We start from the raw sequence: 72,089 nt of genomic DNA on the forward strand, positions 1-72,089 counted from the left end.
CATCTGTCCAGCATCTTCTAGCTTTTATCATATCTGGTGAAAACTCTGGTGTAATTCTGATAGGTCTGCCTTCATATGTTACTTGGTCCTTTTCCCTTACTGCATTTAATATTCTTTCTTTATTTTGTGCACTTGGTGTTTTGATTATTATTTGATGGGAGGTATTTCTTTTCTGGTCTACTATATTTGGCATTCTATAGGCTCCTTGTATGTTTATGGGCATCTCTTTCTTTAGGTTAGGGAAGTTCTCTTCTATAATTTTGTTGAAGATATTTATTGGCCCTTTAAGTTAGGAATATTCACTCTCATCTATACCTTTTATCCTTAGGTTTTGTCTTCTCATTTTGTCCTGGATTTCCTGGACATTTTGTGTTAAGAACCTTTCACATTTTGCATTTTCTTTGACAGTTTTGTCAATATTTTCTATAGTATTCTTTGCACATGAGATTCTCTCTTCTATGTCCTGTATTCTGTTGGTGATGCTTGTGTCTATCACTCCTGATTTTTTTCCTAGGTTTTCTATCTCCAGGGTAGTCTCCCTTTGTGATTTCTTGATTGTTTCTACTTCCATTTTTATGTCCTGGATGGTTTTGTTCAATTCCTTCACCTGTTTGGTTGTGTTCTCTTGTAATTCTTTAAGGGATTTTTTTTTGTGTTTCCTCTTTAAGGGCTTCTACCTGTTTACCTATGTTCTCAAATTCTTTGGGAGTGTTATTTATCTCTTTCGTAAAGTCCTCTATCATCATCATTAGAAGTGATTTTAAATATGAATCTTGCTTTCCTAGTGATATGGGGAATTCAGGACTTTCTTGTGTGGGATAACTAGGTTCTAATGATGCCAAGTACCCCGGGTTGGTGATGCTTATGTTCTTGTGCTTGCCGTTTGCCATCTGGGTCTCCTTAGTGCTACCTGCCTTGTCTCTGACTGGAGCCTATCTTTTCTGTTATCTTGGTTGTAGAACTTTGTGGGGTTGGTGTTACTACTGGGGTAAAAGCTGGTGCCCAATATCTGCTCAGTGCTTAGGCACAGATAGGAAGAAACCAGTGCTCTGGGCCAGGAGTGACTTCCTGTGTCCTAGTGGGTCCCAGTTACTCCCTGTTTGGGGCGGGTGTTGCTGTCTCCTTACCCAAGATACTGCCCATGTTAGAGATCCTGAGAGGCCCACTCCCTCTGGGTTCTGTGAGATTGGGGGCCTATTTGACCCATTCTTAAATGCACACCCCAACATGCTCATAAAGGTGATAGCAACAGTCTTTTCATCCATGCATAAATTTGGCTTCTCATTATGTTTGTGGCAAATTCCTGGTTCATGTAAAATTCTCCTAAGACTGAAGAGAGAAAACTCATAGCCAGCAATGTAAGCACAGAACTTGGCTTTTACGTGTATATAAAGCCTCCCAGGCAATGGGAGTTTGAAATTACAACAATTTGCCATAATGGGGTCAAATAACTTTTTTCTGCAGAAGACTCTTCACCACTTAGCAAACACCTCAACAGAAAACTTTCACTTACCCAAAACTATTGTAATTAGGTATATTTTTTCATACTTATTATTAGTATTTTAATACAATTTGGTAAATGTACTGAACACAAAATAGAAATGTCTGACAATCACATCATCAAAAGGAGCTGCTAAAAATGAAACTCAGGAAATCACCAGTGTAGAGTCCTTTGGTTAGATAATAAAAAATAGACCATACCACTGAAAACTGAAAATTCAGGTGTCAATCAATGACCCAGAAAGATAGGTGATATTTCTTCTGCTTTCTTAAACTATAATAATTGGTGTCAAAATTCCTTCTATTTTTTGCTCTAAGTGTAAATTATTCCTCTACGTGAAAATTTCCTACTTTATAGTAAAGTATTTGAGAAGTGATATCATAAGGTTGAGATGGAGTCAGGGCATATTCAAAACTGCTTTGCGATGCCAACAAATCCAAATCTTTAATGATTCCATGCCACCTCTTCTTTTCTCTGAGCCTAGGTACCTGCAATGCTTCTCAGTAGAAGCCATATTTCTCAATTTGTATTGTGATATAGGTAACAGCTTTGCCTCCATCTCTGTGTGTATATGTGGAGCCTGCAAGTCTTTTAAAATTGCTTCCTTTACCTACTCAAATGCACTTACTTTGCCATGTTTTCTAGCAACTGCTTTCATCTAATTTATTTTCCAGTGGCCTATCTTATGCATCAGGCTTTCTCTTGTTAAGTGTCTAATAGCCTGTACAGTTTGTGTCTATCAAAATAGCCATTTATTTATTTATTTATTTTTATTGGATATTTTATTTATTTACAATACAGATGTCATCCACTTTTCTCATTACCCCACCCTAGAACCCGCTATTCCATACCCCCTTCTCCTTTATGCTTTTATACCATTTTGATTACATGCATGTATTAAGGTCAGTTCTAAGTTGAGGGTCTAGCAATACAATAGATGCAAATAGTTAAGGAACAAGCAATACAATAAGCACAAACAGTCAAAGAAAAAGCAAGGCATTAAAACCAATTAAGTGAACACTCCCATGATCACTGTTTCTAAGGGCTTGTCAGGATGACCAAAGTATCTGAGCCTACTTCCCTGTTCTAGTTCAAGTCACTTATATGTCTGAAGCCTACTTCCTTGTTCTAGCCTAAAATTTAGATTCCTGTCTGAAATTACTTCTTTGTTCTAGCCTAAGATTTAGATTTCTACCTGAAATAACTTCTTTGTTCTAGCCTAATGTCAGATTCCTGACTGAAGTCTACTTTCTTGTCCTTGGCCAATGTCATATTTCTGCCAAACAGCCCATTTCCTTGTCCTTGGCCCATGTCAGATTCTTGCCAAATAGCCCCAAAGGCTCTCCACCTCTCCCCCTTTTTTATTTTATGATAAAAGAAGATAAAACAAAGCAAGACAAAAACCCTCATATTAAAGCTGCACAAGGCAACACAATAGGAGGAAGAATCTCAAGAGCAGTCAAAAGATTCAGGCACTGATAGTTGTCCCACAAAACACCAAACTAACAATTATAACATATATGCGGAGTACCTGTTGAAGACAGGTGTCCCAACCTCCTGCTTCAATCTTTGGGAGATCATATGCACCTGCTTATTATTCTGTTAGCCATGTTTTATAGGGTGTCTTCTATTCTCTCTCACATTCATACCCATGTTGCTCATGAAGGTATCTGGTGAACATCTCTAATTTTGACTTTCTTTCAGCCTAATGTTTGGGTGTGGCTCTCTGCATCTGTTCGCATTTGTCCTAGGAAAAAGCATTTCTAATGATGAATGGACAAGGCACCAATCTGTCTGTAAGTATAAAATAATATCATTATGAAACAATTCATTAATTTTTCTTTTGGTCATGTGTTGTTTTACACCAAGTATTTAGGCTGCTTAGTCTCCAGTCCCTGGATATCAATATAGTATAGGTCATGGGCTCCCTGTCTTGGCATGGACATCAAGTTAAACTACACATTTGTTGGCTACGTCCACAAGTTCTGTGCCACCATTACCCTAGGACATCTTGCAGGCAAGGAAAATTGTGGGTTGAAGGTTTACTGGGTGGGCTGGTATCCTTGTTTCTTTTTCTGTAGCCTGTAGTGAGGTTTTAGTTAGAGAAAATTGTTGTAAGTAGTGTTCTAGATAATAGGTTAAAAGGTTTAAAGGAGACTTGTTCCAGGTCTATCAATAATAGCATATGATATAAATTATTGAGCCTGTGATATGTCCTTCACAGACTCAAGGAAATGAACACTTGTTTTCCAGCATGCTGGGAAAACCATAGAAAATTAATCTAGTAATTAGGACTTCTACATTGCCTCTGTTTCAGTTACTGACTCTGTGTTCCTGGTTAAGTTTTTGTTTAGATTCCAATTAATGGGGGAGTTGTTGGGAGCCGACTTTAGTAGAAAGCGGCTAGATCAACTTTGCAGCCATCTGGAACCATATACCCTGATGAAAGACTTGGTTGTCAAAAGCCTATAACAGCTGAAGCACACTCTGATAAGTATATTGTTTATCCCACATAGCTTGTTTTGCTGTTTAGTGACCCCAGCTGTATGGTGCACGTGGTAAAGTGTTTTCACCTGTGTTCTCCTGCTTGTGTCTATAAATACCTCAGAATTCCCTTCAATAAGAGAGACTGAATCACACCCTGTCTTGTCTCCATTCTTCCTGTCTCTTGCCCCAAGAGCCCCACTCTCTCTCTTGACCAGAGCACTTAGCCCCAAAAGTGTTGAGGCAAAGTGTTGAGGCAGAGAAAAGGTTCACTACAGGGAGTGACGTGGAAGTGTAAGATGCAATAAACTCTTTCCATTCAAAGTTGATTTTATTCATGCTGTTTATCACGTTACAGAAGGCAAACTATGAGAGATGTCCATACTCACTTCGGTTCTACTATACTGCATTTGAGGCCTTAGCAAGAAAATAAAAGAAGGGAAGAAAATAAAGTGGATGCAAACTAAAAATAAACTGTATTCATTTTCATATTTTTGATTATATATATAATGCTCTAATGTCTCTGCCAGAATGCTCCTCTCAGCTATGTACCAGGATATAAAATTAATATGCAGAATCAGTAAAATTCTATGTACAAACTGAAATCATAAAAAAAGGAATCTCGGTATGGACCCGGGATTCCAGACAGAGACATCCTAGAGGCAGATACCCAACACACACAACCCACGCCCCTGCAGAATAGCACTCTCCTTCTGCTCCTCTCCCAGATCTGAGGCCTGGAGCAGACCTCTGCCTGGTCTGCTCTTGTGTGGACCCCGGATTCCACCTGAGACATCCTAGAGGCTCCACAGATCTCATAGTCGTAGGTAAGAAGACCCACACACTGCCCTAAACCCATATCTGGGTGCTGGGAGTGCTCAGATTCCAGTGAATACCCCAACCCCCCGGCCCTATGGAGAAGGAATTAAAAAAAATCATCCAAGATATAAAAATGAAAGTAGAAACAATAAAGAAATCACAAAGGGAGACTACCTTGAAGATAGAAAACCTAAAAAAAAAGATCAGAAGTCATAGACACAAGTATCACCAACAGAATACAAGAGATAGAAGAGAGAATCTCATGTGCAGAAGATACCATAGAAAACATTGACACAACTGTCAAAGAAAATGCAAAATACAAAAAGCAACTAACCCAAAATATACAGGAAATCCAAGACACAATGAGAAGACAAAACCTAAGGATAATAGGTATAGATGAGGGGAAGACTCCCAACTTAAAGGACCAGTAAATATTCTCAACAAAATTATAGAGGAAAACTTCCCTAACCTAAAGAAAGAGATGTCTATAAATATACAAGTAGCCTACAGAACTCCAAATAGTTTAGACCAGAAAAGAAATACTTCTGGCCACATAATAATCAAAACATCACATGTACAAAACAAAGAAAAAATACTAAAACCAGTAAGGGAAAAAGGTAAAGTAACATATAAAGGCAGACCTATAAGAATTACACCAGACTTCTCACCACAGACTATAAAAGACAGAAGATCCTGGACTGACATCATACAGACCCTAAGAGAACACAAATGCCAGCCCAGACTACTATACCCAGCAAAACTCTCAATCAATATTGATGGAGAAACCAAAATATTCCATGACAAATCCAAATTTACACAATATCTTACCACAAATCCAGCACTTCAAAGGATGATTGGTGGAAAACTCCAACACAAGGAGGGAAGCTACAACCTAGAAAAAGCAAGAAAGTAATCTTCCAAGAACCCTAAAAGAAGGTAGCTATACAAACATATCTCCACTGCCAATAACAAAAATAACAGGAAACAACATCCATTTTTCCGTAATATCTCTTAATATCAATGGACTCAATTCTCCAATAAAAACACATAGACTATCAGACTGGATACATAAACAGGACCCAACATTTTGCTGCATACAGGAAATGCACCTTTGTGAAAAAGACAGACACTACCTCAAACTAAAAGGGTGGAAAAAAAATCTTCCAAGCAAATGGTCCCAAGAAACAAGTGGGAGTAGCAATTCTAATATCAAATAAAATCGTTTTTCAACCAAAAGTAATCAAAAAAAGACAAAGAAAGACAATTCATATTCATCAAAGGAAAAATGTACTAAGAGGAACTTGCAATTCTCAACATCTATGACCCAAATGCAAGGGCACCCACATACATAAAAGAAACTTTACTAAAGCTTAAAGCATACATTGCACCTTACACAATAATAATGGGAGATTTCAACACCCACTCTCAGCTATGGACAGATCATGGAAACAGAAACTAAACTGAGACACAATGACACTAACAGAAGTTATGAACCAATTGGACTTAACTAACTAACATCTATACAACATTTCATCCTAAAACAAAAGAATATACCTTCTTCTCAGCACCTCATGGTACCTTCTCCAGAATAGACCATATAATTGGTCACAAAACAGGCCTCAACAGATACAACAAGATTGAAATAACACCTTGTACCCCATCAGACCACCATGGACTAAGACTTGTCTTTGACATGGACTAAAACAACAGAAAGCCCACATACACTTGGAAAATGAACAATGCTCTACTCAATGATAACTTGGTCAAGGGAGAAATAAAGAAATTAAAGACCTTTTAAAATTAAATGAAAATGAAGACACATCATATCAAAACATGTGGTACTCTCTGAAAGCAGTACTAAGAGGAAAAATCATAGCTCTAAGTGCCCACAAAAAGAAAAGGGAAAGAGCATACATTAATAGCTTGACAGCACACCTGAAAGTGTTAGAACAAAAAGAAGCTAGTATACCCAAGAGGAGTAGATGGCAGGAAATAATCAAACTCAGGGCTGAAATCAACCAAGTTAAAACAGAAAAAAACTGTACAAATTATCAACAAAACCAGGAGCTGGTTCTTTAAGAAAATCAACAAGATAGACAAACCCTTAGCCAGACTAACCAAAGGGCACAGAGACAGTACTCAAGGTAATAAAATCAGAACTGAAAAGGGAGACATAACAACAGAAACAAATGAAATTAAAAAATCGACAGATCCTACTACAAAGGCCTCTACTCAACAAAATTGGAAAATCTGGATGAAATGGACAATATTCTAGACAAATACCAAGTATCAAAAGTAAAACAGGAGCAGATAAACCATCTAAACAGTTGCATAACCCCGAAAGAAATAGAAGCATTCATTTAAAATCTCCCCACCAAAAAAGTCCGAGACCAGATGGTTTTAGTGCAGAATTCTATCAGACCTTCCAGGAAGACCTAATACCAATTCTCTTCAAAATATTCCACAGAATAGAAACAGAAGGAACAATACCCAATTCGTTCTATGAAGCTACAATTACACTCATACCTAAACCACAGAAAGACCCAACAAAGAAAGAGAACTACAGACCAATCTCTCTTATGAATATTGATGGAAAAATGCTCAATAAAATTCTCACAAACTGAATCCAACAACATGTCAAAACAATTATCCATCATGATAAGTAGGCTTTATCCCAGGAATGCAGGTATGGTTCAATATTAAGAAATCCATCAATGTAATCCACTACATAAATAAACTCAAAGAAAAAAAAACATGGTCATCTCACTAGATGCTGAGAAAGCATTTGACAAAATTCAACATCCCTTCATGATTGGAAAAATCATGAATTCAATGTCCATACCTATACATAGTAAAAGCAATATACAGCAAGCCAGTAGCCAACATCAAACTAAATGGAGAGAAACTTGAAGCAATCCCACTAAGATCAGGAACTAGACAAGGCTGCCTACTCTCACCTTACCTATTTAATATAGTACTGGAAGTCCTAGCCAGAGCAATTAGGCAACAAAAGGAGGTCAAAGGAATACAAATTGGAAAGGAAGAAGTCAAAATTTCACTATTTGCAGATGATATGATAGTATACTTAAGTGACCCTAAAACTTCCACCAGAGAACTCCTAAAACTGATAAACAACTTTTGTAAAGTGGCTGGGTATAAAATTAACTCAAACAAATCAGTAGCCTTCCTCTACTCAAAAGAAAAACTGGCCAAGAAAGAAATTATGGAAGCAACACCCTTCACAAAAGTCATAAATAATATAAAATACCTTGATGTAAATCTAACCAAGCAAGTCAAAGACCTGTGTGACAAAAACTTCAAAACCCTGAAGAAATAAATCAGAAAACCAGATCTCGGAAGATGAAAAGATCTCCCATGCTCATAAATTGGCAGGATTAATTTAGTAAAAATGGCCATCTTGTCCAAAGCAATCTACAGATTTAATGCAATCCCCATCAAAATTCCTACTCAATTCTTCACAGATATAGAAAGAACAATCTTAAAATTCATTTGGAATAGCAAAAAACCCAGGATAGAGAAAACTACTCTCAACAATAAAAGAACTTCTGGGGGAATCACCATCCCTGACCTCAAGCTTTACTACAGATCAATAGTAATAAAAACTACATGTTATTGGTACAGAGATAGGCAAGAATATCAATGGAATAGAATTAAAGGCCCAGAAATCAATCCCCATACCTATGGTCACTTGATCTTCGACAAAGGAGCTAAAACCATACAGTGGAAATAAGAGCATTTTCAACAAATGGTGCTGGTCTAACTGGAGGTCAGCATGTAGAACAATGCAAATTGATCCATACTTATCTCCTTGTACAAAGCTCAATTCCAAGTGGATCAAGACTTCCACAGAAAACCAGCTATACTGAAACGAATAGAAGAGAAAGTGGGGAAAAGCCTCAAACACACAGGCACAGGGGGAAAGTTCATGAACAGAACACTGATGGCTTATGCTCTAAGATCAAGAATTGACAAATGGGACCTCATAAAACTGCAAAGCTTCTGTAAAGCAAAGGACACTATCAATAGGACAAAGTGGCAACCAACAGACTGTGAAAAGATCTTTAGCAATTCTACATCTGATGGAGGGATAATATCCAAGGTATACAATGAACAGAAGAAATCAAACTCTAGACTATCAAATAACCCTATTAAAATTGGGTACAAAGCTGAACAAAGAATTCTTAACTGAGGAAACTTGAATGGTTGAGAAGCACTTAAAGAAGTGTTCATCATCTCTAGTCATCGGGGAAATGCAAATGAAAACAATACTGAGATTCCTCCTCATACCAGTCAGAATGGCTAAGATCAAAAACATAGGTGACAGCAGATGCTGGCCAGGATGTGGAGAAAGAGGAACACTCCTCCATTGTTGGTGGGATTGTAAGCTGGTACAACCACTATGGAAATTAGTCTGGCAGTACCTCAGAAAATTGAACATAGTATTACCTGAGGACCCAGCTATACCACTCCTGGGCATATACCCAAAAGATGTTTCAACATACAACAGAGACACATGCTCCACTATGTTCATAGCAGCCTTATTTATAATAGCCAGAAGTTGGAAAAAGCCCTAATGTCCTTCAACAGAGGAATAGATACAGACAATGTGGTACATTTACACAATGGAGTACTACTCAGCTATTAAAAACAATGAGTTCATGAAATTCTTAGGCAAATGAATGGAGCTTAAGAATATCATCCTGAGTGGGGTAACCTAATCACAAAAGAACATCCATGGTATGCACTCACTGATAAGTGGTTATTAGCCCAAAAGCTCACAATACCTAAGACACAATGCATAGACCACATGAAACTCAAGAGGAGAAAGGAAGACCAAAGTGTGGGTGCTTTGGTCCTTTTTAGAAGGAGTATCAAAATACTCAACCAGAGCTCTCAGGGTCTAAACCTCCAGCCTGAGAACACAAAGGGAGGGACTCATGACTCTACCTGTATAGGTAATTGAGGGTGGCTTTGCTAGGCATCAGTGGAAGTGGAGGGCCATGGTCCCCAAAAGTTTGGATCCATAGTGTTTCAGAATTCAAGAGTAGGGAGTTAGGGTTGGGAGGATGGTGAGAGCACACCCTCATAAAAATAGGAAGAGGGTGTATGGGATAAGGGATTTTGGGGGAGAATGGACAAGGAGATAACAGTGAAAGGTAAATACATAAAATATCCAATTAAAAAACAGATAATGGATCTGGCAAAAAAAAAAAAAGAGAGTTTACTTATTTCAAATTATTTCCAAAAGTTTCCAGGAGATGCTTATTGATTAAGATCTTATTTTAAGCTCTTCACAAAAGAATTTAAGTCTCTGTTTAATATTCTCAAGAGAGATGCAAATCCTAATTTCCCTCAACAATTAATTGACAAAAGAGGCATAGTTTTACAAAAAGTAGAAAAAGCTATCATTAATCAAATATTATATAGATTGATTAATTGTTGGCTGTTTTGTAATAGTCCTTTGATAAAGGAGATTATTAATAAAAATTTATATTTCTTTAAATAGTGTCTTCATAACTCTCTGAGGGTAGAAGGAGCGGCTGTTGGCGCTTCTGCTCTGATTTTACAAGAACTTTGAAAAATTGGCTTTAAAAACAAAAGAGGGAAAACTGTACACCCAGAATGAATCTCCCAAAAATACTCTCCATCATGCCTTGTTAAAATTTAACTCTCTAAAACTGAAAGCTCATAGCAAATCTGCTGCTGATTGCCTCTGGCATTGCTGAGACCAATAAAAACTATGCCACAGCTATGTGGAAGGACCCTCTTACCCTTAAATGGAAAGGACCCAGTTCTCATATGGGGCCGAAGATTGATATGACTGTTTGATACCACAGAAGGCACAACTAAAAAGATTAATGAAATCAATAGATACCCCCACAAAAACAAGCCCAATTATAAATAAGATAAATAACAATTGACATCCAGGGAAGAGAAATCTCCCTGAGAATTCCCTTCTTTTTCCTTTTCAGGTAAAAATGAATCACCCATGATGTCTGCTGTTAGTTCTAATCCTAATGCTGGCCTCTAGATTTATACTACTCATACCTTCGATGGGCCTTTGACAAGGACACCAAACAGCTAGAGATTGACATCACTAATCTGAAGAAATACCTTGTTTCACTCTCTGAAGTGATCTCCAAAAATTGCAAAGGACTTTATTGGACTTGATTTACTCTTTTACAATAGAAAAGACTGTGTACAGCTCTAGACTGTGTACAGCCCTTAAAGAAGAATGTTGATTTTACATAGACAAAACAGGGATGATTAAAGAGAGCATGAAAAAGGTCAGAGAAGGTCTTGAGAAAAAGACAGAGAGAGAAAGAGAAAGATGAGAGCTGGTACAAAAACTGGTTTTCAACCTCTCCATGGTTGTCAACCCTACATCCTTCCATCTTGGGACCATTAATTATGTGATTTTTGCTTATTTCTTTTGGCCCCTGGGCTTTAAATAGGCTGGCTAACTTTGTGAAACAACAGATAGATAATCTGATAGCAAAATCTATTTAGATACATTATCATAAAGTGGCTACGGAGGACCACAAGACTCAACATAAGGTTGTCACTCTATCCAAGGTATCCACAAATCCCATCTCCACCCAACCTGAAAGAGGGGACTTCCACCACTAGACCAAGCAGAGAGGGGCCACCCAGAACCCCCTCTGACTGGCGATCTGAATTCTTGCATAGGCTGTGAGGCTAAGCATTGCAAGGGAATATAAATAAAAGTTAAAAATATGCTTCTGGGTTCCCTGAGGAACAAGCTTGACTGTATGTTGGTTGATATTAAAAGTGTCCCCTCTCCAGGAAAAGACATCAGGATTGGTATGGCCCTCATGCCTCACTGGACAATGACAAGAAGACCAGTGCTATTACAAGGTCCCCTTCAATTACTGGAGGTCAGGCCTCCCTGTTAGCAAGATTAGAATCGCCATGGCTCTTCTATACTTGGAGAAGGAAGGAGATGTCAGGGGAAAACCCTGATTATACCCTGAGGGCCTAAAAATCAGCCATTGGCCTAAAATCAGCAATAGGCCTGACAAACATGCCTGCTAACACAAAATCTTGGGTCTCTGTGGAAAAACACTGAAATGTTTAGATAAAACAACTTAGATAAAAACAAGTGAATCATAGGCAGAGTCATAGTGAGCTGTCTCCTAAACCTTCACCCAGCTGATACCCTGTTCTGAACTATATCTGTACTCCCCCTGAACACCTGTGCTCCTGTGTCATCCCCTTCCCCACATTCTGCATTTTTGTGTTTATAACCCCTGAGTTAAAAAGTAAAAATTTATGATTTGACAATTTAAATAAATAAATAAATAAATAAATATGGTCTGGCTTCCTGTCTGTGCCTTTGCCTTTCCCTGCGCCTGGAGCAGCCCTAAGGCTTCAGCTCTGAACCCAACCACCCAAAACCCAGAGGAGGCTAGACACATAGAAACATAGAATAATAGGATCACAGGATCTCAGGAGCTTGGGCACACCAGGATTTCAGGAGCCCAGAAGCCTGACTCCCAGGAGCTATCACAACCAAGGTCTCAGGATCACAGACTTACAGAGAGCTGGGATCTGAGGAGTCCTGACACAGCCAAGATAACAGGACAGACAGGCTTCAGTCAGAGGTAGTGAGTGAAGGTAGCACTAGAAATAATCAGATGTTGAAAGGTAAGTGCAAGAACATAAGCAACAGAAACCAAGGTTACTTGGCATCTTCAGAACCTAGTTCTCCCACTATAGCAAGTCCTGAATACCTGATGACACTAGAAAAGCAAGATTCAGATTTAAAATCATTTCTCATGATGATGATAGAAGACTTTAAGAAGGACATAAATAACTTCCTCGAAGAAATACAGGAGAACACATGTAGACAAGTAGAAACCCTTAAAAAGGAAACACAAAAAACCCTTAAAGAATTACAAGAAAACACAACCAAACAGGTGAAGGAATTGAACAAAACAATTCAGGACATAAAAACAGAAGTAGAAACAATAAAGAAATCAGAAAGGGAGACTATGCAGAAGAGAGAAAACCTAGGAAAGAGATCAGGAGTCATGGATCAAAGCATTACCAACAGAATACAAGAAATAGAAGAGAGTATCTCAGGTCCAGATTACCATAGAAAACATTGACACAACTGTCAAAGAAAATACAAAATGAAAAAAAAAAAAAAAAAACCCAAAACATCCAGGAAATCCAGGAAACAATGAGAAGACCAAATCTAAGGATAATAGGTATAGAAGAAAGCTAAGATTCCCAACTTAAAGGGCCAGTAAATATCTTCAACAAAATTATAGAAGAAAACTTCCCTAACCTAAAGTAAGAGATGTCCATAAATATACAAGAAGCCTACAGAACTCCAAATATACTAGATCAGAAAAGAAATTCACTCCATCACATAATAATCAAAACACCAAATGCATGAAACAAAGAAAGAATATTAAAAGCAGTAAGGGAAAAAGGCCAAGTAACATATAAAGGCAGACCTATCAGAATTACACCAGACTTCTCACCAGAGACTATAAAAGCTAGAAGATGCTGGACAGATGTCATACAGACAGTAAGAGAACAAAAATGCCAGCCTGGGCTACAATACCCAGCAAAACTCTCAATTACCATAGATAGAGGAATCAAAATATTCCATGACAAAACCAAATTTACACAATATCATTCCACAAATCCAGCCCTACAAAGGTTAATAGAGGGAAACCACAAACACAAGAAGGGAATTTATACCCTAGAAAAAGGAAGAAAGGAATTTTCTTACAAGAAACCAAAAAGAAGATACTCACACAAACATAACTCCAACTCTAATAACAAAAACAACAAGAAGCAACAATCACGTCTCCTTAATATCTCTTAACATCAGTGAACTCATCTCCCCAATAAAAAAGGCATAGACTAACGAACTGGATACATAAACAGGACCCAAAATTTTGCTGCATACAGGAAACACACCTCAGTAACAAAGGTAGAAACTATTTTCAAATAAAAGGCTGGAAAACAATTTTCTAAGCAAATGGTCCCAAGAAACAAGCTGGAATAGCCATTCTAATATCTAATAAAATAGACTTTTAACCAGAAGTTATCAAAAAGATAAGAATAGACACTTCATAATCATCAAAGGAAGAATCAACCAAGATGAAATATCAATTCTGAACATCCATGAACCAAATGCAAGGGCACCCACATTCACAAAAAGAAACTTTACTAAAGCTCAAAGTACACATTTCAGCTCACACAATAATAGTGGGAGACTTCAACTCCCCACTCTGATCAGTGGACACATCATGGAAACAAAAACTAAACAGAGACACAGTAAAACTAAGAGAAGTTATAAACCAAATGGATTTAGCAGATATTTATACAACACTTCATTCAAAACCAAAAAGAATATACCTTCTTCTCAGCACCTCATGGTACCTTCTCCAAAATAGACCATATAATTGGTCATAAAACAGGCCTCAACAGACACAAGAAGATTGAAATAATCTCATGCATCCTATCAGATCACCACAAGCTAAGGCTGGTCTTAGATAATGGTAAAATCAGTGGAAAGCTCACATACACATGGAAACTGAGCAATGTTCCACTCAATGATAACTTGGTCAGGGAAGAAATACAGAAAGAAATGAAAGACTTTTTAGAATATAATGAAAATGAGGACACATCATACCAAAACTTGTGGGACTCCATGAAAGCAGTGCTAAGAGGAAAACTCATAGCTCTAAGTGCCTAGAAAAAGAAATTGGAGAGAGCACACACAAACAGCTTGACAGCACACCTGAAAACTTTAGAACAAAAAGAAGCAAATGCACTCAAAAGGAGTAGATGTCAGGAAATAATCAAACTCAGGTCTGAAATCAATCAAGCATAAACAAAAAGAACTACACAAAGAATCAGCAAAACCAAGAGCTGGTTCTTTGAAAAAATCAACAAGATAGATAAACTCTTAGCCAAACTAACCAGAGAGCACAGACAGTATCCAAATTAATAAAATTAGAACTGAAAAGAGAGACATAACAACAGAAACTGAGAAAATTCAAAAAAAACATTAGATCCCACTTACAAAAGCCTATACTCAACAAAACTGGAAAAATCTGGATGAAATGAACAATTTCCTAGACAGATGCCACACCAAAGTTAAATAAGTATCAGATAAACCATATAAATAGTCCTATAACCACTAAAGAAATAGGAGCAATCGTTGCAAAATTCTATCAGACCTTCCAAGAAAACATAATACCAATTCTCTATAAACTATTCCACAAAATGCTGATACCCAAATGACACAAAGACCCAACAAAGAAAGAGAACTTCAGACCAATCTCCCTTATGAATAGCGATGCAAAAATACTCAATAAAATTCTCACAAACCTAATCCAAGAACACATCAAAACAATCATCCACCATGATCAAATAGGTTTTATCTTTGGAATGCAGGGATGGTTAATTATACAGAAATCCATCAATGTAATCTACTATATAAACAAACTCAAAGAAAAACCACATGATCTTCTCACTAGATGCTGAGCTAAATTTAGAGAAACTTTAAACAATCCCACTAAAATCAGGGACTATTCAATATAGTACTTGAAGTCCTAGCCAGAGCAATTAGACAACAAAAAGAGATCAAAGGGATAAAAATTGGAAAGGAAGATGTCAAAAATATCACTATTTGCATATGATATGATAGTATGGTTAAGTAAACCCCAAACTTCCACCAGAGAACTCCTAACCCTGATAAACAACTTCAGTAAAGTGGCTGGATATAAAATCAACTCAAACAAATCAGTAGCCTTCCTCTATTCAAAGGGTAAACAGGCTGAGAAAAAAATTAGAAAAATGACACCCTTTACAATAGTCACAAATAATACAAAATACCTTGGAATGAATCTAACCAAGCAAGCGACAGATCTGTATGACAAGAACTTTAAGTCCCTGAAGAAAGAAATCAAAGAAGATCTCAGAAAATGGAACGATCTCCCATACTCATGGATTGGCAGGATTAATTTAGTAAAAATGGCCATCTTGCCAAGCAATCTACAGATTTAATGCAATCCCCATCAAAATTCCTACTCAATTCTTCACTAAGATAGAAAGAGTAATTCTCAAATTCATTTGGAATAACAAAAAACCCAGGATAGCAAAAACTATTCTCAGCAATAAAAGAACATCTGTGGGAATCACCATCCCTGACCTCAAGCTGTACTACAGATCAGTAGTAATAAAAACTACATGGTATTGGTACAGAGATAGGCAAGAAGATCAATGGAATAGAATCAAAGACCCAGAAATGAACCCCTATACCTATGGTCACTTGATCTTCGACAAAAGAACTAAAACCATACAGTGGAAAAAAAGACAGCATTTTCAACCGGTGGTGCTAATTGAACGGGAGGTCAGCACGTAGGAATGTGCAAATCAATCCATCCTTATCTCCTTGTACAAAACTCAAGTCCAAGTGGATCAAGAACCTCCATATAAAACTGGACACACTGAAACTAATAAAAGAGAAAAGGGGGAAGAGCCTCAAATACATGGGCACAGGGAGAAAGTTCCTCAACAGGACACCAATGGCTTATGCTCTAAGATCAAGAATTGACAAATGGAACTTCATAAAATTGCAAAGCTTCTGTAAGGCAAGGAACACTGTCAATAGGACAAAACAGCCACCCACAGGTCAAGAAAAGATCTTTTCCAATCCTACATCTGATAGAGGGCTAATATTCCAAATTTTACAAAGAACTCAAGAAATTAGACTCCAGACAATCAAATAACCCTGTTAAAAATGAAGTACAGAGCTCAACAAAGAATTTTCAACTGAGAAATATCAAATGGCCATGAAGCACCTAAAGAAATGTTCAGCATCTTTAGTCATCAGGCAAATGCAAACCAAAACAACCTTGAGATTCAACCTCACACCAGTCAGAATTAAAATTAAAAACTCAGATGACAGCAGATGATGGCAAGAATGTGGAGAAATAGGAACACTCCTTTATTGTTGGTGGAATTGTAAGCTTGTACAACCACTCTGGAAATCAGTCTGGCAGTTTCTCAGAAAATTGGACATAATATTACCTGTGAATCCAGTGATACCACTACTGGGCATATACTCAAATGATGTTCCAACATATAACAAGGAAACATGCTCCACTATGTTCATTGCAGACTTATTTATAATATCCAGAAACTAGAAAGAACCCAGATGTCCTTCAACAGAGGAATGGATACAGAAAATGTGGTACATTTACACAATGGAGTATTACTCAGCTATTAAAAACAATGAGTTCATGAAATTCTTAGGCAAATGGATGGAACTAGAAAATATCAGCCTGGGTGAGGTAACCCAATAACAAAAGAACGTGTGTGGTACACACTCATTGATGAGTGCATATTAGCCCAAAATCTCACAATACCCAAGACATAACTCACAGTCCATATGAACCCTAAGAAAAAGAAAGACCAAAGTGTAGGTGCTTTGGTCCTTCTTAGAAGGAGTAACAAAATACTCACAGGAGCAAATATGAGAATATGTGGGGCAGAAACTGGAAGAGAGCCCATCCAGAAACTGCACTACCTGGAGATCTCTCCCAGATACAATCACCATATACAAACACTGTTGTGGATGTTTGAAAGTGCATGCTGACAGGAGCCTGATATACCTGACTCCTGAGAGGCACTGCCAGAGACTGACATATACAAAGGCAGATGTTCACAGCTAACCATCAAACTGACCACAGTGGAAGAGTTAGAGAGAAGACTGAAGGAGTTGAAGGGGCTTTTGGCCTCATGGGAAGAGTAACAATACCAACCAACCAGAGCTCCTGGGTCTAAACAGCTAGCCTGGGAACACACATGGAGGGACCCATGTCTTTAGCTGTATTTGTAGAGTAGGATAGACTTGTCAGGCATCAGTGGGAGAGGAGGGCCTTGGTTCCTTGAAGACTGGATGCCCCAGGGGGGGAAACTTGAGGGAGGGGAAGTGGGAGTAAATGGGTGGGTGGGGCCATGCCTTCATAGAAATAGGAGGAAGAAGGATGAGTTAAGGGGTTTCTGGGTATGGGGAATGGGGAAAGGGGATAACATCTGAAATGTAGATCAAGTATCCAATAATTTAAAAAAAAAGAAAAAGAAAAACAAACAAATAATGGAACTGGCTATGATAGTCGAACATTTGAGACTCTTTAGCAGCAATTTAACATTACCCTTATGACTGGGATTCCTTATAATTGTCAAGGACCAGAGACTGTGGAACAGGCCCATGGAACATTAAAACAATATCTTCATAAAATAAAAAAGGGGAGTATACACCCCTGTACACCACAAACTTATTTAAATCATATTCTTTTCATTTTATATTTTAAAGGTTTTTTTAAAAATGGATGCCAAGGAACTTTCTGCTGAGTGTCTATTGTACTCTACAACTAGGCATACTTATGCATAGGTGAAAGGGAATGATCCATTTACTGGCATAAGGCATGATCCCGATCAGGTATTAAATATGGGGAAGAGGGCATGTTTGTGTTTTTTTCTGCAGGATGCTGAAGGAGCATGGTGGCCATCAGAGCAATGGATGAGACATGCTGATGCCAGGACAAAGAATAATACTGACCTGTGAGCTTGCTGAGTTTCCTGACAATGGTGACTGAAAAGCTGTATTAGACATAAGTTCCCGACTCACCATTGCTTACCTATACCCCTGATGGGACAAACAGCCTTGCCTCAAGTTCTTAGATATTGTGAAACAAAGAATCAAAAAGAGAAGTTATAATGCCTCTTGTATTGTTCTTTAATGTGACCAGTTATTCAGGGTCAATCATGGACTGGTCTAGAAATCAATCCAATATTGGAAATAACAGTCTTCATTTGGAAGTCTGATTCTGGACATTTTCAGAGACATATATGGAAATTAGCTGCAGTTCTCTATGATATTATGTTAGCAAGAGATAAAGTTGGGGCAGGATCTGGATTTCAAACATGTTAGCACATGTGTTAAGGTTCTAATTGTCAAGTTAAAAATACTTTTGTTTCTTCTATAGTATTTAATGTAAGATGCATTGATTGTACACCTTCTAATTGTGTTTATGTTTTGAAATCTGGCATGTAAGTTATGGAGTTCTATCAACCAGCTTTTGTTTTAGTGCCCTGAGTATCACAGAACCTTGGTATTTTAAAAATAGTTTTCAAGTACTGGAAGAAATGAGTCAGGCTTTAAGCAGAAGCAAGAGGGTAGTGGGCTTGATTATTGCTGGTATAACAGCTTTAATTACATTAATTGCTAGCATCACTGCTTCTGCAATTGCTCTGACAAGAAGTTAAGACAGCTACTTTTGTTAATCATTTAGCAAGAAAATGTTACTAATGTGTTGAATATACCAGAGGATTTAGATAGGCATTTAGAAGAATGGATTGATGCTCTTTATGCTTTATTGATGCTCTATATCTTTATTTATTTGAATCTATTCAAATTTCTGGAAGAAGATTCAGAATTTAAGGATAAGGAGCCATCTTGAGTGCTGTGCCAGATACCATTGGATTCATGTTAGTTCTACAATTTACAATGGTAGTCATTATAATTAGAAAGAAGTTTAATGGCACTTGCAGTGAATTTTGCATAATTCTAACACCTCTCAGGATGTTTTAATGATACATAGGGAGCTTATAAGTTTTAACAATGCTGCTCTGCTGAGCATTGATGCAGTAAATACTGCAGATAAAATTACCCATGGCCTGAGGTCAGTATTTCTATTTTGGTCAAGCTTTGAAAATAGCATATATAGCTTGATCTTGCTAGCCCTTTTTGTCCTGGGAATACTTTTATTCCTGCCCATTGTGTTAAAGCTTTTCTCAAAAACATCATGTTGGCAGCCAAGTACATGGCTTGAACCTGAAACTGATCCTCAGATAAAGGTATTAAATTAACAGGCTGGCAAGCCAAGGGTAAGATTCTACACAGAAGTCTTACCAACCTAAGACAGAAGTGCATTGCTTTTGATAATGCATATTCCCTGATGGGTAAGGAAGGCATTCTTGTCAGAACGACCTAAGACAGGCTCCGTCTTGTTAATGAAATAAAAAAGGGAGAGTGGTGGAAAGCCTTTGGGGCTGCTTGGCAAGATTCTGACATGGGCCACAGACAAGAAAATGGGCTACTTGGCAGAAAGATGGCATTGCCCAAGGAAGTGGGCTTCAGACAGGAATTGGACATTAGGCTACAACAAAGAAGTAATTTCAGATAGAAATGTAAATGTTAGGCTAGAACAAAGAAGTAATCTCAGGCAGGAACCTAAATATTAGGCTAGAACAAAGAAGTAATTTCATACAGTAATCTAAATTTTAGGCTAGAGCAAGGAAGTAGGCTTCAGACATGAAAATGACCTTAAGTTTGGACAGGGAAGTAAGCTCAGATACTTTGGTCATCCTGATAAGCCTTTAGAAACAGTGATTACAGGAGTGTTTACATAATTAGGTAAATGCCTTTATTTTTTGTTCACTATTTGTGTTTATTGTATTGCTTGTTCCTTGACTTACTTGCATCTACTGTATTGCTAGACCCTCAACCTAGAACTGACCTTAATACTTGCATGTATCAAAATGGTATAAAAGCATAACAGAGGAGGGGGGATGGGATAAGGGGTTCTAGGGAGGGGAATCAGGAAAGGGGACGACATATGTATTGTAAATAAATAAAATATCCATTTAAAAATAGATGGTCTGATGTTTTCTATTCTCAAAAATTCCAGTGGGCAAGAGAGATGGCGCAGCTACATGGTGGTTATTGGCAGTCTGCAGAGCCAGCAATGGAGGTAGATGGTCTGTGAACATGAATGGTAGCTCCAGGCATTCTCTGTAGGAACAGTTGCAGCATAGAGTGGCAGACAAGCCGACAACATGGCGGCAGCAGCTGTTCTCAAAGCATAGCCGGGATCTCAGAAAAAAAAAACGTTAGTTAATAGGCAGGTGGCTGAATAGTGTGGAGCTGAGTGAGACCCGGGGTGGTCACTGGCAGCTCAGTGGAACTAGCCTGAGAGTTTGAGAGAGCTCAGGCAGAGCTCTCAAGAAGTAACAAGCGTGGCTTTTTAAAATTACACACAAAAAGGGATTGCATTCTTTCTACCCCCTTCCCAAGACTGGTTTCTCTTTGTAATCCTCTCTGACTAGGAATTCATATTGCTGACAAGGCTGGCCTAAAACTTATATAGATGCACCTATTTCTCTGAATGGGAGATGGTACATAACCACATCCTTAGCCTTTGAGGATTTCTAAGCTTCATGTCAGCATTCCAATTATGCTGCATGCACAGCCTATCTCTTGACAGTTTATCTCCTTCTTGGTATTTGTAAGGATACACTCAAGTATAAAAATTTGAAAGGTGAATGAGTTATGACAATTTATTACAAACTTTTTCTTTCATGATGAATTTTATTTTATCTTTGCAATTTCAACATATTTTGTAAAAGATTTGTTCAATTCAATACATTTAGGGGGATGTGACTTCCAAGAAACATGAACAACAATCCAGGATTATATACGGGATACCTTTACATGGTTTTTCAGAAGTGTGAACTATGTGATATACAGTTTCCTTTACAAAATTTTATTTTAGTATGAACTCTGATATGTTTTTGTAAGATTTCAATCTTCATTAAAGGATTCACAAGCTTCTTATCTTTCTATTACTTCTCCTGTTGTGATTTGTAAGCAGGGAATAGCAGATAAATGTTGTGTTACATTATTTACAGTGGTATGATTTTCTCCATTATGAATTTTCTGGTGTCTTCTAAGACTTGAAATCCACAAAAAAAGCTATGCCACAGTCTTTGCATTTGTAAGATTTCTCTTCACTGTAAATTTTCTGATGGTTTCTCAGAGTTGAACTCTGAGTAAAGGATTTGTCACATATCTTACATTTGTTTAATACCTTACAAAGTTTCTCTCTAAAATGAAGTTTTTGAAGTGTTTTAAGAGTTGTGCTTTGGGGAAAAGATTTGTCACAAACTTTATACTTGTAGGGTTTCTGTCCATTATAAATTTATTGATCTACAGTGAGGTTTGAGGAGGTACAAAAGTATTTCCCACATTCCCCACACTGGTGTTATGTTTCTCAAATGTAGATTATTTGTTGCATAAAATTGTACGTAGAATTGAAATGGTCATCATAGTCTCCCTGCTTGTGCTCTTGCTTTGCAGTATAGAGTCTTTGAAATTTAAAGATTTCTGACAGTCTTAGATTTGTAAGGTTCTTTCTCCAGTGTGCATCCTTTTATAACTATCTGGGTTTGATAAGTCAACAGAGGCTTGCCTGTCATTATTAGAGGTTTCTGTAGTGTCACTTCTTTTATAAAGTGCAGAGTTAGAGGCACCTTAAAGCATTTCACCAAGTTCATTACACTGACAAGACTCCTTTTCAGTCTTTACATGTTGATGGACAGTAACACATATGCAGTAGTTCTCTGAAAATGTGTATAATTCAGGTTAATATGACTTGTTCCAAAATTAAACATTTGATAAATGACTTTTTGCTTATGTTCTCTCTTAAGATAATAAAACATCAATAATTCAAAATAAAGCTCCTAGTTGTCTACCCTTTTCTTTCACAGTAATTATATGGATTCTCCCAAAACCAGTGACAATCTTCTAGGGTGATTAAACCTATAATTCAGGAATTAGTTATCAGCTTTGGAATGGAGCTCGTTAACTCCTTATATTTAGAATACATGTCTATGATTAAATATTTTTCTCAGATAAAGATGTTGAAGAGTTTATTCAAATTCCAGTTTTGTACTTATTAATTAAAAAAAGTATTGTTCAAAGGACACAATTCTTCCTTAGATTAATGGTTATGAAAATGTAGAAATATATATATACAATATATATATATATGTATATATATATTGTATATATATATATATGTATATATATACATATATATACATATATACTAAAAAACATGAGATCTTCAAAAATAATGTATGGAAAGCAAGTACTGTGCCAGATATCCAAGGCTCTAGATCATTTGAGAAAGAAGTCATTGCAAGGGGAACTGGAAGGAATAGATAGAGTGGAAGCTACAGTTAGGATATACTATATGAGAAAAGAATCCACTTCAATACAAGGAAAAATGGGAAAAAAAGGTATGTGTGGAGCTAGTATATGCTCCTGTGCTGCTGCATGCATCTTGGAACTAAAGTAAAGTGTTCGTGATACCTGTAAATGAAAAATGGAAAGAAAAAACAAATACCACAAAAATTTATTTTAGACTAACAAACTTTCTAGAGTCTCCTGTTGTTTTAAAAACAGCTTAACAGAGTTTACAACCCATTAAGTCAGTACATACAAAGGACAAGTCAGGTATTCTACAAGCAAAATATCCAGATCCACAGAGACCAGGCTGCTGTAATTCTCCAACATCACATCAATGTGCAAAGCCCTCTGAGCAGAGTCCAGGCATTTCCACTCCTCTTGAGAGAAGTCCACAGTCACATCCCAGAATATCAACAGACCCTGAATAAAAGGTACAGTTTAAAGACACGCTGCCTTATCATCATTAGGTTGGTCAATTTCACTTTGTGAACTTTTTGAAGTTGTTTATTTACAACTTTCTTTTATAGTAAAGTTGAAAAAAATCACCAGAAACAGAAAATTAAAGGATTTCCATGATTTAAAATATAACATTTCCAGAAAAAATATGACCACTGACCTAGGATATATTTCCTGAAGAATCAGCCATTTCCCAGCATTTTTCTTCTTTGAGTTTGTCTTTCAGTAAGGACAAATAGATGGCTTGCTGCCCATGCATACAAAAGAATCAAAACGGAAAAGCAGAAACTAATGAATACTGTTAAAGAACAATGTCAAACACATGAAACGGTCCAAAAGAGCAACAAAATTCTACCAGGTTTCTAGTTAACGATACCAAAGCTGGGAGAGCATGGAGTAAAACTTTGGACAGAAAAGCCCCACCAACAATATTGTTGCACCCACAAAAATACTTTTTTAAAAATAATGTAGACATCAGTGCATTTGAAGATAGTCATAAATTAACATAATTCACTTCACTAAAGCATCACAGTATATAAGAAATTGGAACAAATTATACACAGGATAATCAGAGGAATTATGATGAAGAACATAAAAAATAATACATTTTATGTGAACAATAGAGAATACAGGAAAAGTGGGGAGTAATCATCCATACTCAAAACAGCAAACCACTAATTCTCATGATAAAGAAAAAAGAATACTACCATTAATCCAACCAAAAGAAACATAAAAAATACAATCATATGGATTAAAAACCCAATAAACAAAAAATGTAGCCAGCGTGGAAATCAAAATGGAGAATCCTCAATTCAACAATCAAATCCTCAAGTTAAGTAAATCTAGCACATACCCCAGAAATTCCACTCCTTGGTATATGCTCAAATACTTCAACGTAATACTACATAAACACATATTCACCCATGTTCATTGCTGCTATATTCAAGATAATTCACAATAGCTTCAAAAGGAAAACGACATGAACATCCTTCATCTGACAAGTGGATAATAAAAATGAGGAAATTTGCTGTGATATTGTGTCTCTTAGACATGTTAACAAAACTATATGCATAAAATATTACAAACGTGGCTGCCCAAACAGGAGCTGAACAAGGACAACACCAGATGTGCCAATGAGGAAGGGAGAACTGGGCCTCTCAACCCTTGTCAAACACTAAGGAATTCTGAGAACTGGAGAAAATTTCCTCCAGAGTAAAATACACCATATACTTATCCAAAAGAAATGTTCATCTACTGAAAACATACTGACTGAGTAGGTTGTATTTTGTTTAGGAATACACATAAACACACAACAATAGTGAAAGAAAAAAGCTCTTAACAAATAATAAATGAGCCAGGAGGTAGGGCTGCATTCTTTTATTCCAAGCACTTTTGGTATAGGTAGATAGATGTCTGAGTTTGAGGCCAATATGGTCTACAGAGTGACTTCCAGGGAAGCCATGAGTACATAGAGAAATCCTATCTTGAAAAACAAAATCAACAACACCAAAAGATATTAATAAATTCCTGTGTAACATCAAGATTTAGCATCATCTCTGTTAAAAAAAAAAACAAGGGACTAGAATTGCTTTATAATATTTATGATTAAACTTAAAAGGGGGTTGCCTGCAAAATTTATGATGTCTTTGTTTTTAATAGCTGAGTGGTATTCCATTGCCCCAGCCCACTGGGATTCGATGAGACTCTAAAGAAGGGAGCAAAAGAATGATAGGACAAGAGACACGAAGAAGCACCTGTCTGAATGTCTGAATGTCTGATCAAGTGCTTAAACTTTATTGTTCACGCTGCAGTTATAAAGGCAAGCAGGCAGGAGGGTCATCTAAAAGTCAGGGCCCAGGGTCATCCCATAATTACAAAGCTCTCTAAGCCCACAAGAATTCCTAGCCCAAATCTAAATATTTTCTCATAAGCAAGAAGGCAAATAAAACGTTTCTTGGCTTGAGTTGCTTATCTGATTAATATTTTCTCCCTGGCAGGAGCGCAATAAAGTATTTCTTAACTCAGGCTGTTTACTTAACTGACATTTGCTCTCAGGCAGAAGGGGGGGTCTTAGCTCCTATCATTCCCTAGTGTAGATGTACCTACACTGTTTTCCTAATCCAAAGTCCCAAAGTCAATATTCCTCTAAACAAGACATGGTCAGGCCTATCACAATAGTCTAGTCCCTGGTATCACTTCTGTCTTAATTATGGTTTTATTGCTGTGTAGAGACACTATGACCTAGGCAACTCTCATAAAGGCAAACATTTAATTGAGCCTGGCTTACAGTTTCAGAGGTTTAGTCCATTATCTTCATGGCCAAGAAGCATGCCATCCTGGAGGCAGACACGGTGCTGGAGGAGTTCTACATCAGAAGGCCGGGAGGAGACTGTATTCAACAAAATTCTTTGAAGAGATTATCTTCTGCACTGGGCAGAACCTGAGAGACCTCATAGCCCACCACCACAGTGACACACTTCCTCCAACAAGGCCGCACCTCCTAATAGTGCCACTTCTTATGGTTGAGCATTCAAACGCATGAATCTCTGTGGGCCACACCTATTCAAACCACCACACTAGGCCTGGAATCAACTCAGATATCCATCAACTGACACATGGATAAGTGAAAATGGGGTACATATCTAAAGAACCTGATCTATTACTCAGTTGTAAATAAAAATACAAGTGTGATATCTGGATGTAAAAGTAGGTATAAACTATGACGACTTCTGCCTCCTGGTCCCCAACAGTCAAACAGCACGTTTGCTCTTATATGTGGGTCTGAGCTTCAAAGTTTGTGTTTATTCAAGTAAGACAACATGTAGAAGCTAAAAAGCTAGAAATAGACCAGTAGAAGGGAGATGCAGGAAGTGAGAATCGATAGTAGATTGTGAGTGATATGAAATTATAGTGAGGATATTGGGGGCAGAATGGTTCAAATACGTAATGGAGTAACGCGGAGGAAAGGTGTTCCTGAAAGGTCAACACAAATGAGATGCCTGTAGCCAATCTGTCTCTCCATTGGATTTGAGGACTGCCCATAGAGAGGAATTCATATCATGGTCAAAAACCAAGGCCTAGGTAGTGTAGGTCCAAGGACATAACTAATTGAAATTTTGTTAGTGATCATGCTACTAATTTGTCTTCTAATTATCCATGTCCAGTTTGTACAACTCTCCAGCTTGGTGAAAGAAGCCTCTTATAGCAGGTAGTGGATAATGCAAAGACTCACAACTTTTCAGAATGTTCTAAGAACAAGCAACCGTGTAAGAATCGGGTGATTACCATTTCATAATGGTTGGTGGAGGGCTGCTGAGTCTCTTTTACCTCCTTGACAGTGAACATCAGGCTGTTAATGGCAGCTATATGATTTTAATTTAGAATACTGGTTAATACTTCCCAATTTTTCTTCAGTAGTACAAAATGAATTTTTGTGTGCCCTCAGAAATTTTTCTTGACACAGCTGATCTTGAACTCAGAGATCCACTTGCTTCTGCCTCCACGGTGCTGGGAGTAAAAGGCCTGCACAACCAAGCACAGAACCCTTGCCAATTTCTGATTTGTGTGTGAGCATGCCTGTGATGTTACATGCACACATCATATATCTCCTTATAGCTTCTTACCTTCCTGCTAATTGTAAGGCTTGACTCTAGTAAAAAGATTTTGAAGGTGAATGAAAGATGAGGCTTTAATATTAGAGTTTTGTGTGTGTTTTCTCCAAAGATGAATTTACTCTCATGTCAGCAATTTCAGCACTAGGTAAAAGCTTTGTCAAATTCAGTGCATTTGGGGGATGGAATTCCCAATGAAGAGCAAGACTATATATACTATAACTTTATATGGTTTTTCAGAAATATGAACTTTGTGATGTACAGTACAATTAGACATCTTTGTCACATTTTTAATGTTATTACATTTTCTCATCATCATTATTTTTCTTTGAGTCACATTTATGTAGTTCTGGCTGTCCTTGAATTATCTATAACAGAACAACCTTGAATTCACAGATATCTTCTTGCCTTTGTTGAGTGCTGGGATTAAATGGTGTTCATTAAGAATTTCATTATAAAGGAAGGAGTACCAAGAGGAAGAGAAGGAGTAAGAAGAGGAGAAGAAGGAGAGGAGAAGCTAGGTGATGAGAGAGAGAAAGAGAGAGAAAGAGGAGGGGGCATGAAGGCAGATGTTCACGTGTCTACACCAGTCAAAGATAGTTGATATATCTAGGCTGGGTATTGGGATACACTTCTGATTGAGCAATACCAAACTTATAAAGCCTTTGATTAACATTTTTAAAAAATTGTATAAAAGCAAAAAGGAAAAGGGGGCATGGGATAGGGGTTTTCTAGGGAGGAGAAATGGGGAAAGAGGATGGCATCTGAAATGTAAATAAAATATCCAATAAAAATAAGTTAAAAAAAGAATTTCATTATAAATTTTTGGATGATAAACAAGATGTTTTAATTGTCACTCTGCCCAGGGGATATAGAAATAGCGTAGTAGATAAAAGCAAGGGCTGCTCTTTTAGAGAACTGGGATCAATTCCCAATACACACATAAACACAACTTTATCTCCAGCTTCAGGGGATCTCTTGCTAGCTTCTGGCTTTCATGGGCACTGTGCATACGTGTAGTGCAGTGATAAAAGCACAAAAGCACCTATATACTCATACCCAAACACACACGAAGGAAGAGGGAGGGGGAGAGGAAACTTTTCACACAATAACATTTGCAAAATTTTAACTTAAATTCTATGCTATTTTCTAAGATTTAAAACTTCATTAAAAAACTTTCACAAGTTTCTCATCCTTATTTTCTATTACATATAATGTTAGGGTTTGTAAGCCAAGGTAATACTAAATAACTGCTATGTCACATGATTTACATTGGTATGTTTCTCTCCAGTATGAACTCTCTGATGTCTTCTAAGATTTGAAAGTTGGATAAAGGATTTGTCACAATCTTTGCACTTGTAAGGTTTCTCTCCAGTATGAATTTTCTGGTGTGCTCTAAGATAGGAGCACCTAGTAAAAGATTTGTCACATTCTGTACACACATATGGTTTCTCTCCAGTATGAACTCTCTGATGTGCTCTAAGATTTGAGTTATGAGTAAAAGTCTTGTCACACTCCATACATTTGTAAGGTTTCTCACCAGTATGAAGTTTCTGATGTCTTCGGAGATTTGAAATCTGGTTAAATGAAATGTCACAGTCTTTGCATTTGTAAGGTTTCTCTCCAGTATGAATTTTCTGATGTATTCTAAGACTAGAAATTCGGAGAAAGGATATATCACAGTCTTTGCATTTGTAAGGTTTCTCTCCAGTATGAATTTTCTGATGTGCTCTAAGATATGAGCACCGAGTAAAAGTTTTGTCACATTCCTTACAACTGTAAGGTCTCTCTCCAGTATGAACTCTGTGATGTGTTCTAAGATGTGAGTCCTGAGTAAAAGATTTGTCACATTCCCTACATTTGTATGGTTTCTCTCCTGTATGAATTTTCTGATGTGTTCTAAGAGTTGAGCATGTAGTAAAAGATTTGCCACATTCCTTACATACATAAGGTCTCTCTCCAGTATGAACTCTGAGATGACTTCTGAGATATGAATGCTGGGTAAAAGATTTGTCACATTCTCCACATTTGTAAGCTTTTTCTCCGGTATGAATTTTCTGATGTTCTCTAAGAGTTGAGCACTCAGTAAAAGTTTTGTCACACTCTTTACATCTGTAAGGTCTCTCTCCAGTATGGACACTCTGATGTCTTCTAAGATGTGACTTATGAGTAAAGGATTTGTCACATTCCCTACATTTGTATGGTTTCTCTCCAGTATGAATTTTCTGATGTGTCTTAAGAGTTGAATTCACAGTAAAGGATTTGTCACATATCTCACATTTATAAGGTTTTTCACCAGTATGGATTCTGTAATGCCTTTTAAGATGTGATAATTCAATAAAGGACTTACCACATTCTTTGCATTCATAATAAATCTCTGGAGAATGAGTTTTCTGATGCCATTTTAATGATGAATAGTGGGTAAAAGATCTGTCACACTCATTGCATTTGTAAGGCTTCTCTCCAGTATGGAGTCTGTAATGTTTTCTAAAGTGTAAAAGCTGATGAAATTCCCTGCCACATTCTGGGCAACTACAATGTTCCTCTGAAGTATGGATTTTCTGGTGTGTCCTAAGACTGGAAGAGTGGGCAAAGGATTTGTCACATTGCTTACACTTGTAAGGTCTCTCTCCAGTGTGCATTTTCTGATGGCTTTTAAGTACAGAGGTTTGACGGAATGACTTTCCACAGTCTTGGCATTTGTAAGGTTTCTCCCCAGTATGAAGTCTTTGATGTATTTTAAGATTTGCACACTGGTTATAGGATTTGTCACAAAGATTACACTTGTAAGGTTTCTTTCCAGTATGAATTCTTTGATGCTTAATGAGCCTTAAGGAGGTACTAAAGCATTTACCACATTTCCCACACTTATGTGGTTTCTCAAGGTAGATTGTTTGTTGTATAAGATTATTATATGTACAGTTAAAATAGTTGTCATATTCTTCTTCTCTGTGATCTTTATTTGCAGTGTAGAGTCTTTCATCTTGAATAAAGCTGGAACACACATTTAAAGATCTCTCACCGTCTTCAGATTTGCAAGGTTCTTCTCCAGTGTGCATGCCCCTATGTCTGTATAGGTTTGAGGAGTCAACAGAGGAATCCATGTCCTTATAGCACCTGTAGTTATTAGAAGTTTCTGTAGTGTCACTTCTTTTATAAAGTGCATCATGGGAAGGAACATGAAGCATTTCACCATGCTCATTATGAGGACAAGATTCTTTTTCAGTCTTCACATGTTGATGGACAGTATCACATATGCAGTAGTTCTCTGAAAATGAGTAAAAGTCAGATTTGTAAGGCCTGTTCCATGATCAAACATTTAAAAAATTACTGTCTTCATAAAGATCCTCCCTTAAAATAAGTCAGCCAGCAACTACTTAGATGTGTTTCTTTTACTATAATTCTATATATTCTTGCAAACACAGCATGTCAGCCTTCAAGGGTGTGTGATTTATAATTGCTATCTGAAATTCATGAAAAGTGTCTAATGGCTCAAGATGTGTTAAATAACTGAGGAATCAATAATTTGGGGATGGAGCTAACTGATTATATTTAGAATACATGTCTCTATTTTTAAATATTTTTTTCAGAAATTGATGAGGGAGAATTTAATCCAATCCTAGATTCACAGAATTTATGTGTACAGCAATGCAAAACTGTTGTTCAGGAGACCCAATTCCTTATAATATTAATGGCATCCTTAAAAGCATCAAACACTTTTTCCCCTTAGGTAGGGTTTCCTCTGTGAACTGACCCTGGCTGTCCTGGACTGGCTGGCTTTGTAGACCAGGCTAGCCTCAAATTCATAGAGATCCACCTACCTCTGCCTCCCAAGTACTGGAATTAAAGTCATGTGCCACCACACCCAGCAAAGGGTCTTTTTTTTTTTTTCCTAAAAAAGACAAACTAGATGTCTCTAAAGCAACAGAAGCAAAGTAAATATTTTGACAAATATCAGAGGCTCTTGGATCATTTAAGGCAGGTCTGCAATGGTCAACTATTGCTTATTTCTTTCCTCCACTGTCTGAGTGCCACACATTGCTGTGTTTTTTAACTTTCCTTATACAGGTATTCTCAAGTCAACTCTATACACTGACTTCCGAGATCATTTTCCAGAAAGGTGTCTGTGTATCCTTCACTGAAAAGAAAATGAAGGATGTAACATGAATACCTACATATAAGGAACGCAATTACAGAACAATGCTATTTCACGGACTCACATTAGACTTATAATTGGAACAACTATTCCAATTGCATGGTCAGCAGAGTGAAATAAAAATTGCATTTTATACTAGTATTACCTCACCATAATTCAGGTGCAATAAGGCACAGCATCTTCTTTTTTTTCATTTTTATGTTTTTATTGAAATAAAAATGTAAAGGTCAACAATAATATCATTTGTTATAACAAAACATGGTAATGTTTAACTAGAGCCCCAGTCCTTGGGAAGCTGGATAGTGAGGTTTGAACATTTGTGGACAACCTGGACCACATAAAGAAGTCAACACCAACTTGGGATAGAGAGGTCTTATCTCAAAGGAAAAAAAAAAAAAAAAAACAAAGTACCACTTGGGTTGAGCAGTCACCCAGGTATATGTCATCTGGGATACTGATCACTATGAAATAGTATTAAGTAGGCTAGAGTGGTTTGCCAGGGAGTCCAGGGATCCATGTCTTCTAATAGTTACAACAGGTAGAATGCATTCTGGGGCCAGGACATTATACGAGGCTAAATGATTGGGAATCAGTTCAAGTGGAACTGAATAGAGCAAAGCATTTTCAGCTCTTGTTTTCACTTTCACTTAATCCTTCACTCTTGCCTGATTGCTCACTAGCTCACCTTATTTGTGGCTGGTTTCTCCTCTCCACATTCCAGACAATCTAATTTTTCCAGACAGGTGACCAGGCCTACCTTGCATACGATAATCCAAGTGTTCTGTGAGGTAGCCCATGACCCATGCTAGAAATTTTAAGAAAGCATATAGGCGTATAACATAGAACTCTGCTCAGTACATGAAGAGAATGCAAAGTAGTAGAGGAATCTAGAAATGTATTCCCAATTGCTATTTCTTATCAAAATCTTCAGCACATTAAGGGAGAATCTTAAATTCACTTATGTTGAGTTTTTTTTCTCACAATTAAAACCATGCAATTACAATGATGGGCATAGAGCTGTAAGATATGGGAATAAATATATGACACAGAAACAAAATGAAGGGTGCATGCCACCTCTAAATTAGAAAATGGAAAGAAAAAAATAAAACACCATGAAAAAGTTCCTTTCTATATTAAACTTTCCCTATTCTCATGTTGTTTTCAAACAGCTTAACGGTGTTTACTACCATAAAGTCCACATATAGAAAGGAGAAGGTGGAAGTTCTATCTACAAGCAAAATGTTCTCACCGACAGAAACCAGGTTGCTGTAATTCTCCAACATCACATCAATGTACAAAGCCCTCTGAGCAGAGTCCAGGCATTCCCACTCCTCCTGAGGGAAATCCACAGCCACATCCCCAAAGGTCAATAGACGCTGAAACATAAATGCACAGTATGACACATGATGCTGGGCATAGTGCTTTTCTGGAAATAAGGAGATGGCATGTAGGTGAATGAAGACCATTACTCAGTGAGGTGATTTCTCATGTACTCACACTCAGTAATTAATGTTCTACCTCTGTGACAACAGGATAACACAATAGTCTCACAAGCATGTCCATAAAACAGGACACATATTTGAGGTCTGGACAAGATTATCTATCTGTTATGGACACTTTATGTCCCTTAGAATGAGAGTGCACATGCCTCAGAAGGACAATTCATGATGAGGAAATGTGCTTTAAAATTCTATACCTGACAATCATGCTAAACTACTGGCACTGAATCGATCCTGACTGTACTTGGGCCTTATAGAGAAGCACAGGAACTAACCCCAAGTAAACAGTTTGGGATGACATGAATATAGTTTCTATCTATCAAAGGGAACAATCATCTGGGCACACAGACACCCACATAATGGAAGAAAACCTGTAGTAGTGACACTCTTGATAGGGGTTCATATCTAGAATTTTCTAAGAATAATAGAAGTTAAATACCAAGGAAATAAAATTCCCAATCAATAATGGGCAAAGGATGTGACTAGACACCTTGCGAAGACAGAAACTCAAATGGTCAAAAAATATGGCAAAAAAGTGTCCAGGATTCCTAAAATGCCATCAGAGAAACACTAAATAAAAGTACGTGAAAATACTGCCTCATCACAGGCAGAATGGCTATCATCAACTACTCTGACAAAAAAAGAAAGAATATGGAGAGAAACAAAGTTTTTCCACTGTTGGTGTGTGTGTGTGTGTGTGTGTGTGTGTGTGTGCGCGCGCGCGTGTGTGTAAGAGAAAGAGGTACAAATTAATGCACTTAACTGGAAATTATTTTGAAGAGTATTTTTTTTAAAAAAGGTAAAATTAATGTATGGCTCTGTAATTTCATTCCTGGGAACATACCCAGAGAACTCTACACTCAACTCTAGACATATTTACACCCCACATTTACTGGTGCTTTATTCACCATTGCAAAGAACTGTAATCAACGTAGTTGTCTATCATCACATGAATGGATAACAAAAATATTCCATATAAAAATTGGAAATCTATTCAGGTGAAAAGAATAATATAATAGTAATTAGTAATGTGTAGGAAAATAACTGGACTTAGAATGTGCACTATTAAGTGAGTTCACACACTGCCAGAAAGAAAAAAAAACATATCTTCCCTTATATGCAGAATCTACACAGTAATATTTGTTTATGGGAACCATGTACATGTGGACACAAAAGAACATGGAGAAAAGAGAACAAGAAAGGTTAAATATCAGGGGATGAGATAGTAATGAATGCAGGTAACAACCACCAGTTATGAAAAAAGATATAACACTAATTGCTTTTCTAGTTCTAATTCACATGGTTTTTGGTTGTTTGTTTTTTTTTTTTTTTTTTTTTTTTTTTGTAATGTCACATGTTTTTTTTTGTTTTTTGTTTTTTGGTGGTAGATAAGTATATCAAAACATATCAAATATTGAAACTATTAAATCAAATGAATCTCCAGAGTTTTTGTTCCCAGTGACTCATTTAACACATATGAAAGTTCATTTGGTTGTACAGATTTTGGGTCTAGTTATTTTCAGTGTGTGATTTTGTTTGTTTGTTTCCAGTGTGTTTTGTAATTAAAAATTATACAATCAGAAAAGTAAAGGCTTGCAATACCTGAAGATATGACATTTCTAGAAAAGAAGTGAACATGACCACTGACCTGGGACATGTTTACTGGAAAAGCATCCATTTCTTTCTGTTTCTTGTCTCTCAGTTTCTCTTTTAGGAATAAATAAATAGCCAGCTTGTGGTCCTTTCATATAAGGGGTCAAAAAGAAAAAGCAAAAATCAATACTGACATCTATTAAAGAATAGTGTTGAACCACATAAAAAGATTGAAACAGCAGAATACTATGAGGTGTCCTGTCAATGATCCCAAACCCGGGACAACATGGGGCCATATCTGAAGCATAGAGGGAGAATCACCATCAAGCTTATTGTTGTATCCAGAAAAATAATCTTTTTAAATTGATGGATAGATATAAGTGCATTTCAAGATATTCCAAATTAACACAATTCATTTCACTAAAGCAGCGTAGTACATAATAAATTATTGGGAAATATGCACAAGAGAAATAGATGAATAGCGATGAAAACACGGGAATAATAAATTTTATGTGGAAAATAGATAAATACAGGAGAACTAAGATGTAACGATCCATAAGCAAGACAGCAAAAATACTAATTCTCACAGAGAAGGAAGAACAGTATCCATAATCCAACCAATTGGGAATAAAACCGCCATGAACAAAAAAATGTAGCCACTGTGGGTATCAATAAGGAGAATCTTCAATTAAATAAACAAATCCTCAAGTTAAATAAGTCTAGCATGTGACACAGCTCTTCTTCTTTGCATATGCTCAAAGGAGTCAATGCCCTACTCCACTAATGATCATTGCTGCTCTACTCACAAAAGCTTCAAAAAGGGAAACGAACGTAAATGGCCTTCAATGGACAACTGGATAGTGACAACGCGGTGCATAGACAATGTGGAATATTATTGAGCTGTAAAGAAAATTAGTCATGAGTCTTGCAGGTAAATAGATGAACTTATATAAAAGATCATAGTGAGTGGAGTAACCCAGGCCCAGAAACACAGGCATTGCATGTTCTCTCTCATAGGAAGGTCTTAGCTCCAAATCTTCTGATGTGAGTTCACAACCTGGAGTACCTGTAGTAACCAGAGAAGTAAAAACAGATCATGGTGGGATGTGGGAGAATAATAGAGAATAACAGGGAACAAGTAATCTAAAGGGGAAGATGGAATAATGGTGGAACAGATTTAATTATGGAGAAGGAGCAGATATGACTTCTGTCTTAGTTTAGGGTTTTACTGCTGTGCCATAACCAATGCAACTCTTAAAAGGACATTTAATTGGTGCTGGCTTATAGGTTTAGCGGTTCAGTCCATTATCATCAAGGTGGGAGTATGGTAGTGTCCAGACAGGCATGGTGCAGGAGGAGCTAAGAGTTCTACTCTTCATGTGAAGGCAGCTAGAGAAGACTGGCTTCCAGGCAGCTAGGATGAAGGTTTTAAAGCCCAAGCTTAATCCCAAATAGCATTCTAAATATTTATCCTACTTCACACAAATACATGTAATCCTCACTGTCATTAAGAAAAGTTCTTTTATAACATCTGAAATGTAAATAAATAAAATCTCCAACAAAAAAGACAAGTGGGAAAAAAGAAAAGTTCTTTTAAGTAAGACATAAAGAACATTACAGAAAACCACTATCAGTCAAAATGCAGAGTTGTGATGCTTAGTCCTGACTGACACATAAAGTAGCACAACTCCTGCACTAAGGCTCAGGCAACACTGAGCAAGAAGGGTGGGGATATCGTAACAGCCAGAAGAATACAGGTATGCTATGATATTGTGTCTCCTAGAAATTTCAGAGGAGTAGCTACTTATATAAATCATACAAATGTAGCTGCTGAAACATGAGCTGAACAAGGATAATATCAAGAGAAATTCTAACGTGGAAAGGAGAAAGCTCACTAGACCTCAGCATTAGTCAAGCACTAATGAATTCTAGACCTGGAGAAATAGTCCCCAGAAGACAGTATCCCATATGGTTATCCAACACCAAGTGTTCATTCCTGAAAATACAAAGACTGAGCAGGTAGTAATGTTATGTTTAAGAATATAAAAATAAATAAATAAAAGAAAAGCTTATTAAAAATAGTAAATGCCTATGTAAAGTCAAACTTTTTGATTATTTAAATTAAAAAAATAAAATTGATCAAAATGGCTTTATATCATTTTCTATCATTGCTACTCATGTAAATAAAACTTAATAGGGGTCCAGGGAGACTGTTCAATGGTTCTAAGCAAATGTTACTCTTTTAAAGACCTTTTAACAAAAAACTAAATATTAAAAATTAGTAAAGACAAATACAGAGAAAGAGAGAGAGAGAAAGAGAGAGAAACAGAGAGGGAGGAGAAGGAGGGAAGGAGGAAGAGAGAGAGGGAAAACAAAATTAAAAATTCTTGAGTGAACTAACCAAGTTTATGAAATGTCTATACAATGAAAATTTGATTTGCTGAAGGAACTGAAGAAGACACTAACAAGAACATGGAGAGATGTTTCACTGAGACAGAATGAGACATAATATTGAGAACTTTGCAGGATCTCTGCAAGTGAATTATACGACCAGTTCAAACTCTATGACACTTAAACTTCCCAGAACACACTTCACAGAAATAGTTAAGAAAAGCCTAGAATTTGTACTAATGCCCAAATTTCCTGGGCACAAAACAACCCAGGAAAATGTGGCAATGCTTGAGCTACCCTGTGTGATTCCAGATCAGCTCAAAGCAAGGGCAGCTGATCCAGAACTTGCCAATGGCTGTCACCAAATAACACAAACACAGGTTTCAAACTCGATAGCTTCTTCTTGAAATGCAAATAGATAATATTCCCTAAGCTAAGCATGCAAACAGACAGCAACATTCAAAAAATGACACCAGATTAAAAGATATACTTTCTACAAAAGATTTACTTCATATTTAAAGACACAAAAAAGAAGAAGAGAAAGAAGGAATTTCCTTTAAATGCCATGCATCTGGAAAGCAGTGAAAAATGATGATTGTAATTATACCAGTGACAAAAAAATCAAGACAAAAGTATTAAAATACAGAATAAAGACTTTTCACAGATGGTATAATGATCCATTCTATAGAAAGTCCTTGAACAACATGGGTGCATGTCACAAAACCCAGAGTGCAGACATCTATAGCAGAACACATTAAACAGGTGAAAACTGGCACATTGCCTCACGTGGTTCTCAAACATGAGAAGACAGTCTACAAGGAGGTTTGTCTCCTCTAAGACTCCAAGCTATGCCTATTAAATCCTATTTGCATATTTTACAGAAAGTAATCCTGAAATTATCAAGGAACAGCGCAGAGATAGAAAATACGAGATCACCTAGAGGTGATCTCACAGTATATTATAATTACAGCATATGGAAACCTCTTGGAATTGTCATGACAACTAACAATAGGAGCTATCCATGGAAAGACAGAATAAGTCTACAAATATAGCTTCTCATTCTTACCAAACATCTATTGGCATTATTTTCGGGAATGGGGAAATTAGCAATAAAAGGTAGAAAGTATACTAGAATACTCAAAGCTCAAAAATTCTGAAACCAAGAAATAAATACTGAGACACTGGTATTAGATGTTTTAATTTTCATCATTTTATAGGACATGAAAATCGCTGAAATGAAAACCATTTAATATTGGTATGTAGACCTGATCAGTCATGTGCATGGAATAAGGACAGCATCACTCACATGCACAGTCAAATAAATTTTACTCGCCTCCTAGTATTCAATTGGTGTGTAGAAAGAATTGTAGGACAATCCTGAGATTTTTCTCGGTGGAAGTCTCCAGAATTATTCCTAGTGAAACAGAATGTAGCAAAACTGATTTCATGTCCCACTTCCACAGTCACTGGAACCCCTTGTCATCCCTTCACCAATCCTCCAACATACCTGGATCCTATGCTATTGTCTCCTGTATCTCCACCGTCTATGGCTCTTTGTTGTGTTCCACAGGTGAGCAGGTCTGGGTGATCAGTGAGCCCTGCACATGAGAAAGAGATTTTTTTTAGCAAGCACCTTCATTTCTAGCACAGTACCGTGCTCAGGAGATAAGAAGATTCTACAGCGATACCCCAATTCTCATGCAGTGTCAGAATACTGAAAATATATAGGAAGCATTTTCAGTTAGCATAACGAGAACCTCACTTCCAATCACAGCTCAGTCAAGTCTCGGGGACAGAAATGGAACTGAACGATTGGGATGAGAATAGTATACATTAGTGAGGTTCCGAATTTATTATGGCCTAAAAGGATGCAAGCCTTACACTCAGAAAACACACACTTGCAGAATAACTTGCCTCTTCCTGAGGAGGAACAACGGGCAATAGAGGCTGGAAGCAAACTCTTCTCACGCACACAAACCAGAGTGCTGTAATTCTGCAGCATCCAGTCTCTGTACAAAGCCCTCCCAGCGTGGTCCTGACATTGCCCGTCCTTCTGGGAGAAGTCCACAGTTACACCAGTGGCTGTGAACTGACCACAAAATACAAAACAGCAGTTTGAGTCGTTGTCCTGGTGCACACCTTTAATTCCAAACGCAGGGATTAAAGGTGTATGCCAATACCACCTGGTTTATAATGACCTACTGTGAAAATACTGTGACCTATACCCTCAAATAGCATACTGTGCTTTCCCAGGTTCTAGGAACTCAGCACAAAAAACACGTTTCTCTTTTCTTTCTTTCTATCTTTTAGTAGTGGTAGTGGTGGTGGTGGTGGTTGAGACAGGAGCTCATCATGTATCACTAGCTATCCTGACCTCACCATGTAAACCAGTCTGGTTTCCAACTCTTTGATCGGCCTGCTTCTGCCCTTTCTCCCTCATGTTGGGATTAAAGGTATTCACCACCGCCAAGCCTGGTGTATTTACATCAGAATGCTGCACTGACATCACAGAGTGCATGTCTCGGAAAAGTAATGGTGGATAAAGAGTTTACTTTTAAATATTAATGTTTAAAACCATATCTATGAAACTCGCAAAGAAAAAAAATATACTTTCTGATTCAATTACATTTGCAGCCACTCCTTTTTCATGACTAATATCTAAAAGCTCTCCTGGGATGCCGAGTCACCAAGTATGTCCACGGGTATAACAAGAGAGTTAGCGTGGATGAATTTAAATTCCAAGCGCTTTGTCCTTTTCAGCTAAACAAAGAGAACTGGTTTACAAACATCAAAAGACAAATTCAGTTATTCTCCTAGAGTACTGTACTCTGAATATTTTGGCAATAAGCTGAACAATAAAAAACAAATCAGGATTATTTCAGTTCATATGAGCTAAAATTTGTTGACAAGGGAAGAAATCCGCAGCAAAATTGCAGCGCCAGCTTCCTTAGGAACAGCAGAGAAACTGATCACAGCCTGGTCCCCTCCCTCCCGTTTCCCAGCCGAGCAGCTTCTCTGACCTGGGAGGATCCAGAGCAGAAGGGAGGCGGTTCCAGCCGGGGCGCTGCTGACACCCCAGGATGCTCCGCGCGGCACTCGTAGCTTCCCAGAGTTTTACTTTCCCCGAAGTCCACTGTGTTCAGACTCCAGGTCTGCACCACGCGATTTCCCACGGTGCAAGCCTGCTTGCTCTGGACATGAACAGGTCGTTGCCACTTCTGGTTTTGGCTCTCAGTACAACTACCCAGGCCTCACTCAGCCGGTTCCCAGCTTCCGTTCACGTCACTCCCCTAACTCCTCCCACTCTGAACACTTTTTTTTACACCCTACACCCCCCTTAACATACAACATCCTCACACCCTCTGTTTCCGGGTGAGTTGCTCCGCCCTGCGGAGACCGATCCCTCCCATTCTGTGTCAACTTGCCTTCTACACAGCTCCAGATGTCAGGCTGAAAAGCCTCTGCACATGCCTGCTGCCAGCCTAGACCAGAAGTGAATCTGTTAGGACGCCGCACCCAATATTTGACACACAGAGTGAGTTCTGAACCGTTCAGATCCACGATAGCTTAACACCTCGACTTGACAACCAGCCTGTGACTACATACTTCATACCAAACAGCAACAGGCTGTCTGTCCCATCCCAACACACAAACCTGAGAAGCCAAAATCCTGAAATTCTGACTTGGGGAGAGACATTTAAAGAACTTGGGTTTTGAAATAAGTGTCTAAAGAAGTCGGAGATTGCTAATTCATCCCGCAGATGAATTCACCCCGCAGTGTACTGCTTTCACCACAAGATGGTGGTCTTGTCAGCTTTACTAACTCAGGAAGGCGCTAGTCTTCTATGACTCATACTAAAGGTGCTTTGAGAGAAAACAGAATTTCTTCCTTCCTTCCTTTTTTTTTCTTTTTAATGTAGTGATAAATGCAGAGACTCTTGATTGTCCTAGATACAGAAAATAAGTAAGGTCTTAAAAAGTCATCTACCCATCCGTCTCTAGCTCTGGAAACACCAAGGAGGAAGAGATGGTTATGCAATAAGAAGGGAAAGAGGAGGGGAAAGGCTAAGACACACCATTCTCTAGACTCCAAACAACAATTGTAATCAGTAACCAACAGCAGCTGTCTTGAAAAACAGGAAAGGGAACAGCTCACTTTACCTCTCAGACATTGGCTGTGGATCGATTGTAGGAGAAGAATCACTGCCTTCAGTTGTTACCCTGTGCTGAGCACATCGGGCTCCAGCACATAGCTCCGAACCCACAGTCTCACAAACGGCTCTGGTTCATCTCAGTGGGCCCCAGGCAATATGAATAGAGATGAACACAGCACAGAGACTGTTGGAATTGTGGACCAGGACAGTGGAGAGGTAAGAGGTGATTATTTGATGTGAGCACACAAATGCACACACACACACACACACACACATTCTGTGTGTATATACATGTTATGTGAGTGTGAGATAGCGAATAATAGAAAGATTGGGATGATTCATTCATTCATTCATTCATTCATTCATTCAAGACAAGATTTCCACATGTAAACCTGTTTTTAAAGACAACGGTTTAAAAGACCACATCAGTCTGCAATTTGTTGCTTGGTAACATTAGTATCTCATGGGATTTTTCTTCTTCTTCTTCTTCTTCTTCTTCTTCTTCTTCTTCTTCTTCTTCTTCTTCTTCTTCTTCTTTCTTTCTTTCTTTCTTTCTTTCTCTCTCTTTCTCTCTCTCTCTCTCTCTCTCTCTCTCTCTCTCTCTCTCTCTCTCTCTCTCTTTCTCTCTCTCTCTCTTTGTTGTTCCTGCTGCTGCTATTGTTGTTATTTTGTGAGACAGGCTGGCCTTGAATTCACTGAAATGAGCCTACTCTGGTTCCAGCATGCTAGGGTTAAAGACATGTGCCACCCTGCTGGGCTCATTATCTGCTTTAGAATATGAGCTAATATCAAGAGTCAAGAATTGTCATTAGTCTCCCTGTGGGAGCCCCACGTTTTATGGAGACTCTGGTGGCTCATTGTAACTATTGGCTACAGGAGGCATGCAGCCTTCTCTTGGAGTGACAGGAGTTCGCTGGACTCACTGCACAACAGGAGCATTTAGCGCCACACCTCCCATCCCCGACCTCTGACTAAGCTAACTTCAGTCCCCAGCTTAAAAACCAAGGTTCAGAATGCCTCCGAAGGGGCTGGAGTTCAAGCCTGCCATTTGTAGTCCACGGTCTCTGCGTGCTGTTGGCTCCAGGGGCACAGCTGTTTCTTAGCCTGGGATATGAATCCCTGGAATCACGCTCCACAAACCAGCATGTATTCTAAGCCTTGCCAGGACCCCTGTCCACATGGCTAGGGGAAGACCCGGCATTGGTAAGGAACCATTTCTCCCTGCCTTTCTAGCTGTTATCATGGGTTTTATTTCAAAGGGATAACATGCCTTTTACTCAGAAATCTGAAATCATTTAGGCTAAAGAAAGTTTGTGCCACATGTTGGTTTCCCAAATGTTGTAAATATTAATTGTAAATATTAATTCTACCTCATCTTAGATCATTTACTTCCCAAATAAAAGACAAAAAACCTTTATATTTATAATAAGCCTTAAAGCATTAGAGCTGGGCAGATAGCAACCCTCTAAGGTATTTTGTTTACTTTCCTGTCAATAACTCTCTGATACAACTTGGCACATTTCTCCTTGGCTTCTCTTATCCAGCTGGCCAGCCATTCGTGGCCACTGTCTCATTATCTACCCCAGGGCACCTTCTCCTCTCTTCACCTCTCTGCTCTTAGTCTCTGTCTCAGACTCTAAGACTGGGAACTGAAATCTGACTGCCTCCCTTCTGCCCAGCTACATGCTGTTGTCATCTTTACTCAACCAATAGTTTTAAATTAAGGAGCAAGGTTACGTAACATTATTTGGTGTATGTATCTCTTAATCCCTGGGGGCAACCAGACCTTGGGGCAAGTATTTAGCATTACAATACACACCAACAGATCAAACCTCAGCATCGAAGAATATAGTCAAAATATTCACAAGAAGTATTGCCCTTTTTTAATGTCAAAAAGTACTAAATGTTAAGTTGCTTTGCTGTTAGTTCTTTGAAGTTCTGATAGAATCCTGTCAAGGTCTTGCAGTTGGTTTCAGAGTTGCATTGTATAGTTGCTTCAGTGTCATTCCTACCTGTAGTTTATTTCATATTACTTATTTCATGTTGCTTACACTTCATATGTTATATGCACATGGATATTGATTTATTTCAATTAGAGTTTACAATTTAGCATGATAGAAGTCTTTAATGTCAGCAGACACAAGATCCATGTCTTAACTCACTCCTATCAAATACATTGTGCCTTTACTTTGGGCAACTGTCAAGACATTACACGTTGAAAGCCGTGGTGCACTCCTACAGTTTCTGTGAGGTCAGAGCCAGCCTGATCTACAGAGTAAGTTCCAGGTCAGCCAAGGTTACACAGTGAATCCCTGTCTCTGAAAACAAACAAACAAAGACATCAGAAATGTAATATATAGTAGGGCAAGACCATGCAATCTGTCAACCCCAAAACTCAGTAGGCAAGAGTAAGGGTAATTCTGTGTTCAAGGCCAATCTGGTATACATAGAGAATCCACATCAGCTGGTAATACACAGAGAGACTCTGTCTCAAAATAAAGAAAATTTCTCTGTGAGGAATAGCTTTTATGATACCAGAATCAGCATGCAAGCTTCCTGTTAAGGTCTAGGTAAAATATTAAGACCTAGATGGAATGTTAAGGCCTAGGAAAATGTTAAGGACCTGGATAGCTGTGATTATAAGGAAACTTTTTCATATGTTTCTGCTGTTATTAGGAAACTTCCTAGTGCCAAGATTGATCACACATTCTGTTATGTTCTGTGCCCTTGGAAACAATAGAAGTCGGTAGAACTGTTTTGTATAATTACCCATAGTAGGCTCGGACCCAAGCCCACCACCCAACAGCACTTTCTGCTCCTGTGTATAAATTTTTATGATAATAAGCTGCCCCTGGGATGGACCTCTACATGGGAGAGACATCTTCACCAATATAAGAAATTATTTGGAACAATACTTCCATTTTGAGTAGTGGTCCAGTAAAGTTTAAGTTCCCAAGAACTCCCTTGGAACTAACATCCTACCTGACAGAAAGAGACACGTCTGTAGGTAACTGACATCCTGGTTGGCAAGTTAAGACATGAATGTTAGACAAGTTCTATTATGGTAGACAAGTGAAGACATGACTATTAGACAAGGGAAGTCCCCTGTCACCAATGGAATACCCCAACCAATGGAAGTAGGATAAATATACAACAAAGACATGTTCCTAAGGAAATCACTGTGCCCCTAAATCCTGATTGGGGAAATAACTTGGCACAGATGATTGTGGACTTAGGGGCTTTAAAACCCTGTAGAATCTTAATTCAATGCCATGATTCATGTTCCAAATCCGGACTATGGCTCTGGTCTACCCGTCCTGGGGTGTATGCTTGATAAACTATCCCTGTCTGGCTGAGATCAGTGTTGGTGTAGTTTGTGAGGCAATTCTTGAACACCAACACTTACAAAAGAGGAATCTAATGGACAGTCCTACACATCTATGGTACCTATGAACTACATCCATGTTCATCTTGGCAGGACAACTCCAAGGATGCAGGCTCACCTTGGTGGTAACCAAAAGCTCTCTAGTTGGACTTAAGACACTCTTTTTAAAAAGGAAACCATGTCTGGTACTGAAAACATAGATACCTACTCAGGGTGGGTGATGTCAGGAATCTTAGAGAGCCAACAATCACCATTTTACTAAATCAGGATAATCTCTGATAAAAAATATCTAAACATTTTTACCCATACCCACAAATAAATGTAGTCTTCGTCCCTCATCTCGGAAACTCCTCGTTCAATAGACAGAGACCACTACAAAAAATCCACAACTAATCAAAATATAGGCTTCTAGAGCCCATGCCCATTGGCACTCCTGCACCTAAGGCTCAAGGAAGAATTTGTGAACAATTTGCAAACAATTATGAAATGAGAAGCCATAAATTTTAAAAAGGGCATGGAAGAAGATATGGGAGGATTTGGCAGTAGGAAAAGGAATGGAAACATTTACAATTACAGTTTTATCTCAAAAATGGTAAGGAACAGCAAAATGTAGAAAATAAATGAATGAACAAAAAAGTCAAGAAACCCAAAGAAAAATTAAAACAAAAAAGTTTATAAATCTATCAGTGAAATGCAGACAAGGATTCCTTTGAGCTACCATACTGCCCTAGCTACAGTGGCCATCATCAGGAACAGAAAAGATGACACTATTCTTGCCATATACATGGGGGACTGAGGTCAAATACTGCTGTTGGAGTGAATACTAGAGAATCTGCTTTTAAAATCAGTTATACACACACACACACACACACACACACACACACATTTAAATAAATAAATCTGGGTGACACAATTAAAGATCTGATGTCTTAGAGTTTTATTGCTGTAAACAGACACCATGACAAAGGCAACTTTTATAAGAACATTTAATTGGGGCTGGCTTACAGGATCAGAGGTTCAGTCCATTATCATCAAAGTGGGATCATGGCAGCACCCAGGCAGGTATGGTACAGGAGGAGCTGAGAGTTCTGCATCTTCATCTGAAGGCTGCTAGCAGAATACTTGTGGGGAAAAAAACCTCACGGGGGTGGGGGAAAGAATCTGGTGGGGTCCCACAGTGGTCTGACAGCGGGTCGGGGCAGGCTTCCCACACTGGTGGAGGTCCCACATTCACACAGCCGCTGCCGGCAAGCCTGCGGCTGCAGTTCAAGGTTCCAAAGGCTGGGAATCTGGCAGCAGGCGCAGGAAGGCCCAGGCGACACGTGGAGTCCGGTTTTCCAAAGCTTTTATTGTTCATGGCGTGGTGAATGGGTGTAGATGGTGCACACTCCTCCACCAAAGCCAGGCTCCCCTGACCTTTATAGGGAGCAGGAAAAGGGGAGGGAATAACTTAATTAGCTACATCCCCCCCATTTAGATAACTCATTAATATTTTAATCTCTAGAGGTGGAGACCTGCTAATCACACCCTCTACCTGTGTGTTACATGACTGAAGGGCACAGGTTAAATGGAGTTACCTTGTCCAAGGCCCAACAAATACTGGCTTCCAGACAGCTAGGATGAGGGTCTTAAAGCCCACACCCACAGTGATACACCTACTCCAACAAGGCCACATCTTCTACTAGTGCCACTTTCTGGGCCAATCATATACAAACCATCACACCTGATGTGTGGCATTATTCTTAGGGAACAAAGACACACCTTTATTTATTATAAATAAGGAACTAATGACGGATCAATGTTGGGAAACAACAAAGTCCTACTTGGTGAGTCAATTTTCTTTCTTTTTAAGGAGTGTTTTGTCTACATGTATATCTATGCACCATGTGTGTTCCTGTAGCTCACAGAGGCCAGAAGAGGGCACTGGATACCCTGGGTTGAGATTACAGATTAAGTACCCATGTGAGGGTGAGGAAATTCAAAATGAGTCTTTTGTAAGAGCAGACAATGTCCTTAACCACTGAGTCATCTCTAAATCCCAGTGGGCCAATGAGTTATACTGGTGTGACTGATGGTGTCAGCAGTCCTTACCAATTATATGTGCATGAGGCAAGAGGGCACTAGTGAATCTTGCCAATTTATAGGATCTCCTGAAGGTATTAAGTCAACAATTTCTGAGCTTCATGTGATTCTCTATAGGGCTGAATGTATCACCTCCCATTTCTTTACCTCTGCTTTAATATTCTGTGTTTTAAGGAGCTTCCTCCAAGTTGGAAGGTTTAATCTCAGAGGGAACTGATACACAACCTATCCCAGACATGGTCTCCAAGGACTCTCCATCTTTACCAAAGAGCACTTGGGCATCATGTTCATTTCACCTTTATTCACAGTACCTAGGCAATGGAATCAATTTAGACATCCATCAACTGACACATGGGTAAATGAAAATGTCACAGTATCTACAAAGGTATATTACTCACGTGTAAATAAAATGAGCAATGTTGCTCTCAATGCCAGGGCTATTAATTGGACGTCTCTGTACAAGATATGGGTATCTACTTAGGTCTTACTCGTCATAGAGACCCCTAAAAAAGAGGTCATTGTCAGTGCTCTTGCATGGCCATCCTAAGCACATGGTGTTACTGAAGACAACACTCTGGTTTCAGGGTAGACAAAGAGCAGTCTTGAACTTACTAGGAAACTCTCCCAACTGACTAGATTTTATAGCACTGCAAAGTCTTGTGCAGGCTGCTGGCAGAGAAAGGATGTCACAGTCTTACTTACCCCTGGACCATGCATCCTATAGTATCAAAGTACTAGCCAAGATGTGTGCATTGTGTACCTACTGGCACTATTGTGTAAAGGCATAAGCAAGCTCATTCTTGAATGGACTTGAGGCCTGCTCCTTGGAGAAATTCATACCATGGTTAAAAAAAAAAAAACAAACAATACAAAACAAAGGCTTTGGAAGTATAAATCCAAGGACAGAAACTATTGATGTTTTCTTAATGAACATATTATTAATCTGCCATCTAAATATTCATGTTTCTAATGATCAGTTTGTAAAATGGTGAAGGAAGACTCCTCTTGCAGTAGGAGGTAGATAATGCAGAGACCCATAACTGTTGAGAAATTACTAAGAATAAGCAACTGTGAAAGACTGGGGCAATTACCATCTCATCATGGCTCATGGAGTGTTCTAGGATCTCCATTAATTCCATGAGGGTGTAATTGCTGGTAATGGCAGCTATATTGTTTCATTTTAGAGTTTGGAGCAAATATTTTCCCATTAGTACTTCAAAAAAAAATTCTGCTTACCTCCAGGTATTGCATTCTTTGTCTCCCATCTCCGAGACTGTGTTTTCTCCCTGCAATCCTGACTTGTAATTCCTATTGTTGACTAGGCTGGCCTAAAACTTATATGGATGAACCTACATCTCTGTCTAGATCGTTGGGATCAGCCTTTGCCTTTGAGGATTTCTATGTTGTATGTCAGCATTCCAATTATGCCACATGCATAGCCTATCTCTTGTCAGTTTATCTCCTTGGTATTTGTAAGGCTTAACTCTAATATGAAACATTTGAAAGGTGAATAAATTATGAGAATTGATTACAGGCTTTTTCTTTCAGGATAAATTTTATTTTATCTTTGCAATTTCAGCACTATTTTTGTAAAGGATTTGTCAAATTTAATACATTTAGGACGATGTAATTTCCAATGAACAACACTTCGGGATTATGTGTGGTATACCTTTACATAATTTCTCAGAAGTATGATCTATGTGATATACAGTATAATTATATGTCTTTGTCAAAGCTTTAAGGTTATTATATGTTGTCATTATTTTTTGATATAAAGTCTATGTGGTTCTAGCAGTCTTACAACTGAACTTTCAGTGATCTTCTAGTCTCTGTCTTCTGAGTGCTGTGATTAAAGGCGTGTACCACCTTGCCTGGCATTATTATGAATGGTTGGATGTTGAATGGGCTAAATGTTTTTGTTATAGATTTTCCCAAGGATGGGAGGGAAGGCTCAGTGGTTAAGAGTACTGGTTGCTCTTCCAGAGAACCAGAGTACAATTCTTAACATACAAATAGCTACACACAACTCTCTGTACTGCCAAATTCAGAGGATCTGATGCTCTCTTTCTGGCTTCTACCTGCACCAGACATACATGCAGTGCACAGATATACTTGCAGGCCAATATTAAAAAGAAATAAAAAGCTTCCCACACAGTTACATTTATAGAATTTTATTTTAATATGAACTCTGATACATTTTGTGAGATTTAAGTCTTCATTAAAGGATTTCACAAACTTGTTATTTTTATATTTCCATTACTTCTCATGTTGTGATTTACAAGCAGGGAATACCAGATAAATATTATGTCACATTATTTACAATGTTATGGTTTTCTCCAGTATGAATTTTTTGATGTCTTCTAAGATTTGAAATCCACATGAAAGATTTGTCAGTCTTTGCATTTTGAGGTTTCTCTCCAGTATGAATTCTCTGATGGTCTCTTAGAGTTGAGTACTGAGTAAAGAATTTGCCACATTTCTTACATCTATAAAGTCTCTTATGAACTCTTTGCTTTTGTAAGATTTCTCTCCTGCGTGAGTTGTATGATGTGCTCTAAGAGCTGACCCCATAGGAAAAGATTTGTCACAATCCATGTATCTGTAAGGTCTCTTTTCAGTACAAACACTCTAATGTATTCTAAGTTGTGAGCATCTGGTAAGAGATTTGTCACATTTCCTACATTTATAAAGTTTATCTCTAGTATGAATTTTTTGATGGACTCTAAGATATGAGCACCTAGTAAAATATTTGTCACATTCCTTACATCAGTAAGGTCTCTCACCAGTATGAACTCTCTGATGTGTATTAAGATGTACATACTGGGTAAAGGATTTGTCACATTCCACACATTTGTAAGGTTTCTTTGAAGAATGAAAGTTCTGATGGACTCTAAGATTTGAGTACCAGATAAAAGATTTGTCACATTCCTTACATTTATAAGGTCTTTCTCCAGTATGAACTCTCTGATGTCTTCTTAGATGTGGGTACCAGGTAAAGGATTTATCACATTCCAAACATTTGTATGGTTTCTCTCCAGTATGAATTTTCTTATGTGCTCTAAGTGTTGAGCTGTCACGAAAAGATTTGTCACATTCTTTACATCTGTAAGGTCTCTCTCCAGTATGAAGTCGCTGATGTGTTCTAAGATGTGAGACCTGGATAAAGGATTTGTCACATTCCATACATTTGTATGGTTTCTCTCCAGTATGAATTTTCTGATGTGTTTGAAGAGTTGAGCACTTAGTAAAAGATTTCCCACATTCCTTACATTTGTAAGGTTTCTCACCAGTATGAACACTCTGGTGTATTTTAAGATGTGAGCACTTAATAAAATGTTTGTCACATTCTCTACATTTGTAAGGTTTCTCTCTAGTATGAATTTTCTGATGAGTTTTAAGAGTTGAATTTATAGTAAAAGATTTATCACACACCTCACATCTGTAAGGCTTTTCACCAGTGTGGATTCTGTAATGCCTTTTAAGATGTGATAATTCAAAGGACTTACCACATTCTTTGCATTCATAACGTACCTCAGGAAAATGCGTTTTCTGATGCCATCTTAATGATGCACAGTGGGAAAAGGATCTGTCACACCCATTGCATTTGTAAGGCTTCTCTCCAGTATGCCTTCTCTGATGGCTTTTAAGTGCAGACACCTGCACAAATGACTTTTCACATTCTTTGCATTTGTAGGGTTTCTCTCCAGTATGAAGCCTTTGATGTGTTTTAAGATTTGTGCACTTGTTAAAGGATTTGTCTCAAACATTGCACTTGTAGGGTTTCTCTCCAGTATTAATTCTCTGATGCATGCTGAAGCTTGAGGCAGTACTGAAGTGCTTCCTGCATTGCCCACACTGGTATCGTTTCTCTCTAATGTATATTGTTTGTTGCATGAGACTGTGTGTAGAGCTGAAATGGTCATCATGTTCATCCTGCTTGAGCTCTTTCTTTGCAGTGTAGAGTCTCTGATCTTCACTAATGTTGGAATACAAACTGGAAGATTTCTCACAGTCTTTAGAATGGCAAGGTTCTTCTCCAGTGTGCATCCGTTTAAGTTGATCTGGGTTTGATGAGTCAACAGAGGCATCCCTGTCCCTACAGCATCTGTAGTTATTAGAGGTTTCTGTAGTGTCACTTCTTTTATAAAGTGCAGAGTTGGAGGGTTCATGAAGCATTTCACCAAGCTCATTACACTGACAAGACTCCTTTTCAATCCTCACATGTTGACAGACAGTATCGCATATGCAATAGTTCTCTGAAAATAAATATAATTCAGATTAATAGGGCTTGTTCCCAGATGACACATGTGATAAAAGGCTGTCTCTCTAAGTTCTTAAAAACTAAGTCAAACTGCAACTGTTTAGAACCAAGCTCTCAGTAGCTGACACTATTCATTCACTGTAACTGTATGGATCCTCACAAAAACAGCATGCCAGCCTTCAAAGTAAGTGATTTCTAATAGATATTTCATATTTGTTGAAAAAATGCCTAACTTGGCACATGATGGAACGAACAAGTGGGGGTAAGTAATTCTCTTTGAGACGGAGCTCACTCACTGATTATATTCAGAGTACAAATATCTCATTTTAATTTTTTTTCCTCAGAAATGGATGAAGACTTTAATCCAACCCCAGGCTCACAGTGAATGTATTTCCTAATATATAACAATGAAAATTACTCTTCAGGAGACCCATTTCCTTGTAAGATTAAAGGCTTACTGAAAAACATCCAAGGGTTTATTTCCTTTCTTAAATAAATAAATAAATGACATTAGAGTGTTCAAAATTAATGGATGCAAAGCAAATATTTTGCCAGCTATCCAAGGCTCTAGATCACTCGAGGCAGGGCTTTCATAGGCACCTATTGCTCATATCTTTTTCTCCATTGTCAGAGCTCCTCACACTCCTGTATTTTCTAACTTTCCTTATATGGTTATTATCATGTATACTCTGTACATAACCTCCTAAGATTATTTTTCTAAAAGGATTTTTGTGTATTCTCCACTAGAATGAAAATGATACATGTCATATGAAGACATACAAGCAAATTAGGCAATTACAAAATAATACTACTTCATGGAATCATATTAGACTTATAATTTGTAAAAATTATTACAATCTGATGCCATCACTGTCAAGTAAAAATGCACATTGTACTAGTACTAAGGCTCCATACAGATCTACAGGTTTCATAAGTCACAACGACTTCTAAGAGTTACAGCAGGCAGGATGCATGTTGAGGACAGGAGACTGTAGTAAGCGCAAGGACCAGGAAGCCTTTCAAGGAGAATTGAATTCAGCAAAGGCAGTTTCAGCTCTTGCTTTCTCTTTCACTTGAACCCTTCACTGTTGTCCTGCTCACTCACTTGCCCTCCCTGGCTTTGGCTACTACAATTATCCATCCTCCAGGGCAACCTCATTTGCTCCAGGCAGGTGACCAGTCCTACTCTGCACACAATAATCCATGTGTTCTGTGAGGAAACCTATGATCAATGCTTGAATTGTGGGAAACAATATAGATGTATGAGACAGTGTTGTGCTCTGTACATGAGAAGTGCTCAAAGTAGAGGAATCTAGGAATAAATCCCGAAGTACTATGTCCTGTCAGAATGTCCAGCATGTTCTGGGAGAATTTCCAGTTTGCATATCTTCAGTTCTCTTACAATTAAAACATTGTCAATTGAAATGATGGTTATGGAGGCTTAAGATATGGCTGGATATAGTATACACTACTGAACTTCAGAATGTATCTTGGAACCAAAATCAAGGGTGCATGATACTTCTAAAATGAAAAAAAAAAAAAACAAAAAAACTAAATACCATGAAAATGTTCTTTTTTCCATAACATATTTTTTTACTGATTATAAATTTTGCATCATGCACCTTAATTTCACTGATATCCCAGTCCTTCCATAACTTCCTTCTATCTTTGTAACTTACTCCTCAAGTGAAACTTAAAAATTTAGTTTTTAATAATTTTTTTAAAAAAGTTAAAAAATTTCTTTGTTTAACTCTTATGGAAAACTACATGCTCTTGTATCAACAGCAGCCTTCTCTAATACCTCAAATAACTGTTACAATGTACAATGTGTTGTGCATGTCCAAGTCCACTCCCCCATCACCTATATCACATCATATACCCCTTTGCTCAAACAGCTTTACTTGCAAATGCTTATTGCAATGAGTAATTGCTCTGGTTTCAAGCCTTTTGCTTCTGCCACACCACTAGTACAGAACGCTTGCCAAGACTCCTCTTGGATATCCTGCTGTTGCCATGAGTCATGAAGATCATGCAGTTTGGTTCAGGAGAACTGGTCTGCAGATCACAGATGTGGTAGATGTCGGGGTGGAGTAACTCATAGTTCTGGAACTGATTCTAGATGGTAGCTGAGTTAGTTTGCTCATCAACTCTCCTGCACCCATGTCATCAGGGATAGCTCTCCCATGCCCAAGTCACGGCTTGCCTAACCATGTCATGACTGGTAGAGGCAGGGAAAGCTCAGGGAGCCCCTCAGTCATCAACATGACTTCAGGCAGCAGCCTGCACGCAGACCACAGACATTGGCATGGCCTTTGGTGGTAACACAGGCCACAGACATTGAGCCACAGATGCATTGGAGTAGGGCCATGGACCCAGACATGGCCCTCAGTAGTGGCAGTGTGGCCCGTGACATCACCATGGCCTCAGGTGCCAATGCAGCCTTCTCACATCTGGCTGTTCCTCACTGTGCTTAGGTCTTCTGTTCCAGCTCTTCTTTATAGTGCACAAACCACTATGCTTCTCTTTGTCTTCAGTCTCTCCACCACATACTTGATCATAGTAGACACATTCTCTGGCTGTCTTCTGCTAGCATAGGTAGGCAAACCTCTTGAAAATTTTCTTTTTCATTACTAAACTTTGCCTAGTCTTCTGGGTTTTTTTAAATGACAGCTTATATGGAGAGTTTACAACCTATAGGGTCAGTATTTACAAAAGATGAGTTAAGAATTCTACAAGCAAAATGTTCTCACTGACAGAGACCAGGTTGCTGTAATTCTTCAACATCACATCAATGTACAAAGCCCTCTCAGCAGAGTCCAGGCTTCCCCACTCCTCCTGGGAGAAGTCCACGGCCACATCCCGGAATGTCAACAGATCTTGAAACAAAAAATTACAATTTGACTATGTGCTACAGGGTAGAATAAGGAGACAATTTGACTATGTGCTACAGGGTAGAATAAGGAGACAGAATGCAGATGAGTGAGGACAATTATCATTAAAAATTTAAAAATTCATCAAACAGAGGATTTCCAATATAGTCACATTCTGTAACGAATTCTTGAACTCTGTGAAAATAGGATGACACAATACTTTTATAAGCAGTATCAATGAGAAAAGAAACACATTTAAGGTCTGGACATGGTTATTTATCACAGGATCACAATGTACATGTCTCAGAAGGACATCTGTGATGAGAACGTGTATTCTTAAATTTTCTACCTGAAAATCATGCTAAAATCCAGACACTTGAGTCAATCCTGTCTCTATTGGGTCTTACATAACTCTATTCTAACAGGGTCAGGTATGATTTTAAACTCTAGGTGCAATGCCACACCATTAAATAGCAAAGAAGTAGGTATGAAAGGCAGAACTCATGATTAACTTCTGGGCAAAGAAGACAAAGACTTTGGGATTTTCTGTAACATAAAAAATCAAGTAGTCTGTGCAATTAATTCTGCATAAATATTTGAGCCACTAACAAGTAGACAGAAAACTTTGCATCAGACACACTTAATGTAATCTAAAATTTTCCTAAGAATATACAAGAGCCACCATAGACAAATAGAAATTTCAGAACAGTGAAGCTGCAGGGTAGGTGTGGAGAGCTGACATTCAAACAAAGTGTGTAGAACAAGGCCATCATGAGAGATAGCCTCTCTACATCTAATGTAATAGTTTATACACGCTAGTCAATACCCATAAGACATTACATGGATGCATTCCACATAATTCTACATAATAAGTCCAAGCCCAAGTGTTCTGCACAGTTGGATGATGTGGGAACAAAAAAAAAGTAAAGGGGACAAAAAGTAAAGCTACTGATCTCTCTACTTTGGGAAGACACACCACTGAGCTTCCTAAAGAAGTGAGTGATTCTCTTAAGACAAACAGATATGAAGTACCAACAAACATATGGACATATCAACTGCGATATTAAACACCAAAAAGAAATATAGGTAGATTACAATCTCAGTCTATACTCAAAAACATTAGTTTCATGGCAGAATTAAGCCACACATGACTGCCATGAAGGTAATGACCACCAGTTATGAAAAAGGATGTAAAGAAAGGTAAATGCTTTTCTTACTGTAATTCGATCACAAGATTTTGGGTGTTTGGTGTTGGATTAGTACATAAACATATATTCAAAAGTGAAAACATAAAAACACATCTGAATCTCCTATTCCAAATGAGTATTGCAGCTGCATAAAAATGCATAGAGTTGTCTAGTCACTAGGTCTGGTTAATCGCAGTATGTGACTTTATTGGTCTGCTGGCAAAAATTTTCAAAATAAGATTTAAAAAATCATCAGAAGCAGAAAATTAAAGACTTGCAATGTATTAAACTATAATATTTTTAGAAATAGAGTAGACATGACCACTGACCTGGGACATGTTCTTCTGTTTTTTTTTTTTCTTCGATTCTCTCTTTGAAGAACAATGGATAGCTGGCTTGTGGATCTTTAATATTAAGGGGGTCAAACAGGAATTAATACTAAATTAATACTAAATGCTATTCAAGAACAAGGTAAAACCACATGAAAAGACTCAAGTAACAGAATTACTTGGTGTCTGGTCAGTGATCCCAAAACCAGCAGAGCATGGAAAGACATTTAAAAATTGGAGAGAAAATCACCATCAACCATATTGTTACACTCAGAAAAAATACTCTGAAAACTGATGGAGACATAGTACATTTGAAGACAGTCATGAATTAACACAATTCATTTTACTAAAGTAGCATAGTGTATAATAGATATAATAATAATATAATTAGAGGCAAAACATACACAGGAAAATTAGATGAATTATATATGAGAACACAGGAAATAATATATTTCATGTGAAAAACAGATAAATACAAGAAAACTGGGAAGTAATTATCCATGCTCAAGACAGCAAACCACTCTTTCTCACAGTAAAGAAAGAATACTACAAATAATCCAATCAGCAAAAACAACAAAAAACAAAATCATAGGAAATATAAATACTATGAACAAAAAAGTTGCCATTCTGGAAATGAATATAGAGTATCCTCAATTAAATAAACAAATCCTCAAGTTAAATAAATTTAACACGTGAGTCACCTCTACCACTCCTTGCCATATGCTCAAAAGGCTCAACATCTTATTACACAGATACATGGTCACCCATGACCATTGATGTTATATTCATAATAGATACAAAATGGAAACAACGCAAATGTCCTTCAACTGTCAAATAAGAATGTATATATACACTATAAAATATTATTGAGCTCTAAAAAAAATTGAAGTCATGACATTTGCAGGTAAATGGATGGACTTAGAATAGATCACACTGACTGGAGTAACCCAGACCCAGAAAGAGAGACATTACATGTTCTCTCTCATAGAAAGTTCCTAGCTCATTCATATTATTCAGATGTAATATTCAGATGTAAGCACACAACCTGGAGTAAATACAGTAGCCAGAAAAGTAAAAACAGACCATGGTGGGATGTGGGTGAATAATAGACAGGAGGTAACAGGGAACATGTCATCTAAAGGGGAAAATGGAAAAAGTAGAAGGATTTCATTATAGAGAAGGGACAAATATAAACACATAAACACATAAGAAGGAGAAAAAAACATTAAAGATGTCTAAACTATCATAAGGAATTATCCATCTTCCATAAAATGCCTACCATACATATAAGTCTGTGAATGCATAGACATTTGGTGTGTAAAGGAAAATTTCCCATTGGGCTGATGGTGCTCTCTATAAGACCCATATCTTTTCAAATAAAACCACCAACAAAAAGCTTGCTTTGAAGTTGTGGTTACAGCTCTCCAAAGGACTGCCAATACATTATGTGCTATTACTGTTGCCCATGGTTGTCTCACAGACATAGAAGGTGAGTCCCGATTGTTGAAGAAGCCATGAACTTTGGACACAGATCCCAGGGGACTCAAGAAATGGATCTGACAATAAATCGTCTTCCCTGGAGACTAAGTTTCATGCAAGAAAGCAACATGAAAACTTATCAAGGAGAGAACGAACCTACAGTCTTACCCAACATAACAGATAGATAAATAGATGATAGATAGATAGATAGATAGATAGATAGATAGATAGATAGATAGATAAGCAACTGAATTGAACACACAATGATCAACAGCAGTTGCAGTGGCCAATATGCACATATTAAAAAGCTCTACATTATAGGCCATAAGATCCTGTAAACTCAATATACAGACATTCTAGTTCTGTCCAGTCAGTGTCCAAACTCATGCTTCTAAACAGTAACAAATGTATGTTTTAGGTAATTTCTTGAAATGTAAACAGATAATATTCCCTAAGCTAAAGACATAAACAGAGTACAATATTAAAAAAAAAAAAAAAAAAAGAAAAATGACAGCTGACACTAAAAAATATATTTTCTGCTGAGGTCCATGCAAAAGGAATGGCAAACAGCTTTAGAACTCATGGAACGGGGCCCACTAGTTAGCACAGCCAAGATGGATGTGCTTCCGAGAGGCATGACCCCGAGGAACACGTGTCCTGAGGACACTGCCCAAGTCTGTTTCTCAGAAAAGTGAGAATAGTCCCACCTCAATCAAGTCTTCAGTTGTCTTCTGTTTGACCACAGTTTAGGCTGAGCCCTGGCAGCAGTCAAGGGATTGAGGCAGTTACACACAGTGGCTATCATACCACAAACCCGGTGGTGCCCTATGTCATTATGCTCAGATCTTCTTGGAGACCTTGTAGGGGTCACTGTTAGGATTCTGGAGTTTCTGTCTGTCGTGGTAAGTTTAAACATATTAATTCCATATTCAGCAGATCTCTGCCCAGTTTGAGGGCTACCTGTACTACCTTCCTAGCAAATCTGAGTTAAACAACCTTTGTCTATCTTAGTTATCTGTTTCAAACTGTAACTTTCAAACATAATACTGGAGACTAAATAAAGCTTTAATCTTATAGGTAACTGCATCAATACTTAGCATGACTTTAAATATATCAACATATTAAATAATTTGATCATCTTCAAGGTTACTGACTATCAATCTCTGTCAGACTTGAACCTTAAAAATTACAGTTTTGACCACTTTGGAAATCAAGTTCATGGTTTTTCAGAAAACTGGGAATAGTTCTACTAAAACCCAGGTATGCCACTCCTTGGCATATACCTAAAAGATGCTGTTCAACATCCCACAAGGCCACTTGCTCAACTATGTTCATAGCGGCTTTATTCCTAATAGCCAGAAACTGGAGACAACCTAGATGTCCCTCAACTGAAGAATAGATAAAGAAAATGTACATCTACACAGTGGAATACTATTCAGCTATAAAAAAAAAAAAACAACGACATCATAAATTTTGTGGGTTAATGGATGGGACTTAAAAATATCACCCTGAGTAAGGTAACCCAGTCCCAAAATGACATACATGATGTGCACTCACTTATAAGTGGATATTAGCCCCGCCCCCCCAAAATATAGAATATCTATGCCACACTCCACAGACTGAAAGAAGCTAAACAAGAAGAAAGACAAGACAAAGTTTTCCTTACTTTTCTAGCTATAATTTCAAGGGAGCAGCAGTACCTTGTTGCCTGCTGAACCCAAATCAAAGGACATAGAGATTTTTATGGGATACACAGCCATCAGCTTCCTTACAGGAGAAGCTGAGAAGTGCCCCTTTAAGAGTTGCTTGTATAGACAAACAGCCTCTGGCAGGACTTTCTCCAGCAGTGCTAAGCTCCCAGCTTCATGTGCAGGTGCAGGGCTCCAAAGGCAGTTTATCAGTTATTGTTAGGCCAATTCAGACTGTTTCTTTCCTTCTAAAATATCAAGGGATGAATGACCAGCAGATGAAGCTTTAACCATTTTTTTTTCTTTGAATAGGAAACACTGAGCAACAGTATAGCAATGAAAGGAAACTACAGACATAAACTGCCAGATATGGATAGACTGGCATACCAAGGACAAACAATAGAGTTGGGGGAATACCAGAGAGGGAAGAGAACCAAATGTCCCACCAAAGGGAACCAGAACTAGAACCAGGTGTTCACCCAGTGGGAACCAGAGAGAAAGCAGAACATCTCCTGACATCTTAACCCTAGGAGATTTTGCTCTGTCCTGCCCTCCTCCTTTGGGTCTCCAAAGGTTTAGAACAAACCAGAAACAAACCCAAAACAAGGAAAAGAACTATGCAGGTACAAGAAACTTACCTTCTCATGGAGGTAATTCACTAGCAATAACTGAGGGGTGTTTGAGGGTAAGAGATATTCCTGGCTAATGCAACAAATGTTGGGGTCCAGGAAATTGCCACACAAACCAATCTCAGTTAAGCAAGAATAGTTTATTGAGTGCACACCAAAATGCTAGATGTCCAGGTCCACAAAAAGGGAACAGAAGCCTAATTGCTGTACTAGTCTGCTCTCAGGATAGCCTTTTCATAGGGAAAAAAACAGGTTCAAAAGTTTAAAAGGCAAGGAGGGGATCCATTGGCTTACTAGGCAAAGTATTATCAGCTAACCTTTAAGCTGATTGGTCCTGAGTAAGGTAAGTGGGAAGTGCGTGGGTGGGTGGTGAACAGGGGAATTTCAGTGTGAGAAAAACTCACAGGGTAGAGTCCAGCGGGAGAGTCCTGAGGCAGGGCGTTCTACATCGCCAGCAGGTCTGGTTCCAACAGCAGTCTTAGCAGGCCAGCTGGCGGCTGCATCAGGAAGTCCTCCACCTGGTCACACGATGGCAGGCGGGTCCCACATATTCCAGTAGGTCCAGTTCCAAAGGCTGGAAACCGGTGGTAGGCCCAGACAACACGTGGAGTCCAAGAGATCAAAGCTTTATTATTCATGGCATGGTGAATGGGTCTGGATGTGGGCGCCCCCCTAAAAGCCAGGGAAGCTTGGCTTTTATAGGGAGGGAGAAGAGGGGAGGGAATAACTTAATTAGCTACTTAATTACTTAATTAGAAAACTCATTAATATTTAAATCTCTTGAGATGGAGACCTGTTAATCACACCCTCTACCTGTGTCCTATGTGATTGATGGTGCAGGTTAAATGGAGTTACCACCTCCAAGGCCCAACATTTCAGAACATTGAGATAGCAGAGCACGGGTATTATAATCATAACTTTTTGTCTTATTAGTAGCATTCTTCAGTGTCAGCCACAAAAGCCACAGTGAGCTCATACATAGGTGCAGGAAAGACTTCCTGGTGGTCAGCTCTGACTCAGGATATTTTAAGCATAACAGTTCATTTTGAAATCTGATTTGATGTGTCCTACAGAAAGCTTTGTAGAATTTATTAAGATTAGACAACATCATACAGAATATTCATACAGAACAAAACAGGGTATGTGGTCAGCATGGCCTTGCTCTAAGCCAAGTCACTTCTCTGTCAATGACTGGCAGCATGTCACAGCAACAATATGAAATAGCTGTCAGGCAGGGAACAAAACAGCTACAGTATTCTAGTGGAGTCAGACCATAAGAGGAACAAGAACAATAGCATCACTGGCTGACGTGACTGTCACTAAGATGACTGGTGATGATTGATTTCTTATACTCATGTTTGCTCTCAGCTTCCTGATATGATTTAATAAGAATTGCTGATGCATAGATATGCATTCTGAGAATTTACAGGAGATATGAGTGGTTTTTATATAAAAGTTTCAATTTGTGATTCTTTTACGATTCTTACAAGATTACTTTTGATGATAAATAATAAAATAATTGATCCTTTCTTTCTAACCACAAATTGCTGCCTGCCAGTAAGAGAAACTGGCTGAGAAAACTACCTTGCTTGTTCACACTTTGTTCATCTATAACAAGTTGCTTAGTTACAAATGTCTAAGTGGGTTCTTGGGAATAATTTGTTTTCTTTACATGACCTATGTAACATTTCTTGTAAAGGTATTGGAGAACATGTTGTTTTTTCATAGTCATTCACTACAAGAAAAATAAAATGCAATCAGGTTGTAATTTTATACTGCTTGAAAGATTTTGCTGGGATATATACGTTATGAGAGAAAAAAATAAAAATATTGAAACCTTGTTCCATCTATGACATCTGTATATATGTATATATAAAGTTTTATGGGAATGTGTTGGAACTTTGTTCCATTCATCAAATCTGTATGTATGTAAATATGTAAAGCTTGGGTGGGTGATTGTTGGAGCTTGCTCCACCCACCAACTATGTGTATGTGTGAAATGCTTCGAGCTTTCTTGTTGGAACACTGTTCCTTCCACCCACAAACTGTTTGCATCTGTGTGTGTGTGTGTGTGTGTGTGTGTGTGTGTGTGTGTGTGTGTGTGTCTAATGCTTGGAGCCTGCTTGCTCCAGCCATTTGTACAACTGTCTGTCTATCCATCTTTTGCTGCATCCACTCAGTTTGTGTGTGTGTGCTTCTGTCTGTCTGTCTGTCTGTCTGTCTGTCTGTCTATGAATTTTCTCTCTTTTCTTTTCTTTCTCACTGGCCCCTAAGAGTTACAAGAGTTACAAGAATTCGGAGTTTTTCCTCTGGTACAGGGAATTCCAGCCACAGTCAATCAAGTTTTGTTCCCTGAGAGAAAAGTCTCCTGAGTAGTTTCTCTAACTGATGGCAGCCATAGGCATCAGCCCCATCATTCCTGGACTGATACCCCAAACCCTCCATCAGCAGCTCCCAGCACTGACCCCTACCCACATCACTCCTTGCTGCCCGCCGCAGTTTACACCCCATTCCCATGAAAGTAAACCGTGGTCTTTGACATCCTACACATTTTCTATCAAAAAATTCATTTCATATTGTTGAGGTCCAGGAGTCGCCCCAGAAAACATTCTAACACTGATGTCAGTTAAACAGGGATACTTTATTAAATGCACACTCCAAGACTGATCAAGCAGGGCAACAGCTCAAAGCTGTGCACTGGACATTTCTCAGGGCCAGTTTATAAAGAATGAAACTGAAAAAAATCACATTGAGCTCATACACCTGGAATGGATGCCGGAAGTGCTACCCGGTTGTCAGCCTTGACTCAAGCCATTTTATACATAAGAGTTCACATTAACCTGTAATTTGACGGGTCCTATGTGAAAAATTATAGTTGTGAAATTTCTCAAGATTAACAAAACTCATAACATACAGAACACAACAGGCTATGTGGTCAGCATGACCCTGCTGAGTCAAGTTATTTTTTGATTCACTGACTGGCAGGCATATTACAACAATAACAAAAAATACCTGGTAGGCATGGAACAAAATGCCCACAGCTATGCTAGGGGGGCAGGTCTCAACAATATCTAAAGATACAAGATACTGGGCTATAATTTTTTTGGAGACAGTAGCCTTAGCTGCCCTGTAACTTGCTCAGTAGTCTAGGCTGGCCTTGAACTCATAGAGATTAGTCAGCCCCTTCCTCCAAAGTGCTGGTATTAAAGGCTTGCATGAACACCATCAGGTCTAAACATTTTTTTAAATGCTATATTTATAGACAGTAGTAAAAAGACTGATGATCGTAATTATACTAGTGACAGAAAATCAAGACAAAAGTATTAAAATATAAAATAAAGAGTAATACCAAATGATAAAATGGACTATTAGATATAAAATCCTTGATAAACATTGGTGCATGTCACAAAACCCGGAATGCATGCATCCCCAGCAGACATAAATAAGAGACTACATAAAATGTGAAAACGGGCACACTTAGCATGTTCTTTTCAAACATGAGAAGACAATCTAGAAGGAGTTTTGTTTTACCTAAAACTCTAACTACTTCCTATCAAAATCCTATTTGCATATTTTACAGAAAGTAGTCCTGAACGTACCAAGGAACAGCACAGAGCTGGAAAGCAATAAGAGGATCACACCTAAAGGTGATCTCACAGTGTATTATAATTACAGCAATGGAAAGCACTTGGAATTGTCATGACAACAGACAATAGGAGGTATCCCTGGGAAGACAGAATAGACAGAGTTTACCTGTCTGCAAATATAGTATCTGATTGTTATGAAAACTTTGTTGGCATGATTTTCAGGAACAAAGAAATTAACACTAAAAGGTAGAGAACATGCTAGAATACCAAAAGCTTCAAATTCTTGTATTAATTTTTATAATTTTATAATATATTAAAATCATTGAAATGAAAACTATTTAATATTGGTATGTAGACATGATCAGTGATGTGCGTGGAGTAAGGACAGCATCACTCACAAGCACAGTCAGACAAAATTTTATTGCCCCCTAGTATCAATTGTACTATAGAAAGTCTTTTCATCTCTACAATAGGATAATCCTGAGAAGATTTTTTTCAGTGGAAGTCTCCAGAATTATTCCTAGTAAAACAGAATGTGGCAAAACTGACTTCATGTCCCACTTCCACAGTCACTGGAACCCTTTGCCATCCCTTCACCAATCCTCCAACATACCTGGATCCTATGCTACTGTCTCCTCCCTCTCCATCTTCCCAGTCTCTTTGTTGTGTTCCACAGGTGAGCAGGTCTGGGTGATCAGTGAGCCCTGCACATGAGAAAGAGATTCTTCAGAAAGCACCTGCATTTCTAACATAGTACTGTGTTCAATAGATAAAGAGAAATGAAATTGAGGATTCTACAGTGAAACCCCCACCCCCAATTGTCACACAGTGTCAGAATACTGAAAATATTTAGGAAGCATTTTCAGTTAACATAAATTGACCCTCACTCCCAATTCCAGCTCAGTGAGGCCTGAGGATAAGAAATAGAACTGAATGATTGGGATGTGAATAGCATACACTAGTGAAGTTCTGAATTTATCACGGACTAAAAACGATGGAAGCCTTACACTCCCAAAGGAACACACCAAAGAAGAGAAAACATCTCATAAGACTTTTGTTCCTCTAAAGATTTTACCTTACTTTGTGGGGTCTGAGACTCATCTCACAAACCTCACACACTCGAAGTCTAATTTGCCAAGAGCCCTAAAAAGGAGCAAGGGAGACAGCAAGCAGACTATTCTCATCCACAGAACCCAGACTCTCTAATTCTGCAATATGCAGTCTCTGTACAGAGACCTGTGAGCAGGGACCAGGCATTGCCCCTCCTCCTGGGAGAAGTCCATATCCACACCACTGTCAACACACCACAAAATAAAACACAACAGGTTGAACATTCCTGCTGCTGCACAACTTTAATGTGAGCACTGAGGAGATAGAGGTCAGCGGAAATCTGTGAATTCCAGTCCAGCCTGGTCTACATGGTGACTTCTACATAACAGTTGGGTCATGTGTCCATGAACAGAATGGTTTTCCTGAACCATGAAGACAAGAGGATTGCAGGCGTTTTTCTGATGTATATGAGTTATCATAATTATTCATAAGATGCTTTTAGATATTATAATACCTTTTAATTTTTTCATTCTCTCCCTCTCTCTCCCTCCCCCTCCCCACTTCTCTCCAAAACATGGTTTCTCTGTGTAGCCCTGGCTGTCCTTAAACTTGCTCTGTAAACCAGGCTGGCAAAGAACACCAAGATCTACCTGCCTCTGCCTCTGGAGTGCTGGGATTGCAGGTGTGTACCACCACTAAATGCTGGTTTATACTGCCCTGTCTAACTGTAAGAAATCCTGGGACCTGATTCCCTCAAAGAGCACACTGTGATTTCCAGGCTCTAATTTACAACATTAAGAACTCAGCACAAGAAAACACTTTTTTCTTTTTCTTTTCTTCCTTCCCTCCTTTCTGCCCAACCTCTTCTTTTTCTTGTTGTTGTTTTGTTTGTTTGTTTGTTTTCGTTTTTCGAGACAGGGTTTCTCTGTGTAGCCCTGGCTATCTTGGAACTCACTCTGTAGACCAGGCTGTCCTGGAAATCAGAAATCCTCCTGCCTCTGCCTCCCAAGTGCTGGGATTAAAGGCATGTGCCACCATTGCCCAGCTGTTTTTTGTTTTTTGAGACAGTGTAGCTCTGGCTGTCCTAGAACTCACTATGTAAACCAAGCTAGCCTCATTGAGATACACTGCCTTTGCCTCCTGAGTGCTGAGATAAAAGGAGAGGGTCACCAAGCCTGGCCACACATTTTTTTATAACACTGTATTTACATCACAGATTGCAAACGTTTCAGATGGAAAATTAATGGTCGATAGAGAGTTTGCTTTTAAGAGTTAATGTTTACATCCATACCTGTGGAACTCACAACAAATTGTATTTTCAGAGTCAATTAAATTTACAGGGGTTCCTTTCCTGACTGATATCTAAAAGCTCTCTGGGAATCCATGTCCCTAGAACACGGAAGTTAGTATGGGTGATTGTAAATTTCAATAGCTTTGTCCTTTCCACCATAACAAAGAGAACTAAGTTTGCAACTATCAGCAGATAAATTCAAATATTCTACTAGATTATTCTTATGAGAATATCTGGCAGCCATAAGATCAATAAAAAAAAATAGTATTACTCCAGTTAATATTATTGAAAAGTTATCGACGAGGGTAAGACATCCACAGCAAAATTTTGAGAGCTGTCATTCTTATGAGTAGTGGAGACACTGATTATGCTGTGCTCTGCTCCCACCCTTTCTCTAGCCCCGCAGCTACTCTGACCTGAGTAGTTCCAGGGCCTCCGGGCTGCAGTTCCTGTGGATGAGGTCCTGACTGCTCCAAAACTCCAGGACGCCCCCAAAGCACCTGAGGTTTAGGGAAGTTTTTGCCCCCGCCCCGCCTCCCTCCCCCCCCCCCCCCCCCCCCCGAGATGCTGGACCTGTCCTCTGCACTCGGGTCTCCAACACGCGATTCCCCATGGTGCAAGACGCCCCAGCTCACTCTGGAAATGGGTTCTTGCCACTTCTGGCTTTGAGCCTTTATTCCCACTTCCTTTGGCTCACACACAGAGCGTCTAATTTCCCTAACGTCACTCCAGTAACCACGTCCACTCGGCACCCTCTCTATGCAACCAGCCAACAGACCACATCCTCCCATCCTCAGTTTCCAAGTGAGTGGCCCCGCCCCGCAGAAACCAGCCCCTCCCCCCTCAGTCTCTGGCTTCCTTTCACACTGCTTCAGCTCTCAAGCTCCCTGGACCTGCTCTGCACAGCCTCCCCACATGCTTGCTGCCAGCCTAGTATCTGACCCCCATATCAGAACCCTTCAAAATGCAAGATAGGCAGCCTAAATCTACATCGGAGTTTCAGCTTGTACTACGAAAATGCATACAGAAGAACAACAGGCTAAATTCAGATGCCAGAATCCCATCCTCAAAACACAAACATGAGAAGCCAAAACCAAATACTGCAGTTTTGATTTGGGGAAAGACCTTTCAGGAACGGGATGTCTCAAGAACTCAGTGGTCAGTGTTGGGGTCCGGGAGTTATTCCATAAACCAATTTTGGTCAGGCAGGGATGGTTTATTGGGATTTGGGGGCTGAACTACAACCCCAAACATTTGCCAGGGCCTGTTTATAAAGGAAAACACACACACACACACACACACACACAAAATGAGCACATGTACAGGTGCAGGAAGTGCTGCCTGTGGTCAAGCTATTTTGACTAGCTAGACAGAATAATTCTAACTGACCTTTATTCTGATTGGTCCTAAGTGGGGCTTTTGGTTGTCCAATTTTTTAAGATTAACAAACCTCAGAACAGACAGAACATAACAGCATATGTAGTCAGCATGACCATGCTGAGTCAAGTTATTTTTCTGTGTCAATGACTGGCAGGCATATTTCAGAAACAATATGAAATAACTGGCAGGCATGGAACAAAATGGCTACAGCTATGCTGGAGGGTGGGAGGGTGTCAGACCTCAACAGCCCACAACTAAGAGCCCAGGGCTGAATTCATCCCACATTGTACTGCTTTCACCACTAGATGGCGGAATTGCCATTTTAGTAACTCAGAAACATGTTTGTCTTTCTGACTCATGCTAAAAGCGCTTGAGATAAAACCTAGAATTTTTTTTTTTTTAATACAGCGGTGAATGCAGAGAATCTTGGCTGTCCCTTGTAGGAATAATTTTTTTGCAGCGTATTTTAATAAACGTGCAACCTCTTCTCTTTCCCACCACCCACCAGAGGTAGTGGAAAAGAAAACATATTAGGATACGGGGGAAGTGGCTCTATTTAGCAATAGTTCACTGAGGGCAAGCTCAGTCTTCTTTGTCAGCAGTGCAGTCCTGTAGCAAACACCAAATACAAGTCAGCAGTTTCAGTGAAGTCCTCTCGGCAAGTAGACACTACACATAAACCAGCAGCTACAGTTCAATCCTGAAGGAATCACAAGGCTCAACAACCAGCTGAGGCCATTGAAGCAGCAAGAAACCACAGGAACCTCACCAGAAGTTCTTTAGCAAGTTTCTTTCAATGGCAGCATTACCACAAGTGGAGCCAATATGTGCATGTCATGTCATTAGCGAAGAATAGTGAGGCAAAACAAACAAATGCTCTCCCTCCCACTGTCTGTGGGGTCACATGCCCTTTCACATGCTTGCTATAGCAAGACATCCTGTCATCTGTGTGCTCCAGCAAAACATCCCTTGACTTACCTGACTTTCCAAAGAAACTAGAAGTTTGCACTTCAGTCCCTGGTGCAGAAAATAAGTAAGGTATGTGGTTCCAACCCTAATAAAGTCAGTTACACCGTAAGAACCCGGAAGAGGCTGAGACCCCGACTCAGGAACTGGCACTCGCCCCAAATGACCACAGAAGTCCTACTTGATGCAATCAAAGCAAGAGGCTTTTACTAGGAACCAGTGCTGGGACTCAGTCTCGTACTGTCTCGTACCTCAGCAAGAGGGAAGGAGAGAGAGTGAGCCAGGAACATCAAAATACACAGGTTTATAAAGACAAAAGCCACAGACTGGGAGTGGGGCTGGGGAATAAGGTCTTCCTAGGCAGGAAGCTCTTGATTGTATTTCAGCACACAGCTGGGAAATTGTGGAGTCCGGATGTTCCAGGCAGGAGTGCCTCTCTTATCGACACATACATAGCTGGGAAATTGAGGAGTCAGGATGTTCCAGCCTTGGGGCCCTCCCCTGGGAGTTCACGAGTTCATGGTCCCACGTTATTCTGAGATACTGGCTAATTAAAAAAAATTCTTTCTTACAACACCATCCATCTGTAGCTCTGGGAACACTGGGGGAAAGACGGATAGGAAATAAGAAGGGAAAGAGGGGGAAGGGCTAAGACACACCAGTCTATAGACTCCATACAACTACAGTAATCAGTCGCCAACAGCAGCTGTCCTTGCCTGAACTGTCCTCACACAAGACCACAGTTAGCAAAGAGAATGGCTCACTATACCTCTCTGACATTGGCTATGGATAGAGTTGTTTTATGTAATTTAAATTTCATATGTTATATGGACCTGGGAACTCATCTGTTTCAATTACAGTTTCCAATTCAGTGAAAATAAGTCTTTAATATAAATAGGATTAAGATCTACATGTTCACTCATGTCTATTAAGTAGCCTGTGTTGCTGGGAGCCAAGACCCCCTTCTGCCTGAGAGCAAATGTCAGTTAAGTAAACAGCCTGAGCTAAGGAATACTTTATTTATTGCCCTTCTGCCAGGGAGAAAATATTAGATAAGTAATTTGGGCTAGGAATTCTTGTGGGCTTAGAGAACTCTGCAATTAGGGGATGACCCTGGACCCTGACTGTCAGATGACACTCCTGCCTGCTTGCCTTTATAATGGCAGCCTGAACAATAAAATTTAAGCACTTGATCAGACATTCATACAGCTGCTTCTTCCTTGTGTCTCTTGTCTCTTCATTCTTTTGCCCCCTTCCCTAGGGTCTCAGCGAATCCCTGCAGGGAGGGGCACTATGTAATTGTCCTGACACAGTAACAAACAGTTACATATAGTTTGCAAGGTTATGCAAGCCTTTAATCCCAGCACTAAAAAGGCAGAACAAGGGGAACTCTGAGGTCAGGGCCAGCCTGTTCTACATAATGAGTCTAGGATAGCTGATAACACAAAAATAGTCACTGTCTCAAAACCTCTCCCGGAAGAGTAACTTTTATAGGACCAGAAACACAATGCATGCTTCTAAAGGAGGACACCATTGAAAAGTCCTACCCAGCTATGGTGTCTATAAACCACACCAGTAGTCAGCACAGTACAATAACCCTAAGAGTGCAGTAGTGACAAGGATACCTTGGTAATAACCAACAGTTCTCTAATTGGACTTAAGACATTTTTAACAAAAGAGAAACTGATTCTCTGGCTGCCTCTCCTCCACTTCCAACAGACTCCTGAACCATACTGGTAAGCTTCCCTTCCCCTGCCCAACATCCCTGCTCCCTGAGCCCTCTGGAACAATCCAAACTGCTCTGAGCAACCTGCCATCCCAGGAGGACATCCATTCTCCTGGCATATCGTTGCTCACCTTCATTGGACCTGAGGCTCTGAGCCACAGAGAGATGCAAGTCCAGAACCATATAGCTCAAAGATATCCATAAGAGGCTTGCCAAACCAGGATCATTGAGAGTCAGCCCCCCCCCCCCGCCCCAATACCTACTACAGCAAGAGAATCCTGGGATCAAAACCATCCAAATGGCTAAAGGCCCTTGAAAAAACCAACAAGAGCCAGAGTATTATGACACCTTCAAAGCACAGCTACCCCAATACAGCAAGCCCTGAATAACTCAACATGTCCAAAAGGCAAGAAAATGGCCTTACATCCAATCTTATAAAGATGATAAAAGAAACTTTAAAGAGAAAATCAATAAGTCCCTTTTAAAAAAAAAATACAGGAAAATTCGAAAAAACAGACAGAGGACTTTAAAGAGGAAACAAATCCCTTACAGCCATACAGGAAAATACAACTAAACAGGTGAAGGAAATAACACTGTGCAGGACATGAAAGTGAAATTAGAAGCAATAAAGAAAACATAAACTGAGGAATCCTGGAGATGGAAAACCGAGGGAAAAGAACAGGAACTACTGACGCAAGCATCACTAACAGAATACAGGAGGTGGAATAAAGAACCTCAGATGTGGAAGATACAATAGACGAAATTGATACATCAGTCAAAGAAAATGTTAAAGCTTAAAAACTTCCTAACACAAAACATACAGGAAATCTGGGATACAATGAATAGACCTAACCTAAGAATAATAACAATAGAAGAAGGTAAGAGCCCTACCTCCAAGATCCAGAAAAATATTCTCAACAAAATCAGAGAAGAAATGATGAATGAGAACAAAATCAGAGAATAAAGAGATGCCTATAAACATACAAGACGTATATAGCACACCAACTAGACTGGACCAGAAAAGAAAATCCGCCCAGCATATAATAATCAAAACACAAAATCTACAGAACGAAGAAAGAATATGAAAAGTGGTAAGGGAAAAAGCTAGGTAAAATACAAAGACAGACCTATCAGAATTACACCCAAATTCTCAACAGAAACTGTAAAATCCAGAAGGGCCTGCAAAGATAGTTTACGACCTATAAAAAGCCATAGGTGCCAACCTAGACTACTACACCCAGCAAAACACTCAATCACCATATAGGGAGAAAACAAGATATTTCAAGACAAATCCAAATTCAAACATTATCTATCCACAGATTCAGCCCTACCAAAAATACTAGAAGGAAAACTCCACCGAAAAAGGAAAACTACATCAAAGAAAATGCATGAAATAAGTAATTCCATACCAGCAAAACCAAGGAAATCACAAACTCATTCACACACACACACACACACACACACACACACACACACACACACACACACACATTAATATAACAGGAAATAACAATCACTGGTCATTAATATCTCTCAACATCAATGTACAATAAAATTCCCCAATAAAATGATACAGACAAACAGGATGGATACAAAAACAGGATCCATCATTCTAGTGCATACAAGAAACACACCACAGTCATGAAGATAGACATATCCTCAGAGTAAAGGGCTGGAAAAAAGTTTTCCAAGCAAATGGACCCAAGGATCAAGCTGGAGTAGCCATTCTAATATCTAATAAAATAGACTTTTAGCCAAAATTAATCAAAAGAGACAGGAAAGAACACTTCATACTCATCAAAGTAAAATCTACCAAGATGATTTCTCAATTCTGAACATCTATGCCCCAAACACAAGGACACTGACACTTGTAAAGGAAATATCAGTAAAGCTTAAATAGCCCAACAAAACCCACATATTAGTAGTGGGAGACTGCAGCACCCCACTATCACCAATTGACAGGATATCCAGTCAAAAACTAAACAGGGAAACAAACTAACAGACACTATAAATCAAATGAACATAACAGACATCTGTAGAATATTTCACCCAAACATAAAAAAAAAAAACCTTCTTCTCAGCACCTCATAGATCCTTCTCCAAAACTGACCAATAGTCCATCACAAAAAAGCCTCAACATATACAAGAATATTTAAGTAATGCTTTGTATCTTATCAGATCACTGTGGATTAAAGCTGGACTTCAACAAGAGAAACACTGGAAAGCCTACACACTCATGGAAATTGGACAATTCTCTACTCAATGACCTCTGGGTCAGGGAAAAATAAAGAAAAAATTAAAGATTTTCTAGAATTGAATGAAAATTAACTTATGAAACACAATGAAAGCAGTGCTCAGAGGAAAGTTCATAGCATGATGTGTCTTCCTAAAGAAATTAGAAAATTCTCGTATCAGCAATGTAAAAATGCAGCTGAAAGTTCCAGAAAAAAAATACAAGCACACCAAAGAGGAGTAGAAGGCAGGAAATAGTCAAAATCAGTGCTGAAATCAACCAATTAAAAACAAACAAACAAAAATATCAAGAATCAACGAGTTCATTTAGAAAATCAACAAGATAGACAAACCCTTAGCCAAACTAACCAAGAGATATAGAGATAGTATTCAAATTAGCAAAAATCAGTAATAAAAAGAGAGACATCACAACTGAAACTGAGGAAATTCAAAGAATCATTAGGTCTTACTTCAAAAACCTGTACTCCACAAAATTGGAAAATCTTAATGAAATGGATGTTTTTCTAGACGGATAGCACTTACCAAAGTTAAATTAAGATCAGTTCAACTATTTAGACAGCCCCATAATCCCTAAAGAAATAGAAGCAGTCATTAAAAGTCTCCCAACCAAAAAATGCCCAGGACCAGATGGTTTTACTACAGAATTCTACCAGACTTTCAAGTAAGAGCCAATTCCAATACTCCACAAATTATTCCACAAGATAGAAACAGAAGAAACACTGCCAAATTCATTTTATGAGGCCACCGTCACCCTGATAGCTAAACCACACAAGGACTCAACAAAGAAAGAACTTCACACCAATTTCTCTTACAAACATTGATGTAAAAACACCCAATGAAATACTTATGAAAAATCCAAATCCAGGAACAAATCAAAGACATCATCCATCAAGATCAAGTAAGCTACATTCCAGGGATGCAGGGATGGTTCAATATATGAAAATCCATCAATGTAATCCAGCATATAAACAAACTGAAAGAAAAAAAATCACATGATTATCTCATTTTAGACACTGAAAAAGCCTTTGATAAAATCCAATATCCCCTCATGTTAAAGGCATTAGAGAAATAAGGGACACAGGGCACATACCTAAATATAATCAAAGCAATACACAGCAAGCCAATAACCAGCATCACATAAAATAGAGAGAAA

General features: G+C 38.5%; 2 protein-coding genes, 1 long non-coding RNA gene and 1 pseudogene across 6 annotated transcripts; all 4 read right to left on the bottom strand.

Annotated features, from left to right (window-relative positions):
- Positions 1–23,062: 23,062 nt before the first annotated feature.
- LOC143440935 (uncharacterized) lies at positions 23,063–34,369 on the bottom strand. Its single transcript, XM_076927871.1, is given in 4 exon segments — positions 23,063–28,260; positions 28,263–30,248; positions 32,386–32,512; positions 34,284–34,369. Coding segments are annotated over 4 exon segments (2,181 nt in total). The 5' UTR covers positions 34,314–34,369; the 3' UTR covers positions 23,063–28,222.
- LOC143440936 (uncharacterized) lies at positions 34,315–39,911 on the bottom strand. Its single transcript, XR_013108240.1, has 5 exons — positions 39,640–39,911; positions 38,534–38,708; positions 38,127–38,217; positions 37,953–38,033; positions 34,315–34,376 (listed from the first exon to the last, which is right to left on the bottom strand). It is a non-coding gene; the product is annotated as an uncharacterized LOC143440936 (long non-coding RNA).
- Positions 39,912–48,328: 8,417 nt separating this feature from the next.
- LOC143440602 (uncharacterized) lies at positions 48,329–54,896 on the bottom strand (annotated as a pseudogene).
- Positions 54,897–58,804: 3,908 nt separating this feature from the next.
- LOC143440938 (uncharacterized) lies at positions 58,805–67,231 on the bottom strand. 4 transcript variants are annotated; one of them, XM_076927872.1, is made up of 4 exons: positions 65,185–65,374; positions 65,028–65,111; positions 62,884–62,974; positions 58,805–59,376 (listed from the first exon to the last, which is right to left on the bottom strand). In XM_076927872.1, exons 1-4 carry the CDS (start codon positions 65,222–65,224, stop codon positions 59,127–59,129), a joined length of 465 nt encoding a protein of 154 aa, XP_076783987.1. In that variant the 5' UTR covers positions 65,225–65,374; the 3' UTR covers positions 58,805–59,126. The 4 variants fall into 4 exon arrangements, 2 of the variants coding, with proteins under 2 accessions (XP_076783987.1, XP_076783988.1); XR_013108242.1 differs by lacking the exons at positions 65,028–65,111; positions 65,185–65,374 and adding an exon at positions 66,970–67,231; XR_013108243.1 differs by lacking the exon at positions 65,028–65,111 and having other exon boundaries at positions 65,247–65,382.
- Positions 67,232–72,089: the final 4,858 nt, after the last annotated feature.

The sequence above is a fragment of the Arvicanthis niloticus genome, chromosome 30 (genome assembly GCF_011762505.2).
Source record: "Arvicanthis niloticus isolate mArvNil1 chromosome 30, mArvNil1.pat.X, whole genome shotgun sequence".
NCBI classification, from domain to species: domain Eukaryota; kingdom Metazoa; phylum Chordata; class Mammalia; order Rodentia; family Muridae; genus Arvicanthis; species Arvicanthis niloticus.

Coding starts and splice junctions, on each gene's coding strand:
- LOC143440938 (XM_076927872.1), bottom strand. CDS start 65,224: ATGGGGAATCGCGTGTTGGAGACCCGAGTGCAGAGGACAG. Junction 62,975..65,027: donor GAGGCCCTGGAACTACTCAG/GTCAGAGTAGCT, acceptor TCTCATGTGCAG/GGCTCACTGATCACCCAGAC. Junction 59,377..62,883: donor GACAGTAGCATAGGATCCAG/GTATGTTGGAGG, acceptor TCCCTATAAAAG/CCAAGCTTCCCTGGCTTTTA.